The following is a 71,762-nucleotide window of genomic DNA, read 5'->3' on the forward strand; positions in this document are numbered from 1 at the left end:
GGCCCATTAAGTTACCGGGGGGTTCCTGTAACCTCCCGGTACTTCGGAAAAATCCCGATTTCACCCGGAACACTTCCGATGTCCAAACATGGGCTTCCAATATATCAATCTTTATGTCTCGACCATTTCGAGACTCCTCGTCATGTCCGTGATCACATCCGGGACTCCAAACAACCTTCGGTACATCAAAACAATAAACTCATAATAAAACTGTCATCGTAACGTTAAGCGTGCGGACCCTACGGGTTCGAGAACTATGTAGACATGACCGAGACACCTCTCCGGTCAATAACCAATAGCGGAACCTGGATGCTCATATTGGTTCCTACATATTCTACGAAGATCTTTACCGGTCAGACCGCATAACAACATACGTTGTTCCCTTTGTCATCGGTATGTTACTTGCCCGAGATTCGATCGTCGGTATCTCGATACCTAGTTCAATCTCGTTACCGGCAAGTCTCTTTACTCGTTCCGTAATACATCATCCCACAACTAACTCATTAATCACAATGCTTGCAAGGCTTATAGTGATGTGTATTACTGAGTGGGCCCAGAGATACCTCTCCGACAATCGGAGTGACAAATCCTAATCTCGAAATACGCCAACCCAGCAAGTACCTTTGGAGACACCTATAGAGCACCTTTATAATCACCCAGTTATGTTGTGACGTTTGGTAGCACACAAAGTGTTCCTCCGGTAAACGGGAGTTGCATAATCTCATAGTCATAGGAACATGTATAAGTCATGAAGAAAGCAATAGCAACATACTAAACGATCGAGTGCTAAGCTAACAGAATGGGTCAAGTCAATCACATCATTCTCCTAATGATGTGATCCCGTTAATCAAATAACAACTCATGTCTATGGCTAGGAAACATAACCATCTTTGATCAACGAGCTAGTCAAGTAGAGGCATACTAGTGACACTCTGTTTGTCTATGTATTCACACATGTATTATGTTTCCGGTTAATACAATTCTAGCATGAATAATAAACATTTATCATGATATAAGGAAATAAATAATAACTTTATTATTGCCTCTAGGGCATATTTCCTTCAGATTGAACCTTGGTTCTCAAAAACTGAGGGAAATACTTATGCTACTTTGCTGCATCACCCTTTCCTCTTTAAGGGAAAACCAACGCATGCTCAAGAGGTAGCACCAGTCGCCCCAAAATTTAACCCATGGTCAGCTTGTCCGATCACTTTCGATCGCAGAGACCATCCGACCAGTATCCATCATGGAGGATCGGCCGCATTGGTTCTCGATCCAATTATCAACGGATTCCACCTCACGTGAGTCCTTATGGATGGCTGCAGCAGTCTCAATGTGCTTTATCAGGACACCGTCCGTAAAATGGGCATTGATCCATCAAGATTCAAGCCCACTAAAACCACCTTTAAAGGGGTAATAACCGGCGTAGAGGTCTGTTTTACAGGATCCATAACGCTGGAAGTCGTCTTTGGCTCACCGGATAACTTTCGGAGCGAAGACCTGATCTTCGACATTGTCTTGTTCCGAAGTGGCTACTATGCACTACTCGGATGAACCGTTTTCGCCCGTTTCAATGCAGTCCCGCACTATGCTTATCTCAAGCTTAAGATGCCTAGACCACGTGGCGTTATAACAGTCAATGGAAACATGGAGCGCTCCCTCCGTACAGAGGAGCATACCGCGGCCCTCGCAGCCGAGGTGCAGGGTGGCCTCGCTAAGCCGAAAGCCACACCGGCAGTCAAGCCCCCGGACACTGTTAAACGAGTCCGGTCTACCCTGCACAACGACAGTCTGACTCATCTAGAGCTAGATTAGCAATTCGGCCTCCGCCAATGCCACAGCCTGATAGCGGCATACGTACCGCGCGTACATAACTACGCATTAAAAATTACATGGGCAAGAACGGAGGCATGCTAAACATAGGGTACGCGATATGGCTTGACCCTATCCGGACCTACACATTGCTCCACCTTTTTCTTCTTGTTATTCTTTACAGCTCACATCAATTTCTGGAGCTAGCAAGGGCCCCCTTCTAGGCCCCTTATATATACTGGATTATCGATCCTCTCAAAGGATCCTACACCAAGGTGAAAAGCGGCACAGACGTGCGGTAGAATGTCCAAAGGATCTTCTGGATCATCTGTTCAAATTTAGGACCTGTATACAGCTTTCCCTTGTTCTCGGCATGTAAAATAGTCGTGATGCTTATTGCATCTTCTGTAACAATACGTTTTGACGTACCACTCAGATTATAATGGAAACAGTTTCGCCTAGCCTTGTTTGGTATTGGCCCTTTTTCTGATTTCCAACTTTACGTTCAAATTGGCATATACACCTCGGTACGACTTAAATCGCCAGGGGCTCTATTCAAGCCATATACATATCTTCAACAATAGAAAGTCCGAACACTCTCAGAGTATACTTTGGCGTCCCGAATACTGCATTATATGCATCGGCTCCGAATCACGTCTTTGGTCAATATTTGGGTTGCCTGGCTCTTGTGCTTGCCACTTTATGTTCCGTTTTTGGCTAAGGTTGTAAAGGGAGAACTACTGCGATTGTGTTTCTGGCTAGCCCGGTGTAACACCCCGCATGTAACTTGCCACATTTGTAACTCCGACTCTTGCCATTTTTGGCTATGCGTTATGATATTTCCTCCGTGGTCGGGTTTTGTCTTTCGTTTTGCATTTTGTCATGTCATGATTTTTCATATCATGTCATCATGTGCATTGCATTTGCATACGTGTTCGTCTCTTGCATCCGAGCACTTTCCCCGTTGTCCGTTTTGCAATCCGGCGCTCCTATCTCCTCCGGTGCACCCCTCTTGTTTTCTTTTGTGTGCGGGTGTCAAACATTCTCGGAATGGACCGAGGCTTGTCAAGTGGCCTTAATATACTACCCGGAGACCACCGGTCAAGTTTCGTTCCATTTGGAGGTCGTTTGGTACTCCAACGGTTAACCGGGCATCCGCAAAGTCCATTTGTGTGTCCAGCAAAAAACCCCCTAAAAACCAGCCCAAAACCCACCAAACTCTCTTCCATGCTCTAGGTCGTTCGATCACGATCGTGTGGGCGAAAACCGCACCTCATTTGGAGCCTCCTAGCTCCCTCTACCTATAAATATGCATCGCCCCCGAGATACGAAACGCAGACGAACCCTAGCTCCGTTCCCTCTCCGCCGCCGGACACGTCCGGACCGGACGCGTCCGCCGCCGTGCCCCGGCGAATCCGGAGCTGACACGTCAGCGCTCCGGCCTCCCACCGCCGTCGGCCCGGCGAGCCCGAGGAGGGCCCGCCCGAGCCCGCCCGAGCCAGGCGCCGCCGCCCCGGGCCCGCACTCGCCGGCCACCGCCCGCACCATTGCCACCGGCCGCCGCCGCCGGCGCCGCCCCGCACCGACCGCCGCCCGCCGGCGCGCCTCCCCTCCTCCTCCGGCCGCAGCCCGAGGCCCCGCCGCCTCCTCCCTCCGCCGGAGCTCGGTGCTTCCTCCCTCTTCTCTCCCGCCGGCGAGCTCCCTGAGGATTCGGCCCCGATCCAGATCTGTACGAGCTCGTTGACTTTTCTCGATCTAAAAATTCTTCCAAGTATTTTTTTTTCTTTTACAGCATATGCTCATGTTCCTCGGTGCAGAACTTCTTGTATGTAGCTCCGTTTCACGCGCATAATATGTCAAATTGTTTGTCTCGTGATGCTCTACATTTTGTTCAATTGCACCATGTTCATTAGAGGTCATCTTGATTCCCAAATCTCTGTTGGAAGAAGGCTAGTTGCTGTTATCTGCTGGTTCTTATCAGAACTTGGAGATTTGTCATTTTTGTATCTTTAAATCTGTGCATCTTATGGGCATAAGCTCTACATGTGTTTTGTTGTATGACATGCCATCTTTCCAAAGGTGTATGCCATGTATTTTTGTGATCTCCGTGGTGACTAGCACAAGCTTGCAAAGCAGGCTCCGTAATGTTTCTGATTTCAGGGACTTGGTGATTTCTCTGTCCTTGTCTGCTGTTATTTTGTTGCCATGTAAACTTGATGCTACAGTGAGATCCATGCATATTTTGGAGATGTTCAGTAAGGATGTTTTGTAGCTATAGTTGTAATTGATCTATTCCTGCCCTTGTTTGTAATTATGGAGTACCATAGCATGACTCAATCTTGCTCTACTTTTGCTATAAAATATTTCTGGCAGATTCTTAACATGATATGCAATTTTTTCAAGCTTGTTGTAGTTGATCCATTCACGCTATGCTTTTGTTCTTGCCATGGATAGCTTCATAAACATGCCAGCTTACTGTAGGTATGCTTGTTTTGTCATGCATTGCTCTGTAGTGAGGGCATCAAGCTCACCAACATGCCTACATATTATTATTTCTGCCAAGTCTGAAACCTGATAACGAAACTTGCTATGTTTACATGCTTGCCATCATATCTTCTGGTCCTTTTTGGCTTATGGTCAGTAAGGGACTTTTGTCATATGCATTTAGTAGAACACTGACATGCCTTGTTTTTCTATGTTAAGTTTCTGTAGCATGTTGATTTCAGCTCTGAACATTGCTACCTGATGCTGTTTTCTGCCATGTCCAGTTTTTCACCAAGTCTGTGAACCTGTTATCTTTTGCACTTTTGCCATGCTTGTTTGAGCTTGTTATGTTGTGATATAGCCGTAGCTCAGTGTTCATCTTTTGTCAAGCATCTCCTGTAGATTACTTCCATGTGCTTTGTTGCTATGTTGGAGTGCGGTAACATTGTTGCTTGTTGCATTCTAAGTGCTATCATGCTGTTAATCGCAGATTCGTGTCATTCTTGTTTTGCTTGCCATTTGCAAACCGTGCATCCGTTTCCGGTGATCTTTATATCGATTTCGACTGAAATCATCTCATCTTTCCAGTGGCATGCTTGGTTGCCAAGTTACTTCCTTGTTCATCATTTTCCTTCCGGAGCACGCATATGCATCGCACATCATATCTTGCATACCATACATGTTTTGCATCATGTTGCTTGTGCATTCCTCGTGATTGATTGTGGTTCCGTTGCTTGTGTTCTTGTCTTGGGTAGAGCCGGGAGACGAGTTCTTGAACGAGGAACCTGTTGAGTACGCTTACGAGGATCGAGCTTTCGACAACTCTGAGAACCTTGCAGGCAAGATGACCACCCCTCGAAATCACTTCTATCTTTGCTTTGCTAGTTGTTCGCTCTATTGCCATGCTGCGCTACCTATCACTTGCTATATCATGTCTCCCATATTGCCATGTCAGCCTCTAACCATCCTTTCCTAGCAAACCGTTGATTGGCTAAGTTACCGCTTTTGCTCAGCCCCTCTTATAGCGTTGCTAGTTGAAGTTTGTTCCATGTCGGAACATGGATATGTTGGGATATCACAATATCTCTTATTTAATTAATGCATCTATGTATTTGGTAAAGGGTGGAAGGCTCGGCCTTATGCCTGGTGTTTTGTTCCACTCTTGCCACCCTAGTTACTGATACACCGGGATTATATTCCTTGAGTTTGTGTTCCTTACACGGTCGGGTGATTTATGGGACCCCCTTGACAGTTCGCATTGAATAAAACTCCTCCAGCAAGGCCCAACCTTGGTTTTACCATTTTCCACCTAAGCCTTTTCCCCCGGGTTTTCGCGAGCCCGAGGGTCATCTTTATTTTAAACCCCCGGACCAGTGTTCCTTCGAGTGCTGGCCCAAACTGGGCGATGTCCGGCGCCCCCTGGGCAACCAGGGTCTATGCCAACCCGACGTCTTGCCCATCCGGTGTGCCCTGAGAACGAGATATGTGCAGCTCCTATCGGGATTTGTCGGCACATTCGGGTGGCTTTGCTGGTCTTGTTTTACCATTGTCGAGATGTCTTGTAAACCGGGATTCCAAGACTGATCGGGTTTTTCCGGGAGAAGGTTTATCCTTCGTTGACCGTGAGAGCTTATGATGGGCTAAGTTGGGACACCCCTGCAGGGTATTATCTTTCGAAAGCCGTGCCCGGGGTTATGAGGCAGATGGGAATTTGTTAATGTCCGGTTGTAGAGAACTTGTCACTTGACCCAATTAAAATACATCAACTGCGTGTGTAGCCGTGATGGTCTCTTCTCGGCGGAGTCCGGGAAGTGAACACGGTCTGAGTTATGTATGACGTAAGTAGGAGTTCAGGATCACTTCTTGGTCATTGCTAGATGACGACCGTTCCGTTGCTTCTCTTCTCGCTCTCTTTTGCGTATGTTAGCCACCATATATGCTTATTGCTGCTGCAGCTCCACCTCATTACACCATCCTTTCCTATAAGCTTAAATAGTCTTGATCTCGCGGGTGTGAGATTGCTGAGTCCCCGTGACTCACAGGTTCTACCAAAACAGTTGCAGGTGTCGACGATGCCAGTACCGATGATGGGGTCGATCTCAAGTGGGAGTTCGACGAGGAACGTGGTCGTTACTATGTGTCTTTTCCTGATGATCAGTAGTGGAGCCAAGTTTGGACGATCGGGGATCTAGCATTTGGGGTTGTCTTATTTTCATCTGGATCTTGACCGTAGTCGGTCTATGTTTGTATTTTGGATGATGTATGAATTATATTTATGTATTGTGTGAAGTAGCGATTGTAAGCCAACTCTTTATCCCATTCTTGTTCATTACATGGGATTGTGTGAAGATGACCCTTCTTGCGACTAAACCACTATGCGGTTATGCCTCTAAGTCGTGCCTCGACACGTGGGAGATATAGCTGCATCGTGGGCGTTACAAGTTGGTAATCAGAGCCATCCCCGACTTAGGAGCCCCCTGCTTGATCGAATCGCTGGCGTTGTTGAGTCTAGAACAAAAATGTTTTGAGTCTTAGGATTATATATATCGGAGAGTAGGATTCTTTTTACTCCTCAGTCCCTTCGTCGCTCTGGTGAGGCCTACTGACGTAGAAGTTTTGACTATTCTCTCCTCAAATTTCACTAAAAAAAATTTAGGATCACGCGGGTATCTTGGAATCGTTCCGATGGTTTTGTGACAAGAACATTGTTCTTGGTGCCTCCTGTCATTTAGGGGTTTTGGCAGTGTCCCGGGGAGTTGAGCTCTGAGGTGTTGTCGTCACAATTTTATCGTTGCAGTTCTGGAATACCTGAGTTTCGCCGACATCGAAATCTCTTTTATGCAGTTGTTGGTGAGATCACCTCGACGCCACCCAGTACTGGGGCGGGAGTTCGGGAGTATTGCCATAACTTGTATAACGGATGTTTTTCGAAGGTTGAGGTAAACGATTTCCGAAGGTTTCTTGGTTATGTGTTGACGGATGGATACAACTGGATCTAGGGATTGTTAGTTTGGGTGATATATTTTGTGTCCCCTGTATCCCCAACACCAGATTGCATAACCAGAAAGTTTCGGGAGTTTATAAGTGGGAATTCAAGTAGCCTTAGGATATCTTTCCGACAGACGCATGATATGAGATTAGGGTTCGACGTCTAGTGGTCCGCCTGTACACGGTTGGTTTTACAGTGGTCTCGTAGTGTCTTAAAGAGTCCTTGGCTATGCCGACTCGGGGACGCTTCGTATGTCATGTGCACAGCCTTGTACATGATGGTGCTGTACGATTGAGCCCGTGTGGGCCCCACCACGAAAACTTCGGACGAAACCTCTATCATATGTTTGTTCCGGCTTATTTTGCAAGCCAATACTTTGTTTTGTTTTTGATTGTGGTATTCGAGTTGCTTCGAAGACATATGTTGATTCCATATCTTTTTCAAGTGGCTTCTCAACTTATGGAAGTGTGATGATTTACTATGGAATTCATTCGTTCATCTTCGTTCGAATGTTTATTGTGAAGACTATATGTTGCAATTTCTATCCGTTGATTCTACTTATCTATTAATCTATCAAGATGCTAACGGATGTCACCCTCTTCAGGATGGCTCCGCCAACGCGTCAGAATCCGGATCGCAATGAAGGGAGTCAAGCGAACCCTCCGCCACCACCTCCACCTCCGGAGGCATGGCAAGCTATCATGGCAGCCACCAACGCCAATGCTCAGATGATTCTGCAACTCTTGTAAGAACGCACTCAAGGGCAAGGCAATCAAGGCAATCAAGGTCAAGGCAACAATCAGCTTCACTTTGCCACTCTCAACCAGTTTCTCGCAAATCAGCCCAAGTCTTTCAGCTACTGTGCCGAGGCCACGGATGCCGATGATTGGCTCATGGACATCAACAAGCATTTTGAATGTAGCAATGGCAGGCCTGAGGACTATGTCAAGTTCGCTTCTTTCCAGCTCAAGGACCAAGCTGCTGATTGGTTTCAGCAATACAAAGATTCCAGAGGAGGTCGTGTGATCACTTGGACTGACTTCTGTCGGGACTTCAAAGCGCACCACATTCCACAAAGTGTTGTTGAGAGCAAGCGTGAAGAATTCTGCAATCTCAAGCAAGGCAACATGTCTGTGTATCAATACAACATCCAGTTTCAAAAACTTGCTCGCTTCGCTAAACAAGACGTTCCTGATGAAAAGAGCATGATCTATCACTTCAGAGGTGGCCTTAAAGAGGATCTGCAGTTAGCTCTCGTTCTTGTTGAGCCTACTCAGTTTGATCAATTCTATAACATGGCACTGAAGCAAGAGGCTGCTCAGCTCAAGTGTGAGGCTTCTAAGAAGAGAGTCAGAGACGCAGTTCAGTCTTCTTCTTCCTCACTTGTGACAGCTAAGCAACAGAAGTTCTGGTTGCCTCCTCCTCCTCCGTTTCATCAGCCTTACCAGCAGAAAAACAAAGGTGGCCATGGTTCTTCCAACTCTTCCAACTCTGGCTATCAGAACAAGTCTTAGAATCAAGCTCCAAAGTCCAATGCTCCTTATCACCGTCCACTCTCAGAGGTGACTTGCAACAAATGTAAGCAGAAAGGTCACTATGCTAACAAATGCTTCAACCAAAGGCGTCTTCCGCCTCCACCTCCTGTCAGATCTTCCAGCAATGCAGTGGTCAAGCATAATCCAAAGTCTGCAAAGGTGAACATGATGAATGCAGCTCAAGCGGAGGAATCTACTGATGTGATAATGGGTAATCTTCCTGTTAATGATATTCCTGCAAAAGTTCTTTTTGATACTGGTGCATCCATTTCTTTCATATCAAGACCTTTTGCATCCATGAACAATTTGCATACTGTTGATCTGCCTAAGCCGATAGCGGTTTCCTCTCCGGGATTATTCATGAATACCAAAATGATGGCTCCCGATGTTTCTGTCAAGATGGGCAATTATAAATTTCCGTCTTCTCCAATGGTTCTTGGTGACTCGGATATTGATCTTATTCTTGGGATGGACTGGCTTTCTAAGCACAAGGCTCAACTTGATTGTGCTGCCAGGGAAATTCAATTGACACACTCTTCTGAGGATGTGATTATTTATGCTGCTCGTGATGAAACCATTCGGTTATTTTCTCTCAATGAGAAGGGCGAATTGAATGCCATCTCTCAAATTCCAGTCGTTTGTGAGTATCAAGATGTCTTTCCAGAAGAGCTTCTGGGTATGCCTCCTCACCGGCCGGTTGAGTTCGTTATCGAACTAGAGCCTGGCACTGAACCCGTTTGCAAGCGTCCATACAAGCTTGGACCCAACGAGCTGAAGGAATTGAAGAAACAGCTCGATGAATAAGAGCGTCTGGGTTTGATCAGACCGAGTTCTTCTCCATGGGGTTGTGGTGTTCTTTTTGTCAAGAAGAAGGATGGCACGGACCGACTTTGTGTCGACTACCGTCCATTGAACAAGAAGACAATCAAGAACAAGTACCCACTTCCCAACATCAATGAGCTATTCGAGCAACTCAAAGGTGCTAAAGTATTCTCCAAGCTTGACCTTCGTATGGGTTATCATCAGATTCGCATTCGTGAAGAAGATATTCCCAAGACAGCATTTAGAACAAGCTTTGGTTCTTATGAATATACTGTCGTGTCTTTCGGCCTTTGTCAATGCTCCTCCAGCTTTCTCTCGGATGATGAATTTCATCTTCAACCCCTATACCAATGAATTCGTCCTGGTGTATCTCGATGATATCTTGGTCTTCTCCAAGAATAAGAAGGACCATGCCAAACATTTGCGATTGGTGCTCGACAAGCTCAGAGAGTATCAATTCTATGCGAAGTTCTCCAAATGTGAGTTTTGGCTCGATGAAGTTCTTTTCCTTGGTCACATCATCTCTGCCAAGGGCATCGCTGTTAACCCCGAGAAGGTGTCCGCAATTGTGAATTGGGAACCTCCTCAGAATGTCAAGCAGCTCCGCAGTTTTCTTGGTCTTGCAAGCTATTGTCGAAGATTCGTTGAGAATTTCTCTAAGATTGCAAAGCCTCTTTCCAACCTCCTCCAGAAGCATGTGAAGTATGTCTGGTCTCCTGAGTGTGACGTTGCTTTCAACACTCTCAAAGAGAAACTAGTCACAGCTCCTGTCTTGACTCCTCCTGATGAATCCAAGCCGTTTGAAGTTTTCTGTGATGCTTCTCTCCAAGGTCTCGGTGCTGTGTTAATGCAAGAGAAGAAAGTTGTGGCCTATACCTCTCATCAGTTGAAGCCCAACGAAAAGAACTACCTCACTCACGATCTTGAGTTGGCGGCAGTTGTCCATGCATTAATAACATGGAGACATCTCTTGTTGGGAAGACAAGTGGACATTTTCACTGATCACAAGAGTCTCAAGTATATTTTCACTCAACCCAACCTCAACCTCAGGCAGACTCGATGGGTCGAAATGATTCAAGAGTACAATCCGAGTATTGAATATACTCCAGGCAAAGCAAATGTCATTGCAGATGCCTTAAGCAGGAAGGCTTATTGCAACAGCTTAATTCTCAAGCCTTTCCAACCGGATCTTTGTGAAGCTTTTCGCAAGTTGAATCTCCAAGTTGTTCCTCAAGGCTTTCTTGCCAACCTCATAGTCTCTCCTACTTTGGAAGATCAAATTCGTGAGGCACAACTCCTTGATGCCATGGTGAAGAAGGTGAAACGTGATATCGATAAGGGCCTTTCCAAATACAAGTGCTATCGCATTGATGACAGAGACACTTTGTTCTTCGAGGACCGGATTGTGGTTCCTAAAGGTGATCTAAGGAAAGTCATTATGAACGAGGCGCACAATTCCCTCCTTTCCATTCATCCTGGAAGTATGAAGATGTACCATGACCTCAAGCAGTCGTATTGGTGGACTCGAATGAAGCGAGAAATTGCTCAATTCGTGAATGAATGTGATGTCTGTCGAAGAGTGAAAGCAGAACACCAACGACCAGCTGGTCTCCTCCAACCTCTTGCTATCCCAGATTGGAAGTTTGATCATATCGAAATGGACTTCGTGACTGGATTTCCAAAGTCCAAGCGCGGAAATGATGCTATCTTCGTTGTCATCGACAAGCTCTCTAAAGTGGCTCATTTCCTTCCAATCAAAGAATCCATCACAGCAGCTCAGCTGGCAGAACTATACACCTCCAGAATTGTCTCCTTGCACGGCATTCCACAATTGAGGTTAAGCACCTCAGTAGATAAAGCCGAAAACTGACTGTCGTGATGCGGCGAGAGCTGGTCAGCAATTCGGTGACTTATTAAATCTCTAGCGATTTCTTCCGTATTACACGAAAGTCTGGCTCTGTTCAGTCAAGCGTCTAAAGGCATCTAAGTTCAAAAGTTGCATACGCACCAGGGGCTATCTTATAACCCCATCGTCAAACTCCTATGGCTAAGTGAGAGTGATAAAGCCACATAGTCCGATTGCCTCGTTCGCTACACTGACACCTCCCTTACGTACCAAGACGTTGGGTTAACATGCGGTCATGTGCCACTCCGAACACCCCAGTAGTACCTACGTGGGGGCTGAAGCCGACGACTGGTAAACTCTCAGGTATACAACGGCCACACAGGAGGAATAACACTTTTAAGGACAAGCAAAATAAATATATTACAAAGCTTTGGTTCATACAAATATCCAGGCATTCGGACAAGTTCATTCGAACACGATGTCCTTCGAGCACTGTCCCTCTATTAAGCGGGTGCCTTCCAGGACGTCTTCGAAATAGCGCTCGGGCGTACGGTGGATCTTGTCTCGGGGCAGACCTTCAACGGCCACGCTGGCGGCCTTCATCTTGGCCCAGTGCATCTTGACACGGGCAAAAGCCAGCCGCGCACCTTCTATACACGACGACCGCTTAACCGCGTCAATACGGGGCAGTGCGTCAACAAGTCACCGCACTAGGCCAAAATAGTTGCTCGGAACGGGTTCGGTCGGCCACAGCAGGACTATGACGTCCCTCATAGCTGTGCCGGACATCCTATGCAGCTCGGCCCACTGCGCCATCTGGTCATTCAGCAGTGCGGGGCGTTCCCGTGCCATGAACTGGCTCCAGAATTGCTCCTCCGTCGCATGCCCCTCCTGGGCTTGAAAGAACCGCGCCGCGTCAGCAGCGCTCTCCGGAAGACCCACAAGGACATCTAGGGCACCCCACAGTTGCGTGAGTAAAACATATGATTGATTCCCGAATTTACTCTGTAGAAGAGGGGGCTTACCAGCCGCTACTTGTCCGGCTTGCTTCATCTCCTCACGCGTAGCTTGGGATGCGGCCCGCGCCTCCTCGGCCTCTTTAAGGGCCTCAGCAAGGTCGGTCTCCTGGGCTTTACTCTTCTCCTCCAGAGACTTATACTTGTCGATGGCGACCTTGAGCGCCTTCTCTACTCCGGCTACCCGCTCCTCATACTGGCAGCAGACAACCTGTTCGGACTTCAAGTCCTCGGCCACCTTCTCAGCGGCCGCCTTGTTCACCCTTGCCTACTCTTGGGCCTGGGCAAGCTCACCCCTAAGGGTCAACCGCAGCTGCGCTACCTGCAACCACGGACATAGCAGCGCATGAGCTTTAAACTCTAGAGGTACGGGCCTGAACAAAACGTTTTAAAAACATACCATGCACCTCATCAAAACCCTTATTGATGCGGACGAGATCCTCATCGGCCAGTCCTAGCTGATGCTTCAGTTCGGATACCTCAGCGGCCAGTGAAGCCTACATTTCAACGTATGGAAGTACATTAGATCCTGCAAAAAATATTGATCCTCTGTCCGCCTCTTTTTTAACAAAAGGGACGATCAGAGTCTCAGGGGCTAATACCTATACACAAGCATCTCTTCACAGGGAAAGTGGTATGGAATATTATATTGCATACCTCGAAGCCTGTTAACAGACTGGCAAAGGCCTCATTCAGTCCGTTCTTGGCAGACTGAACCTTTTCAACTACCACACCCATCAGGGTGCGGTGCTTCTCCACGATGGAAGCTCGTTGTAGTGCCGCCATCAGTGTATTCGGCGTCCCCAGACTAGCGGAGGTTGCCGCGGGAGTTGCCACTCCCTCCTCCCTCAAGGAGGATTGCTTGTTCGGCTCCGGAACCATTTGGGTTTCTGGAGTAGTGTCCGGCTGATGGTCGGATTGATCCAGACCCCCGCCGCCAGCCCTCGAGGGAATTGTTACCCCTGTGTCTTCGGCGACCGAAGTGTTACCTTCTGGCGCCGTTTTGGTGGCCTCCCGTACCGCCTTGTGCCACGAAGAGGCCCTTCAGGACAACACCTCGGTGTCATCCTTGGTGAGAGGCGGAGAGGCTCGCGAAAGTGACTCGCTCTCCATCATCCTTGGATCCAAGGAGTTCCCCTCCGATGATTGTTGGGGGAGATCCCGGGCCAGCCTGCACTATTCAACATGTTAATACCATACTTATCAAAACCTGATTTATGTACGACATCTTCAGATACTTATGATTCGGCAAGGGGCTTCGGCCTGGGGCGCCACTTGGGGATGGCCTCGGTATCTAAATCCGAGCCGTCTGGAAGGGATATTTTCCCCTTTTGGGCGCCTCCGCCTCCGGTTCTTCGAAGGCCGCCCTCTTCTTCTTCTTCCCCTTCGGGGAAAGGGTGTTGTCGGCCTCCTCTTCCTCCTCCTCCTCCTCCTCCTCGTCTTCGTCCTCGTCGGAGGAATGGGTTTCGTTCTCTCTGGACGCCCCGTCCGAAGTACCTTTGCAATGGAGGCCATCTTTGGCTTCCTTGCTCTTCTTCCGGACCTTTTTCTCCGGCGCTTGATAGGGCGCTGAGACCAGCATCTTCATTAAAAGAGGATTTGCTGGGATTTCGGGCAATGGAGCTGGACATCTGATCTGCTCCACCTTCTTCGTCCAGCCCTGTGTTATAGGATGGAATTCTCAGTCCGTCCTCTCTTTTAATTAATTGACCATGTTATGTTAGGAAAAATAGCACTTACAGGGGAGGCTGGATGATTGAAGTCGAGGCCGATGTCTTCGGACGTCTCTAGCCATGACTTTTGAGTCTTGAAAAGTAGCTTCCAGATCGCTTTATGCGTCATGCCGAAGAGTCGCGTCAGGATCCGTGGCCCTTCCGGATTGAACTCCCACATGTAGAGGGGCCGGCGTTGGCAGGGAAGAGACCGGCAGATGAGCATCACCTGAATCACATCTGTGAGGCTGGTGTTTTTCTCTATGATATTTTTGATGCGCATCTTCAGCATCAGCACCTCATCGGATGATCCCCAATCTAGACCCTTGTTGGTCCAGGATGCAAGCCGCAGCGGGGGTCCGGATCGGAATGCAGGGGCGGCTGCCCATTTGGTGTCGCGGGGTTCAGTAATGTAAAACCACTCCTGCTGCCATATCTTGATGGAATCTACAAAGGCCCTTTTGGGCCAGATGACTTTGGGAAGTTTGCTTATCATGGCACTGCCGCAGTCCGTGTGTGGCCCGTCGACCACCTTCGGCTTCACATTAAAAAATTTGAGCCATATGCCAAAGTGTGGAGGGACACGGAGGAATGCCTCACACATGACGATAAACGCCGAGATGTGGAGAAAGGAATTCGGGGCCAGATCGTGAAAATCCAACCCGTAATAGAACATGAGACCTCGGACAAAGGGGTGTAGGGGAAATCCTAGTCCACGGAGAAAGTGAGGGAGGAATACGACCCTCTCACCAGGTTCTAGAGTGGGGATAATTTGCTCTTTGGCAGGGAGTCTATGCCTAATCTCCGCTGTCAAATACCTCGCCTCCTGAAGCTCTTTGATGTCCTTCTCCGTCACGGAGGAGGCCATCCACTTGCCTTGCGAGCCGGATCCGGACATGATTGGAGTACTTGGCGGCGAGGGGAAATCTTGGAGCTTGGGCGCTGGAGCTTGAGGACGGATGGGCTGGGGGGGAGAAGGCGTGGGGTAAAAAGGTGGATCCCAATCTTCTTACAAAGGCAGTGAATATCAAGCATCCCCCCACAAGCCTTAAAACTCGCCTATTCCCCAGGGGTTGTGCAAACAACACAGGTGGATTACCCAAATCCGTATTGATGAGAATCCCGTAATAAGGGAACGCGATCTCTGCTTTGACAAGATGTGTCGATGAAACCGCGCCTCAAAACGCGAAGCGGGAGGCTAAAAAAACGGTTCAAAATAATAATAAGGCCGGAACACAACACCTCGCCGAAAAAGCTGTCGGAAGACATGACCTATTTTTGTTTAAGTATTCTGCCCTTGTGGTTCAGGGTTGTAACTATTGTACAGAGCCGGATATAGTTCTTTTGATCAACTACTTTGGAGCATTCGGAGGAGGAACCCGCCTTGCAATGCCTAAGACAATCTGCGCGTCGGACACATCGTCATTGAAGCCTGGTTCAGGGGCTACTGAGGGAGTCCTGGATTAGGGGGTCCCCGGGCGTCCGGGCTATGTGACATGGGCCGGACTGGTGGGCCGTAAATATACAAGATGGAAGGCTCCCCCCCCCCGTGTCTGGATGGGACTCTCCTTTGCGTGGATGGCAAGCTTGGCGTTCGGATACGAAGATTCCTTTCTCTGTAAACCGACTCTGTATAACCCTAGTCTCCTCTGGTGTCTATATAAACCAGAGGGTTAGTCCGTAGAGGCAATCACAATCATACAGGCTAGACATACTCGAGGTAGATCAACTCTTGTAACCCCTGTATTCATCAAAGTCAATCAAGCAGTAAGTAGGGTATTACCTCCATCAAGAGGGCCCGAACCTGGGTAAACATCGTGGCCCCTGCCTCCTGTTACCTTCGATCCTCAGACGCACAGTTCGGGACCCCCTACCCGAGATCGGCCGGTTTTGACACCGACAACCATGGACAACCAATCATACATGAAGACAATAATAACATCAATGGTGTAGTCACCGATACAACAAGAGGACAGTGGCATGCTACGACAAAATGCTAAGTTACAGGGGTGCATACAATTTTCTTATGACTCTTGATGTTCATTGAATATATGCCCCGCTTTATCGGTAGCGCGTGACTTAGTCCTATGTTAGGAGAGTTGACAAGTTAGGCTTGATCGACGACTTGATATGTACGCAACTTCTCAAGCTTGCCTCAAAGTTTTGTTCTTTAATGTTGGTCGGAGTCTTTTTCCAGCGCCCCCACCCCCACCCCCGCCCTCGCGCGCGTTACTCAAATGAGAGTGAATGAAAGCACATGTTTGGGGGGCATTTATAGGCTAGGGCTTGTTCATATGATCAAGACTACCCCTTTTGGTGTTACGTAGGAGGGGTAGTTGGTAATATTTGGTTCACTAGTCTATGGTGGCCGGTCAAGAGACCGTAGAGTGATGGTGGTCCATGGAAAACTACTCCACTTATCCCTCTACCATCTTGCCTTTTCTTCACTTGTGCCTTTTATATATTTACTCTTTGACTTTTGATAATATTTTTCGGACTTATAATATATATTCCTACAAAGGTCAAATGTTCTCTATTGATGAAAACGCTCTACCTAGAGGACAAGGATATAGAAAGAGCAAAATGTTGAAATGAAATGAAAATAATAAATCCAAACAAATAGGTTGAAGATAGCGGGATCCCAACTTCCAAATGAAGAAATCGAAACTCGAAAAGGACCTTTCTGATTCTCCAAGAATGAGGCTGTGACACACCGCGTACCTCTGGTGAGGATCTTCCCCATTTTTTCCGTTCTGAAATATTTTACTGAAATCTTCCCATGCTGGCGATTTCCCAGACCCACTTGATCCCGAGGGCAACGGCACACATGTAGACAACAATCAAATTAGCAAGGCCACTTATCCCTCTACAAATATGACAAGTAAGTGCAACAAATGTAGATTTCAGGACCTATGGGAACATCTTCTTGCAGTGTGTTGTTAGGCACGAGCTTCGTTTTCGGGCCCAGTGGCGGGCATGAACTCCAAGAAATGTTTGATATCAAGCCTAATAATTAGGGGTACACTTAAAAGTTTTCCTATAGTAGGGGAGGGGGGCGCAATGGTCCCCTTTGGCCCCATGAAGCTCCGCCACTGTTTTTGGCCCTCGAAGATTTTGCCCAAATTGATTTCTTTTTTGCATGCCATATAAATTTTAATTGCCAGATTATAACCGTTATAATCTATTTAGCTAACCATCATTTTTTTTCTAATGGTATTTAGCTAAACTTGCGAGCACCGACAAAGTTTGATCATATTTGATGTTGCTAAAAAAATCTATTTTTCTGGATTTTACTGCTCATAGATGGTGTAAGGGCACCCTGGAGCTGAAGAACCACTCTTGTTTGGGTATGTAAATTGGTGGGAGGGTAAACCTATCTTTTATGTATTTGGAGCAAGCTCGTGCTGCGGAAAGCCTGAAATGGCAGCTGCGGCTTTTGGGTCTAATTTTTGGAGCGCTCCGACCCAAAGGGTCTTTGGAGCCAGCTCGGAAAATGGGTGTTTGTTTGGGCTTCCGGCTTTTCCGGGCCAGAAGCCATGGAAGCCACTAGAAGGAGCTCAAACAAACACACCTTAAGAAGAGGAGATTCCGCCCTGAAAGCTGGCTGTTGGCATCGTGCGTTATGACGATAAGTGGAGTTGTATTTTTTTCTCAAATACGCACGAGTGTGCGTACTTTATATTATAGTAGGAGGGGTAAAGAGCCCTCATGTATCCGTTTACATATTATAATGCCTATGTAACGTCCACCCCACCCAAGCTGAACTAAACAAGCATGGCTAACTCCTCCGGTTCACCCACATTGACAACGCGACAAAGAACATTGTGGTATCACACTTGAATAGGCCAGCCATCTTCCACGCATGTCCTTCATATCACATTCCCGTGTTTTCATAGCTCCCACATCACCAGTAGGAATATCGTCCTGACATCTTTCCTGGCGGCCTCGTTTCCAGTTCTGTCGATGCAACGACACAACACCATCATAGATAACTTGCTAATCCCTCTATAAAAAAATATAAGAGCGTTTAGATCACTAAACGATCTTATAATTCATTATGAAGGGAGTGCTATATATATGCTTCTATCAATATTAGTTCTACACTAAACCTACACTGGGATGTGGTCTTGAATTTTGGTTTTAGAATTATCTCCCCGCTAAGCCAAAGGCAGATGAGGATGGTCATCTTATGAAGGGGATCGGGGTGGCCTCGTTGTTCGATATACCCTGTCACTGCGCTCTTTCCAAAAATCGACCAAACAAGCAAGGCCAAGCTGCTAAAATCTTTTTTTTTCAGCTACAGTTCTGAGACACCGTCACACCACTGTATCAAAGCTGTGTTTCAACCAATGAAATCCATCCCATTTATGGCACCTAGAAGGTTTACGGTGTGCCGAGCAAATGACAAAAGTGTCAAGTGATAAATTGCATACAGCTTCTTGGCAATTCAAACACAACAAAGTAGTTGTACAGTCATGTCACACTTTATACAGCTTCTGCTCAACCGTAAGCAGCGGTGATACGATGAAGCGCATTCAGCTCTTGCAGCCATAGAGTTTGGCAATGCAAAATACAAAGTTTGCAAGGATATGATGCAAATAATGCATCCACCTGGACATAACCCACATAGTTTTCACAGCCACTGAAAATACTGAAGACACAATGTACACAATGCGCTCGATCTTCACTTGTCGGATTCTTTCTTCGGATGGATGGCCTCAGCGATAGCTTCGATCTCTTCCTTGGCACGTTCAAACACGCCCGGGCCTTTGACTTTGCTGACAGGCGTGTCCTCACTTATATCATTGCTTGTACCATGAGTTTCGTTCTCATGGGTCTTCTTATGCATGTTTGCCTCACTGTGTTCCTTGGAATCCTTGTGCAATTCTGCAGGTAAATCAGAGCGGTGGATAAAAATCAAGACGGGGTACTAAACAGAGCACTACCAAAGAACCTCAACTACCATGTATGAGGAAAGTAACACAAAGAATCAGGAATAAAGGAATTGAACACTAGAGGCTTTAAAGGAGGTACGATTATCCATTATGCCCTTCTTGTATCCTTATTGATACATCCTTCAATCGAAATGGTAACTTGTAGTGAAGCTATATTTCCGAAACATCTTTTATACCTGATGAATTTTTGTCCACAAAGTTCTATTGTTTCAGTTTGGGTGATGTTAGGTTATAAACCATAAAATTGTATGCTCGTGAAGTCTTCATTATAACTTAGACAAAGCTGAAAATCCAAATGTTCTTGGTCTTAGAAATCCCTGGTACACAAAACAGAATTTCCAAACTCGATTTCAGAGGAGGTTCTATTATCCTTTGCCCTTCTTGCATATACTTAATTTCTCTTTCCTTCCATCAAAATGGAAGGCCTGCTTTGTATACAGCTTCTAGATAAGTGCTATTTCAGAAACATTTTTCATGCTTGAATTTTTGTACACAAAACTATTGTTTCAGTCTGGGTGATTGTTAAGTTATAAACCTCAAATACATATGCCCAAGCTACCTCCTTAACACCTCGGACAAAACTGAAAATTCAAATGTTCCCAGTCTCAGAAGACAAAACTCCTTTACACAGAACACTACTCTTCTCAACAAGGTGAAGTCTCCCACAGAAGCCTACAACAGCTTAATAGTTCATCACTGCAAACAAATTAACTGAATATGCAGAACAGGAACAGCAAACAGAAAGTTCCCGTGAGCCTATGTCTTAGCATTCAACACAGAAGCACTGTTTCCAGTCAAACCCTGTCAGCTCTCAAGAATTGAAAAGCTAAAACTTGTGGATACGAATGAGCTCTCAAGAATTGAAAAGCTAAAACTTGAAAAGCTACGGTGAGCATAACCTTAAGGTATGTAACAGGAAGCAATACTTGTCAAAGCTAAATTAGGCAAAATGACATCAACTTAAGTAAATTACCACCCTCCTTCCTGCGGGGACTGGAATGGTGCTCCATCTTATCGTGAACAGCCTCCACAAGAGCCTCGATCTCTTCCTTGGCCCGTTCAAACAGATTGGGGCCCCTGACCTTCTCCACAGGCGTGTTCTCGCTTATGTCGTCGCTTGTTCCGTGCGTCTCCTTTTTGTGGATGCTGCCTTTGTTCATTATTCGCACCACCACTCTGTTGAAATATGCAACAGCTTTCAGTGTCAGTAGTAGTGCACAAGAAACTAAAATGAAACAAGAGATTTGCACTCGACCAAAAATGCCTTTATACAATGAATGAATGAATGAATTGGAACAGCAACACGTGGCGCCAAGCTTGCTTTGCAGGAATGCGTAAGGGTTAACTGTAAAAAGCACTAAGTACCCCGAGATCAAGAGGTTAAGCATCTACAGTACTTCGGTAACAAACAGGAAATTTCTAACTAACTGGTATTGGTAGGCTACAAGTTCAGAAAACCTGCACAAATCGACATGGTTAGCTTACTGCGGTCCCAGCTAACCGCGACGAACTACCCTTTAGGCAACAACTCTCTCCACTAGAGACGGCAAGAAATGTTAATCATTCATCGGCTGATCCCATGTACCAGCGATCTAGCCTATCCCGGGATCGGGCAAACACAAACAGCACATGTACAAGGATGCCAAGAAAGTTTTTGAAACAAAGCGAGAGAGGTAGAGAGAGAGATTCGTACCTGTGGGGGTGTGTCGTCGCCGGCGAGCCGGCGCGGCGAAGTCGATCTCCTGCGTGCTCCGGCCTCCGGGAGGGGAGAGATGCGGACCGTGGCAACTGGCAATTGGGGAGAGGAGACGATAGGACAGGAAGGGAAGTGGGAGAAGAAAGAGACGGAATTATTCCTCGGCCCAGGATAAAAGCCCATGTAAAGCCCACTTACGGCCTGTTGACCCACATGTCCGTAAACAGGGATCTCTAGACTATTGACCCGGATTCTCAAAAAAAAAATCTAGACTATTTTTTGACCCACATGTCAGTTAACAAAGCCGTCGTACCCCTAAAAAAAAAAAGTTAACAAAGCCGTCGGAAGAGCCGCGCGGCTTTTCTTGACCGTCAGGCAGGGAACATCGGGCCCACTTGCCAGCGTCGCCCCCTCCCGCAACGCGGTCAGACAGGCGACAAGTGGCCAGCGTCCGCGGAGACCCCGTCGATACCGACTCGCCGGCCGCCGCCGCAAGGCAGACAGACGCATCCGCGCTTTCCCGATGTCTGGGGCCACCGCCGCGGGCGCGATCGCCGCTCTCCTGCGTGCCCACCGCTTGCCCATGCTGCATTCGCCGTTCGCGTGCTCGCTCGCCGCGGTCCGCTCCCTGGGCGCGCATCTCCCTCCCCGCGCCCCGGCGGCTGCCGCGCCGCTCTCCTCCCGCCTCTCCCTCGCGCGCCTCCGCTCCGGCGCTTCGCGTACGTAAATAAAACCGTAATTGCATTATGTACTGGTTGCGCCTCAGCTGTTCGACGTAATGCCTATACCCGTGGTGATCCTTCCAGCGCGCTTCTTCTCCTCCTCCTGCGGCGCCCCTGGCAGCGCTGTCTCTTCCTCGGCGGCGGAGCACGAGGAGCCGCGGAAGTCGGAGCTCATCTTCCTCGGCACTGGCACCAGCGAGGGCGTCCCGCGCGTCAGCTGCCTCACCGACCCCTCCAAGACTTGCCCCGTATGACCCTCCACCTCCATCCTGGTATCAACCACCGGTGGGCTCACTTTGGTTCTCTTTTCTCACAGTGGTCGGCGTGATGTTGGCTGTTTGTTTGTCATGTCCTGTTCGCAGGTTTGCATCAAGGCAGTAGAGCCGGGGAACCGGAACCGAAGGCGCAACACCTCCATTCTCCTGCGCCATGTCACGCCGTCTCGCACCTCTAACATCCTCATCGACGCTGGCAAGTATGCGCTACTTCTTGCACTGCCAGTTGCTTCTCCTCTCTTCCTCAACAAGTAACGGATTATCATACTTGAAGCTAGAGCTATGGGTAGGAATAGTAGAAAACACCCAGAGTGTATCACTGTTTTGAAGCAGAGTACCTGAAATTTCTTCCATTCATAGTAGCTGATATAGAGGCTGTTTTTGTAAATAATGTGCATCTACAAAGTAAAAAATAGTAATGAGTTATCACACCCTGATGCTTTGTTCTCCTGTCAGGTTTTTTTACCATTCCGCGCTCGAATGGTTCCCTGCTTTTGGGTACTGAACTGTTCACATCCTCTATTAGTATTTATTTTAAAGAAACGTAAGTGTCGTTAACGTTTGGTGCTGATCTTCAGGTTGAGGGAGATTGATGCTGTCATTATTACTCATTCTCATGCTGATGCAATTGGAGGTCTGAGTGCTTCCAACCTTCTCAACTCCTATGCACCTTATAATTGAATGCTTGTACCATTTTTAAAAGTCCCGTCTAGTGTAAATGCTTTCCGCAACACAATTTTATTTCTATTAATCGAGACGAGAAACCCATCATCCTTGTGGCCTTTTCCTTTCCAAAAAGATAACAGCATGAATGGTGCAGGCCTTGATTGTCTTCGTGATTGGACGAACAATGTCCAGCCCTCCATCCCAATTTATGTGGCACCGCGTGATTATGAGGTTTGAAAATCTTGTACTTAGTTATGTTGTATGTTATTTTTTCTAGTATTACAGCCTCAGAAAATTTTATGGAATACATGAAAATCCATTATGCCATTTTATTAAAAAATTATGGCTTTCCCATTTTTAGTTTTATTTACAGCTGGCTCAGTTTTCTTTCCTTTTCCCCCTTTGCTGGTTTGTATCAGGTGATGAAGATGACACACCACTATTTGGTCGACACAAGTACGGTTATACCTGGTGCTGCAGTTTCAACATTACAATTCAACATTATGGAAGAGGAACCATTTACTGTTCAGGATCTTGAGGTTTGTGTTCTGAAACAACAATTTCAAAGCAAGAAGTGGACTTATACTTCTAAGCTGTTCGCTTACAAATTACAAATGATATTCTCCCTTTAGACTCAGTGAGATGTAGTAAGGAAATGGTCCATGTAGTCAGGTATACAAATGTGCATTTAACTCCTTTATTTTGGTCAGTTATAATGGGATGGGATCACTTAATTGATTGATAGTGTTGTTAGTAACAGCCAATAGGGCAATTTACCAGCGCAATTCAGACAAGATGCCTTCCAGTAAGTTTGAGTAAATCTGTTTTCATTGATGGCTCGAGGTAATATGCAGAACTTTTGGGTAGAAACATAATATGGAGAACTTACCAACCTGTGGCTGTGGATCTAAGTCCTGTCATGAGCTCAAATTTTATGTACCCTGCTCAAATGCAAAATTACTTATTCATTACGTCCGTATGTGTTGAGTATACTTGGGATTCATAGCAGAGTCTCCTGTTCAATTTATTTTGCTAAAGATGTAATGTCTACATTTCAGGTAATTCCTTTGCCTGTATGGCACGGTCAGGGTTACCGTTCCCTTGGTTTCCGTTTTGGTGACATATGCTACATAAGGTAGATTGAGTTCACTGGAAGGCCTGTTTATTGTAACGACTTGTGTTGTTGGTAGGCATCTTATCTGAATTGCTCTGATGTTTGCAGTGATGTCAGTGATATACCTGACGAAACCTATAAACTTCTGGAAGACTGTCAACTTCTTATATTGGTATTCCTTTTTTTCTTTTCTTGTTTTGCATCTCTGATTGTTAAATCATGAAATTGTCGCATTGGACTGTTGTACGCCGCTAACTTTGTTTTCTTGCGTATCTCTGATTTTTGAATCATGAAATAGTTAGATTCATCTGAAAGATGTACATTTCTTATGCTGCTAACTTTTGTATTGATCTACTTGTGCATCTCTCTTGAGTATTCACTGTTGACTATGAATTGGATTGATCTTGGTTTTATGTAACTTACTACAGGATGCTCTTAGACCTGATCGTTCTTCTTCAACACACTTTGGATTACCTAGGGTAAGTTCTGACACATTAGTTCTACCTTCTTACTATTTCACTGTATCCAGTTATGATATATTCTTCAACTATACAGGCCCTCGAGGAAGTCAGGAAAATCAAACCAAAAAGAACACTGTTTACCGGTATGGCCTGACTAACCAATCATTTTGTTGCTTCTTTCTAACTAATTTATAGTGAACTTTTTTTCCTTACAAAATAGCTCAGGAGTTGTATTGAGATTAGGGCATGGGATCTGTCGTTTTATTCCAACTCCTTTGTTTGGTATCCAATGGGAACTATGTGTGGGAAATTGACAGAGAAGTTTATTCCGGTATTTGTATAGTGGGAATTGGTGCAAGATTAGACAAGAGATGATGACACAAGTCATGATGAAGGGGTTAAGATGTCATCACTAAAACAATTCCCTTCCAATCCCCACCCCCTCCCTTGTTAATAAAACGGTGGGAGTTGGACTCTCAACTGTCATGCTTAATCCCTCATCAATTCACATGCCCCCTAACCATACGATGGATTTAAAGTCTCATACCCCTTCAATCCTCACCCCCTGGCTCTAATTACACCCAACCAAACATGCTTGTCAGCTCTTAAGTGCATTTTGGAGTTTCTCTGGATCCACAAAACATAACGCAGTCTTAAATAGACTGCACAGTTTGCAACAGAAAAGTTTAACATGATTTTAGATTACAGTTGAGAAATGTTACCTATCTGTTGTTTAATGGACATGATTTCATCTAGAAAAGTAACAAGGACAACTATTTGATCTCCTTAGCGAACTGTTCAATAATTTCATGACTTCGTTTTTGCAAGACAAAGCAAAACTCTTAACACATGTTGACATTGTTATTTCGTACTCTTGCAGCTTTTGATGTTAGATATTACTCCCTCCATTCCTAGATATAGGGTGTATAGTTTTTTGCTCAAATATTAACTCACGGGCTGGGAAGGCAAATTCCGTTGCTTTTGGACGTAAAAGCCCCTAGGGTGACCATGTGAGACTAGAGGGGAAATAGGTAAATCGGGGGGATCCTCTTTCTCCTGGTCAGATTACTTCCATAAATATCGTCCTTGCGTTAATATTCAAGCAAAATACACCCTATATGTAGGAACAGAGGGGGTATGATCTGTTAAGAAACGCGAAATAGAGAGAGGTACCGAGAGAAATTAACACAATCGGCTGAGCATGTTAGCTACACGATCTGTTAAAAGAAAAAGAAAAAGAATATTGGTTCCTAAATCTAAGGGATTTCATGCGTGGGAGCTGATCGGTGGTGGGTTAAAATTGACAACAAAGGCAATACACCCTCTATTCCGGATTTTTTCTCAAAAAACTATACACCTTATATCTAGGAACGGAGGAAGTAGTATATCACCTCTCAAATACTTGTCGAAGAAAGTAATAAATTACGCCTGGGCACATTAAATCTCAATATTTATGTCGAACACAGTTCATAATTATTGATCCAGGAATGGAGTCTTGGAAACTTTATCGCAATGTTTTCTTCTTGACATGGAACTATGGGAAGCTATAGCCTTATTTGATCAAATGGCATGTGCCTCATCTTCCGTTATTTTGATTATATTGCTATTGTTTTAAATTGGACTGAATGGTATCTTCAGGGATGATGCATTTAATGGACCATGAGAAAGTGAACGATGATCTTGCCAGGCTGATGGAAACAGAGGGGCTTGACGTCCAGCTTAGCTATGATGGTCTCAGTATACCTGTAAGGCTCTAGAACTATTGGGCACTGTTGAACGGTGGTTACAGATTTTCTGTAGTTTCATTTTAGTAAAATGATCACAACATGTAATCCGTTTAACTCCTCACGTCAAGCTTTCCTTTTACTTATCTTTCTCCCCCCACCCATCCTCATCAACAGAGGAATCATATGTACTAGCAAATTTAGTCCTTACATCGATGATGAAATAAAGTTTCAGCACATGGTTTGTTTCATACTTTCTGGAGTTGAGACTTCTTTTTTTTTGGTATATTGTATTTGCACCACTATTAATGGATTTAAATAGTGGGTCCTTCCCCGGACCCTGGCACCCTGCGCAAGCGGGAGCTACGTGCACCGGTCTATTATGGATTAAATAGTTCTTGTAGATGTTTTATCAAACCATTCACGTAAGATTAGGGACCATATACTGAAGCAATTCATCAGGGCTTGTGTCTCATACTCTACTTATGAAGAAAAGGAAGAAAGATGAGTTGATAAACAATTTAATGGGCAATATCATACGCGACAAATAGTTACTGGGTACAGATGAAACTCCTAGAATGTCTTACATTGGTGATTCACACTGGATCCCAGCAAAAATTAGTGATTTCTTTTCTACGTCACACACACATCATAAAAGGCAGGTGTTTAGGAATCTACTACACTCCAGCTGCTCGTCCTAGCCGTTCCCTTAAGATCTTCACTCCAAAGTACCTGAGCACAAAGTATGATTAGAAGCCATTACAGTTTAAAATTGAGCGTTTATTTTGCCAAATAAGAAAGATATGTTCTGCATTAAGTACCTGCCCATCATCATGACCGTGGCTTGAGGGTTGGTCCCTGGTGACCTAGAAAATGTTGAGCCATCAACAACGCGGAGCCCTGAGACTCCAAGCACTCGGTGCTGCTGGTCGACCACCTTCCCTACATGACACCCACCATGGTAGTGCCAGATGGTGATTACCGTGTCCTTGCAAAATTGCTCCAGGGATTCTGTGGTATTGGTATGCTTGGGTATCAGATTCACGTTAGCCCGCACGCTCATGTTGAGCACCCTTTCCATTTCATATCCAGCATCATCAGGAGTCAGATGAGCGAAACTATTTGTCTTCAATATTTTCTCAATGGTCTTGATGCCATAGACACAACGGCTGAGATCTTGTGGATGGCTGAAATAGTTGAAAGTAACCGCCGGGTTGTTCTTGACATCAGTGTCTGCAAGGACAAGATGGCCTGTAGACAGTGGACCATCGATCTTCTCAAGGATAAAACCACCTTGGAACACCTCTTTGGGTAGACTAAGTTTGTTATGTGCATACTCCCTGGCTAGTTCCAGGCTTCTTTGCTTCGGAGGAACTGTGGACAGCTGTCCAATCTGTATTGATAGGAATGTAGTATGGTGCATTGGATCAGCAACGGCAAAAAATAAAATAAAGAATAACTTCACATGATTAATTATGCATGCAATGATGACATGGTTATACTTGCATTTGAAGACATAAGTTTCATTTTGACTCATAGTGAATGATATAATTATAATTTAAGGCTTCAATAACTTATGTTGCATACCCAACTACCCATCTTAATTCTAGATTATCTAAAATAAAGCTTCATACAGTGCAATCTGAATCTTGTGGTGATATTACATAATTTGGAACTACTATGCATGTAAGTAGTAAGATTGGTGCCAAACCTCAGCAGACATGATTCCGTGGTGGCATTTGATGCTATCTTCAGACTGGCCGAAACCACTGCTCGCCTCGATGAACACACCGGCTTCAGTTATTCCAACAGTCTCAATCAGTGACTGCCGAGGGGGGCTTTTCGTAGGTATGAAGATGGAGTTCATGGGGTTGTCAGCCATCCCTTTGCCCACATACTTGTTGTGGAGAACAACAGGAATGTTATGATTCTTAAGATCATTCTTTGGCCCAATCCCACTGAGGAGTAGCAGCTGGGGGCTGCCAATTGCACCAGAAGAGATGATAATTTCGCTATCTCTGTTGGTGTTGAGGAGTGCCTGGTGGAGTCTCCCGTCCTCATCGGCAAATTGTACCCCGATAGCCCTTGGTCTCAGTCGTCCTGCATAGGAGTTCATGTTATTGAAACAGGGTACATGATGGCCTATGTCTGTTGTAGTATCTACACTTTCTGTTGTAGAAATTCTAGACTGTTTTGGAAGAGAAGTAAGCTTTTAGGAGCTTGGATGCACCTTGTTGCGAGTTGAACACTATCTTGTGCACACTAGCGTGAAGCAGGACCCTCAGGTTGTTAGGGTCTCCAGCTGCGAGCAAGTCGGCTGCTGTGTGGCGGTGGCCATTTGCGTCGAAGATGGTGCCACCAACCTTGGTCCCAGAAACATGGTCATATGTGTACCCATTGAAAGGGGATACACCTGCTTCAACTAGCCCATCCCGCAGTGCAGCCTGCCAAGGCGCGATCTTAGGCCACTGGACAACCTTGTCCTCTACCCAAGGGTAGGACTCATTCACCAGGTCTTCTTCCCAGCCAACGTCCTGCACGAAGCTGTTGTTCCAAGAAACACAAGGTATGTAAGTATCAGGTTTGATGGAATAAGTAAATTGCCTTCAGCAATAATACTGAGATGATATTTCTGTTTTTCTTAAAGACACTATGGCATGCTTATCAATTACAAATGTATGTTTGCTAATTCATCTTCATGGGTTTGGTTTTGCTAATGCGATATATGTCAGAAACTTATTCTTGGTTCAAACTTTAAGTTGCGCTGAACTGTACTGCGGTTACGGTTATCTCTTGGGCTTTGCTTAGCTATCATAGTTACCATGGGCATCAAAGAGTTGTTGATATGCCCATGTGATTTTGTTTTGTTGCCTCCTTCAGTAATACACCCTCTGTTCCTAAATACTACTCCCTCCGTTCCAAAATAGATGACTCAACTTTGTACTAACTTTATACTACAATTAGTACAAAGTTCAGTCATCTATTTCGGAACGGAGGGAGTATAAGACATTTCTGCTGTTCAAATCGAACTATATAGCTGTATGATTCCAACAGGAAACATGAGAAAGTACTATATTTAGGAACGGAGGTAGTACTATATAGCTGTATGATTCCAACATGAAACATGAGTCGTTTTTATATGATTTTAATTCTGTGAGAGAAACAGAGCATGTGTTACTGTCAGGGCCAGTTATTACTTTGCACTACCAAAGCCGAGGCACTTAAATGCAAATTAATGCAGTACCTTCTTGTTTTTCTATGTTATCAAGTTGCCCACGAGTGCCAATTTGTACGCAGGTACTCATTGTTAAAAACACTGCCAGTTTTGCAACTACGCTGAAATAATAGCCAAAATATAAGTGGAAGAATGAACTACTGACATAACCCAAATTACTAAAGTGGATAAAAGTGAATGACAATATTCTTCTCTGCTTTACTGAGAGGGGTCGGCCCCCTTTGTATAGCAGACAGGACTTGACCGACAAGCCGACAAGTCTATTCAAACTCTAATACGATATCTGAGCTGATTGTATTCTTTCCTAACAAACTTGCTTAATCAACTAGGACTCTAATTAATCAAGACTCCACGTTTGATGATGAATACAATATCTAAACTGACGGTACTCTTTCCTAACGAACTTGCTTAATCAACTATGACTCTAATTAAGGGATAAGACTCCAGGTTTGATGGGCTGGTCCACATAACAATAAGGTCATGGTCCAATCGAGAGCAGTGTCGGGTATGGTAATGCAGAGCATAAATTATTTTGGCAGGGTAATCTTAGTACTTTGGGGAGAAATTTGAGCTGGTTATTTTGTGCATGTAAGAACAGTTGCTCTTGCTGTCCATTTCAGCAATCTGCAAATGCAGAGAGCTGGCTATAGCAGCATGCTACATTGCTAGGGTGGCAGCACTGAAGCAGACCTTTGCATTTATTTTCCTCCTGGCGCTATCACTGTTCACTGCCCTGCATTTACCCTAGATCTGACATTTACTGACCCGAAAGGGACACGTCTTGTGCTGCTGCATAGACTGAATCATGACATGGCATTTTACCTAAGCTAACTTGATTCTGGGTTAACTTGAAAGGGACAGTGTTGTTGATTTTGGGTTAACTTGCGTAGACTGCTTTCACGTTTATCATGCACAGAGACAGAGGGAAGAATGATGATATACAACTCTTAAGAAGAATGATGATACGGAACCTCAGCAATGCATTGCGTACCTTGAGCTGGCTCGGCTGTAGAAGCCGGCATTGATGCAGGTACCACCACCCAGCACCCTTGCCCGGGCGTTGATGACGCCGTCGGTGGAGACGAAGGCCTGGGACGAAGAGTCCGGCGCCGTGTTGCTGAGGCCAATGTGGAAGTTCTCCATGTAGGAGATGTTGCGGTTGCCGTAAGGGGACCCGCCCCTCTCCAGCACGAGCACCTTGTACTTGAGCGACAATGTCGCCGCCAGGGGGCAGCCGGCGGTGCCCCCGCCGACGACAATGTAGTCGTAGCTGTCGTGGCGCATCGCGGGGAAGCTGCTCGCCTTCTCGAGGGGTGGGAGATTCCTCAACGTGAATGGCGGCTTGGCCGTGCCCCTGCCTGCAGGTACAAGTGTTCCATAGTACTGTTTGTTAGGAGTATTTCCCGCTTAAAGCTTGCAAATTCTAGCTTGGCTTTGTTTTTTTGTTTTGGCAAAAGAATGTCCCAATCTAGTAGTTGAGCTAATGTACTCATTAACTATTTCATCAGGGCCTGGTCTCCTGGTATTATGCTGCTCCAGATAAACAGGCACGCCTTTTTATAGCATAATATACTCTGTCCATTCCTTTGTGTACTCTATTTTCTACTCCCTCCGTCCCATAATATAAGAACGTTTTTGACACTAGTGTAGTGTTAAAAACGTTCTTATATTTTGGGACAGAGGGAGTAGCAAAATATATAAAGATGGGAATAGTGCACGGTCCTCTATCTATTAGAAAAAGGAAAAACATAATCCGAGGGCACAAGACAATGACCGGAACCAAAATGTCCTAGGAGAGAACTCCACTGAATCTGAATGAGCAAGCGACTACTAGGAGAAAGAAGGCAAACAGAAGCTGAGAAACGCAGGTGCAGCATTGCTTGCTAAGCGACCAATCAATCTCCCAGGCAGCATTGCAAGTTCTTCACCGGGAAGAGTGGAGCAGAGGTGTTTGGATGGAAGCAGAAATGCTCAAGAAACGCGGACAGCATGGAGGCAGAGGGTGAGGCACGCACCTTGGGATAATCCGAGGAAGCAGAGGCAGACCACGAGCTTGATGCAGAGCAAGGATGCCGCCCCCTCGCTGGAAGCCATGGAACCCGAGAAGCACCTGCCAGGCTAAACCTGCCCCTTCCTCCCCTCTCGCCAGGAAGACGGTGGTGGCTGGCTCTAGCTGTCCACTTCCTTCCAGCTCGCTCTGGAGCTCGAGGTCGCCCGCCGGACTTGACCCGTTTATGTAGGCGGCGCCGGAGGGGAGGACCGGAGGCCAATGGAGTATCGTGTGCGCTTTGAAGAGAGCTCACCAGCCGCAGTAAGTGCCATTGAATGCAGAGGGAGCACTGCCCCGGTACAACTGTGATTTATGGGCTTCATCAACCAACCAACCAATGCAGGGCTGCGCCGGAGGTACCCACACCCACACCACCACCCCCCTCCATTTACAAGAATGACTGTCGTCTCCATCTTTCCAGTTTTCTTATGTTTCTCTCTGCATGGCACCCGCCCAATTGGTCGCGCCAGCGCAGCATTTTCTTTCTTTTTGGCAAGAATATGTGTTCTGCATTCTTTTTTTAATGGCGACAGTCCTGTTCTGTAGCAGATGATGGCGTGCATGAATGCCAGTTATTCCATAGAAAAATGCCAGCTGTAGAAAATGCATTGTGCTGTTTTTTTATACCGGCTGCAGAAAGGGTGTGCTGCTTGCTATCTTCTTTTTTTAGAGGGGAAGGGTGTGCTGCCATCTTGACGTACCATGCTGACGTATCTCCTCTAGGTGGCTTCAATTCCGAGACCATGGTTCCGATGAAGATAATCAATCCATGGTGATAAGGTATTGACTTCTTGTAGTCCAGTTCATCGGTGCAAACAAGTTAGTGCCATCCCTGAAAAACTAAGAGTTAAGAAGCACAGTATAATCTATTTCCAAGTGTTTCTTCTTGCAAAATACTTCCTCTGTCCGGAATTAGTCGAAGCTACTGCTTGTGACAGTATGATGCATTTTATATAGGAAGCTAAAGGCAGAACAGATTTGAACTGACCAATAGTGGTGTCCAATCTAGAGTAGTAGTACATGGATTTATATTGGCACTGATGTAGTACTGATGGCCATAGCAAGAGAGAGACAAGGTGTTAAATGCTGCATTCTTCATTTGGTTAGGACACCACACCCCGTAAGATAACCAGGATCGACATACCTAGGCTTGGATGGTGCTAAGGTATTGAAACCCCCATGTCCATTTTTGAGGTGCTCACTTGAAGTAGGGTAAAAAAACAACTAGACATCCACGATCCACCTACATTCTTGAACTATCTTAAGAAAAGCAACTATTAACTGGAAAGCAAATGAACAGTGTATTATTCATGACCACCAGCAACCGCCTCTGTATTCTGCAGCAAAACAATTGACACACAAGAAAAGAGTGAAGCCTAAAGTATCACAGCTATCCCGCAGCTGCAGGTTGCTCTCTTTCCATTCGCCTGCTAGCATGGAACCTGTGAGTTGCTGTTAGGACTGAGACATAATGCGCCCTACTGTATACAGACGTGCCACCTGCGCTAAGCCGCTCTCTCTTTCTTTCCCTGGGAACATATGACCTGAGAATCGGGAAATGATAGCCAGAAAGTACTACTGCCATAGTTGTGCACTGCAAGGTTTGGGGTGTGTTTTCCTTGCCCCCGTTTCCCTGCTGCAGCTGTTTGTTTCTGAAACTGGGTCTGTTAATCTGTCTGCAGATTTGAAGAAAGAGACATGCATCCTACTCTCCTCCCTGCTCTTTAAAGCTCCCCGGAGCCGGAGGACACGGAAGGTTTGGCATGGTCACGTCTTGTCCATCATCATCACATAGACACCTACCAACCTGATCAAGGCACTCTTTGTCATGTGGTACGTACGAATTTACAGGTAAATAGGTACGCCGCGTCAGTGTCGGTTTACAGTAGTTTTTTACAGACCTTTTTGCCTGCACACACACACACACACACAAAGTGGATGTAGAAGTAGCAACAGATGAACCGCAATGGCTTCCGAGTTCTTGCTAGCCATGCAGTTCACTCATGGTCCTAATGAAATGATGCAATCAAAGCAGGATGCTCGAGGTCAAGGCCCTGCCCCTGGCTTACTGTACCGTGATGATGCAGGAGGACGCCCCCTCTCCCTGATACGAGAATGAGATCCCAAATTCTCGAATGATATGGATCAATCATGAAGAAGGAAGCATCATGTGGGCGACAAAACATGGGTATATAACTATATATAGTGCATCATCCCCCTTCTTTGAAGACGCTGACCGTCTTGTTTTCGTGTCAACAGTGCTTAAATAGGATCCTAAGATGAGAGTGGCATGGGCATGGACGATGGATCTCGCCCCTTATTAACTGGTGTGGGGTAATTCGCAACCTCCTCCCTGCCGTGGACTTGAATGGGGATCATGAGATGCATATGGACGGCCAGCCATCGCCATGGGGACCCCGGCGAGCTGCGCTCCAGTGCCTGTCGCGAGCTCCGCGCCCGGGCGCGCGCGCACCTGCCAAGCAGTCAGAGCCAGTCCACCACCGCGGCACCAACCTACGCCTGGTCGCGCGCCCACGGAGTTGAGTGAGCCGCTGCTCGTACGAACCGGTCCATCCATCGTCGGCGTGGTCACCGCGAACAGTAGTTGCCGCTGCCGCGCCCGGCGCCCGCCCTTGATTCACTGCGCGGCTGGCCACGCCACGGCTGTTGGTCGATCGTGAAACTAAGCTGGCTGCCCGTAGGCGGGGGGAAGCTGTCTGTCGACCGATGGGAATGAATGACGGCAAGTGGCAGCGGGATGCTTTGCTTAGCTGTGCGATACGGTGCGCGCTTGAATGAGGCGGCAGAGGAGCACATGGGGTGGCGGGGGGCAAGGGAGGTTTACGCCTGTGCGCCCCAGCTCTGGCCGCTTGCCCCCGTCCTGGACGCAGCCGCGCGTGACCCCCGTGCGTGGTGACCGCCCGATCCGAGCGACTCCCGCGTCGGCTCGGCTCACGACTGTTTACTCGTTTGCAGTAGTGTACCGCTACTCTTTCGTGAATGATCGGCTGATTTACCACATGCTCTCTCGGTGGAGATGGACTGTGACGCCAAGTTACCGATGCTACTCAACTGGGTAAGTAATGCACGCTCGCTTTCTTCCACGTGGGTCCAAAACATTGGAGAAACACTCGTACGGTACTCGCCTGGTTTGCCCCGACGTCGTACGTTCGCGGGAGCAAAAACCATCGTCGTCATAGCGCTTCTGATTGCTGCGTCCCAACTAACTGGCGTCACCATTTGGCGAGACGTTTGAAATGGGTGGCTTAATTAGGTTCACACTTCACACCATCGCCGTTGACTGGCTAGTAACGAAGCGCACTAGTTGAAATTGATTACCTGATGTTTGCTGCTGAGTATACTTCAGACATAGGACTTCAAATGGATTGGAAGGCCATCGTGCCAAGTTGTTAATAACTATATATATAGTACGACCTGACCATGACCAGCACGCGGCCAGATTTTTTATTTTTGTATATATTGTTATCAAAAAAAATAAGACCATTCAGGACTAACCCTTGGGTGTATATTTTTATAGAAGAAAATCTCTAAGCATCACCCGTCACCTCCGGGACTTGAATGCGGGTGAGCTTGCTCATTCCACGCGAGCCAAGCCAACAAGGTGACACCCTTCTCTCTGTATATTGTTATTAGAGCATCTCCAGCCGTTCGGGCCCCCAGGGGACTGAAATAGCGCCGCCTAGGGGGCGCTAGCGAAAAAATATCGGCATGGGGGCGGCCGGTTTCCCAACCGCCGCCCCAAGCCCAACCCAGTCGCCTTTTTTGAAAAACAAACTCGGCCAAGTAAGACACATATTCAGCCAAACTAGGCAATTTTCATTGATGTTTGTACATAAAACCTTAAAAACATAACTACGCCGCCACCGTCCGCCCTCCTACAGGCCTGTCTGCCGCCCTCCTACATGCTGAAGAACGCGTCGAAGGCGCTGTAGTCATCGTCGTCGTCCTCCTCCTTCACGCCGCCGACGTCCTTGCTACACCCTTGCCCTGGGTCGCCTTGGCGGACGGGTTTGGGTGGCGGCGGTGGTGCGTCCTCGTCACTGTCCTCGAGGACGATGACGATGCCCTCGTCGCGGCCGCGACGACGAGCGGCGAACTCCTCGAGGGCGCGGCGCTGGCGCTCCGTCTCCAGCCGGACGTAGTCCTCGCGCACCCACTTGATGGCGGCCTCGTCATCGACGGCCATGTCGTCGTGCTCACTCTTCACGGCGACCAGCCCCGGCTCCGTCTTGGGGCTTGACGAGGCAGGAGGAGGAGGAGCCACAGCCGCCCTCATTGATGACGAGGGCACCGCCGCAGGTGTGCCACCCGAGCGGCGTCTCCATGGGCTCGGCCTTGACGCTGGCGAGCGCCGGCGAACCGGTGGAGCGGGAGGAGGAAGATGAAGACGATCACAACCCACCCGCCATGCGCCTCGGCATCCAAATGCGGCCGCTCCGACGGGGGACAGGCGCCGGGGCCGCCGGGTACTGGAGCGGCGGCTGGTTGCCGCCCTCGAGGTACTCGAGGACGTAGTGGAGCGTCCGCCCGGGGATGCCCCACCACAGGTGGCGGCCGTCGGCGTTGTGGCGCCCCATCACCGGCGCGTTGTTGGTGGAGGTGATCTGCTCCTCGTGACGGCGTTGGAAGTACGCCGCCCAGCTCACATGGTTGTTGGCAGCGTACTCCGGGCGGCCGCGCACCTCCTCCGGCAGGGAGGCCCGAACGCGGCTGACCTCGCCGTGGAAGCGGTCGGCGGCAGGCTGCCGGGGGGGGAGGGGGGACGGGGACGCCTCCGGCGCTGAGCTTCCACCGCCCCGGCACACGCATGTCAGGCGGTGCTGGGTAGTTGGCCTCATGTAGGAGGTACGCCTCCCACTTCGTGCAGGGTGCGGCGGCCGAAGCCGTTGGCCGCCGCACTGTTGCCGGGGAACGTTCTCCCATCGGCGGATGTAGACGCGCGGTGGTTGGAGGCGGGGGAGAGAGGGGCGCCGGTGACGAGAGAGGGAATGAGGGCGAAGGAGAGTGCGTCCACCGGCGAGGGAGGAGTGGTTTTTATAATCGACAGGGGGACGGCAGACGCGTGTGTACGCGTGTCGGGAGGGGGACGGCGCGTCGCCGTGCCATCACTTCGACGCCTGTGAGGAATCAATGAAAGGCTGACCGGCAGCCTTGGCATTGATTCCCTGCGAGAAAACGAGGCGATGAGGAAGACGAGACGCGGCTGGTCGCTAACTCGGGAGGAGGGGGCGCCGGGTTTTCGCGCCAAAAACGCTTGCCTCGGCACCCCGGGCGCCCCCAGCGCGCCGGGTTCGGCTTGGGACCGCCGGCGTAAAAATCGGGCCTAACCGACGAAAATTGGGCTTTTGGGGCCGCGAATGGGCCATTTTTTTGGCGCCGACGCTAAAACAGGGCCTTGGGAGCCTGTTGGGGGCGCGGCTGGAGATGCTCTTACATATGTCATTCTTATACTGCTATGCGGTCTTAAGTGTTTTTTAAGAACACCAATGATGTATCATATTTTTATAGAGAAATGCAAAGTAAGCAGATACAAGAGGCCCACGAAAGAAAAAACATTTACAAGAGGCGGCGCGTCACCCGAGCAACACTCACGACTTACACCAAAAGCAGAAAACTAACCAACTCATAAAACTATCAACTCCGGAAGCACCTGCCTACCTTCACTCTTTCCATTTAGTGCTGCTATGCACACGATACCTGACGGACTATTGGTGGACGATAGTGCAACTCAAACCATCCATACGAAGGACTAGGTGCAATACAGCCAGTGGATTAACATATCGTGCGTCAATCGTCTAGCAGGTATCGTTTGTGAAGTAGTTTCGTTTTCCATTCAGCTAGAAAGAGCTCCACCAGTTCGGGAACTGTGCACATCAAGGTTCATGTAGACTCTAGGGATGCGATTGGTAGGTTGCATTCTCTTCCGCCAGGTCCGCACACGATGAAATCAGCTTGTTTGGTTGCCTGGGCTTCATCTGTTTCCTGGCCTGCACGAAACTTAAAGCAACTCTAGGCCTGCACCCAAGGGAACGACCGCATCGGTCGTTTTTCCATAGCCAGGCTCGCTTGAGCCACACGTGGCGAGAGCCTGCACGCGTGGGGAAGTGCGGGAGACAACTTGACGTCTCATAACCCCCCACACTCTCTCCAGTCACCCCCCACGGCAGTTCACACACACTCGCTCTTTCTCCCCTCACCGCCCCTTCGGTCGTTGTCTCTGATGGCAGAGTCACCGGCGCCCCCACCCCCACTCTCATCATTGTCGTTGCTTCAACCCCATTCAAAAGAGGTGGATTGCAGGCCTACCATCTTCCAGTTGGGATCTTGCCACGGTTCTCCGGGCGCCGTCCCCTTTTTGCACGATGCCACCACCACGGGCCAATGCACCACCGCCGTCGCGCGCTCCGTCTCCGCCACCGGTGCTGAACCTCCTTAATTATCTTGGGCTTGACTACGACATGGTTACAAACCCTACCTCCTACAGCTTTGGCTAGTCCGGCTTATGGGGGTATTTTTACCCCTATTCGAGGTTTTCTCCCCTGCGTTCGGTGCAGGGGGGGGGGGGGCTCGAGGACGGCGCACTCATCCTCCAGCCGGCGCGCGACGAAGGCCACGACGCGGCCCTCGGAAAGACCGTCTCATCTTCGGCGGCGGTGGCACCCTGTTCCGGCCAGGGTTTTCTCCACGGCCGGCGTACGCTGCACCAACACCCGCTCCGGTAAGCTTCGATTTGTTCCCCTTGTAGATGAGTTAATATTTAGGGTTCTTAGCATACTTTGAGTAATGGTTAGTAGGGCAATGTTAGATTTGATTGTTCACAATGGATTGTATTGGACTCGATTCAATTCGATCGGATTCGATCCGAATCCAGTACATTTGGGTTGAATTAGACCAATGTAAGTGTTGTTGGGGAACGTAGCAGAAATTCAAAATTTTCTACGCATCACCAAGATCAATCTATGGAGTAATCTAGCAACGAGGGGAAGGGGAGTGCATCTACATACCCTTGTAGACCGCGAGCGGAAGCGTTCAAGAGAACGGGGTTGATGGAGTCGTACTCGTCGTGATCCAAATCACCGATGATCCTAGCGCCGAACGGACGGCACCTCCGCGTTCAACACACGTACGGAGCAGCGACGTCTCCTCCTTCTTGATCCAGCAAGGGGGAGGAGAGGTTGATGGAGATCCATCAGCACGACGGCGTGGTGGTGGAAGTAGCGGGATTCCAACAGGGCTTCGCCAAGCGCTGCGGGAGGAGGGAGATGTGTCACGGGAGGGAGAGGGAGGCGCCAGGGCTTAGGTTGCTGCTGCCCTCCCTCCCCCCACTATATATAGGGCCAAGGGAGAGGGGGGCGCAGCCTTGGCCCTTCCTCCAAGGAAGGGTGCGGCCAGGGAGGAGTCCTCCCCCCCCAAGGCACCTCGGAGGTGCCTTCCCCCTTTAGGACTCTCCCTTTTCCTTATCTCTTGGCGCATGGGCCTCTTGGGGCTGGTGCCCTTGGCCCATATAGGCCAAGGCGCACCCCCTACAGCCCATGTGGCCCCCCCCCGGGGCTGGTGGACCCCCTTGGTGGACCCCCGGACCCCTTTCGGCACTCCCGGTACAATACCGATAAAGTGCGAAACTTTTCCGGCGACCAAAATAAGACTTCCCATATATAAATCTTTACCTCCGGACCATTCCGGAACTCCTCATGACGTCCGGGATCTCATCCGGGACTCCGAACAACTTTCGGGTTACCGCATACTAATACCTCTATAACCCTAGCGTCACCGAACCTTAAGTGTGTAGACCCTACGGGTTCGGGAGACACGCAGACATGACCGAGACGACTCTCCGGTCAATAACCAACAGCGGGATCTGGATACCCATGTTGGCTCCCACATGCTCCTCGATGATCTCATCGGATGAACCACGATGTTGAGGATTCAATCAATCCCGTATGCAATTCCCTTTGTCTATCGGTATGTTACTTGCCCGAGATTCGATCGTCGGTATCCCTATACCTTGTTCAATCTCGTTACCGGCAAGTATCTTTACTCGTTCCGTAACTCACATCATCCCGTGATCAACTCCTTGGTCACATTGTGCACATTATGATGATGTCCTACCGAGTGGGCCCGGAGATACCTTTCCGTTTATACGGAGTGACAAATCCCAGTCTCGATTCGTGCCAACCCAACAGACACTTTCAGAGATACCTGTAGTGCACCTTTATAGTCACCCAGTTACGTTGTGACGTTTGGTACACCCAAAGCATTCCTACGGTATCCGGGATTTGCACAATCTCATGGTCTAAGGAAATGACACTTGACATTAGAAAAGCTCTGAGCAAACGAACTACACGATCTTGTGCTAGGCTTAGGATTGGGTCTTGTCCATCACATCATTCTCCTAATGATGTGATCCCGTTATCAACGACATCCAATGTCCATGGTCAGGAAACCGTAACCATCTATTGATCAATGAGCTAGTCAACTAGAGGCTTACTAGGGACATGGTGTTGTCTATGTATCCACACATGTATCTGAGTTTCCTATCAATACAATTCTAGCATGGATAATAAACGATTATCATGAACAAGGAAATATAATAATAACCAATTTATTATTGCCTCTAGGGCATATTTCCAACAGTCTCCCACTTGCACTAGAGTCAATAATCTAGTCCACATCACCATGTGATTAACACTCATAGGTCACATCACCATGTGACCAACATCTAAAGAGTTTACTAGAGTCAACAATCTAGTTCACATCACTATGTGATTAACACTCAATGAGTTCTGGTTTGATCATGTTATGCTTGTGAGAGAGGTTATTAGTCAACGGGTCTGAACCTTTCAGATTCGTGTGTGCTTTACGAATATCTATGTCATCTTGTGGATGCTACCACGCGCTATTTGGAGCCATTTCAAATAATTGCTCTACTATACGAATCCGGTTTACTACTCAGAGTCATCCAGATTAGTGTCAAAGTTCGCATCGACGTAACCCTTTATGACGAACTCCTTTTCACCTCCATAATCGAGAAAATTCCTTAGTCCACTAGATACTAAGGATAAGTTCGACCGCTGTCATGTGATCCATTCCCGGATCACTATTGTACCCCTTGACCAACTCATGTCAAGGCACACTTCATGTGCGGTACACAGCATAGCATACTGTAGAGCCTACGTCTAAAGCATAGGGGACGACCTTCGTCCTTTCTCTCTCTTCTGCTGTGGTCAGGTCTTGAGTCTTACTCAATACTCACACCTTGTAACACAACCAAGAACTCCTTCTTTGCTGACCTATTTTTAACTCTTTCAAAAACATGTCAAGGTGTGCATTCTTTGAAAGTATCATCAGGCGTCTTGATCTATCTCTATAGATCTTGATGCCCAATATGTAAGCAGCTTTATCCAGGTCTTCCTTTGAAAATCTCCTTTCAAACAACCCTTTATGCTTTCCAGAAATTCTACATCATTTCGGATCAACAATATGTCATTCACATATACTTATCAGAAATGTTGTAGCGCTCCCACTCACTTTATTGTAAATACAAGTTTCTAACAAACTTTGTATAAACCCAAAAAAACTTTGATCACTCTATCAAAGCGTATATTCTGACTCCGAGATGCTTGCTCTAGTCCTTGGAAGGATCGCTGGAGCTAGCATACCTTTTAGCATCCTTAGGATCGACAAAACCTTTCTGATTGTATCACATACAATCTTTCCTTACGAAAACTGGGAAGGAAACTTGTTTTGACATCCATCTGCCAGATTTCATAAATGCAGCTAATGCTAACATGATTCCGACGGACTTAAGCATCGCTACGGATGAGAAAATCTCATCGTAGTCAACTCCTTGAACTTGTGAAAATACTCTTTGCCACAAGTCGAGCTTCATAGACGGTAACATTACCGTCCATGTCCGTCTTTTTCTTAAAGATCCATTTATCTCAATGGCTTGCCGATCATCTGGCAAGTTCACCAAAGTCCATGCTTTGTTCTGACACATGGATCCTATCTCGGATTTCATGGCTTCTAACCATTTGTCGGAATATGGGCCCACCATCGCTTCTCCATAGCTTGTAGGTTCAGTATTGTCTAACAACATGATATCTAAGACAGGATTACCGTACCACTCAGGAGTAGTACATATCCTTGTCGACCTACGAGGTTTGGTAGTGACTTGATCCGAAGTTTCATGATCACTATCATAAGCTTCCACTTCAATTGGTGTAGGTGCCACAGGAACAACTTCTTGTGCCCTTCTACACACTAGTTGAAGTGACGGTTCAATAACCTTATCAAGTCTCCACCATCCTCCCACTCAATTCTTTCGAGAGAAACTTTTCCTCGAGAAAGGACCCGTTTCTAGAAGCAATTACTTTTGCTTCCAGATCTGAAATAGGAGGTATACCCAACTGTTTTGGGTTTTCTATGAAGATGCATTTATCCGCTTTGGGTTCGAGCTTATCAGCCTGAAACTTTTTCACATAAGCATCGCAGCCCCATACTTTTAAGAAACGACAACTTAGGTTTCTCTAAACGGTGTCGTCTCAACGGAATTGCGTGGTGCCCCTTTTAAAGTGAATGCGGTTGTCTCTAATGCCTAACCCATAAACGATAGTGGTAATTCGATAAGAAACATCATGGTATGCACCATATCCAATAGGGTGCAGCTATGATGTCCGGACACACCATCACACTATGGTGTTCCAGGCGGTATTAATTGTGAAACACTTTCCACAATGTCTCTAATAGTGTGCCAAACTCGTAACTCGGATACTCATCTCTATGATCATATCACAGACATTTTATCCTCTTGTCACGACGATCTTCAACTTCACTCTAAAATTACTTGAACCTTTCAATAATCCAGACTTGTTTTTCATCAAGTAAATACACTCAGCATCTACTCAAATCATCTGTGAAGTAAGAACATAACGATATCCACTGCATGCCTCAGCACTCATTGGGCTGCATACATCAAAATGCATTACTTCCAATAAGTTGCTCTCTTGTTCCATCTTACTGAAAACGAGGCCTTTCAGTCATCTTGCCCATGTGGTATGATTTGCATGTCTCAAGTGATTCAAAATCAAGTGAGTCCAAACGATCCATCTGCATGGAGTTTCTTCATGCATATATACCAATAGACATGGTTCGCATGTCTCAATCTTTTCAAAAAACGAGTGAGTCCAAAGATCCATCTACATGGAGCTTCTTCATGCGTTCTATACCAATATGACTCAAATGGCAGTGCCACAAGTATGTGGAACTATCATTACTATTTTATATCTTTTGGCACGAACATGTGTATCACTACGATCGAGATTCATTTTAGGTGCAAGACCATTGAAGGTATTATTCAAATAAACAGAGTAACCATTATTCTCCTTAAATGAATAACCGTATTGCGATAAACATAATCCAATCATGTTTATGCTCAACCAAATAACAATTATTTAGGTTTAACACCAATCTCGATGGTAGAGGGAGCACGCGACGCTTGATCTCATCAACCTTGGAAACACTTCCAACACATATCGTCATCTCACCTTTAGCTAGTCTCCGTTTATTCTGCAGCTTTTATTTTGAGTTACTAACACTTAGCAACCGAACCGGTATCTAATACCCTGGTGCTGCTAGGAGTACTAGTAAAGTACACATTCATATAATGTATATCCAATATACTTCTGTTGACCTTGCCTGCCTTCTCATCTACCAAGTATCTAGGGTAGTTCTGCTTCAGTGACCATTCCCCTCATTATAGAAGCACCTAGTCTCGGGTTTGGGTTCAACCTTGGGATTTTTCACTAGAGCAGCAAATGATTTGATGTTTCATGAAGTATCCCTTCTGCCCTTGCCCTTCTAGAAACTAGTGGTTTTACTAACCATCAACAATTGATGCTCCTTCCTGATTTCTACTTTCGCGGTGTCAAACATCGCGAATAGCTCAAGGATCATCATATCTATCTCTGATATGTTATAGTTCATCACGAAGCTCTACTAGCTTGGTGGCAGTGACTATGGAGAACTATCTCATCTGGGAGATTAACTCCCACTCGATTCAAGTGATTGTGGCACTCAGACAATATGAGCACATGCTCAACGATTGAGCTTTTCTCCCTTAGTCTGCAGGCTTAAGAAACTTATCAGAGGTCTCATACCTCTTGACGTGGGCACTAGTCTGAAATCCCAATTTCAGTCTTCAGAACATCTCATATGTTCTGCGACGTTTCAAAACCGTCTTTGGTGCCACAATTCTAAACTGTTAGCATTACGCACTGAACTATCACGTAGTTATCAAAACGTGTATGTCAGATGTTCCGCAACATCTACAGACGACGCTGAGGTTCAGCACACCGAGCGGTGCATTAAGGACATAAGCCTTCTGTGCAGCAATGAGGACAATCCTCAGTTTACGGACCCAGTCCGCATAATTGCTACTACCAACTTTCAACTAAATTTTTCTCTAGGAACATATCTTAAACAGTAGAACTAAGCGCAATGACATAATTTGCAAAGACCTTCTGACTATGTTCATGATAATTAAGTTCATCTGATTAATGAACTCCCACTAAGATAGACATCCCTCTAGTCATCTAAGTGATACATGATCCGAGTCAAACTAGGCCGTGTCCGATCATCACGTGAGACGGACTAGTCATCATCGGTGAACATCTCCATGTTGATCGTATCTGCTATACGACTCATGTCCGACCTTTCGGTCTCTTGTGTTCCGAGGCCATGTCTGTACATGCTAGGCTCGTCAAGTCAACCTAAGTGTTTCGCATGTGTTCCGAGGCCATGTCTGTACATGCTAGGCTCGTCAACACCCGTTGTATTCGAACGTTAGAATCTATCACACCCGATCATCACGTGGTGCTTCGAAACAACGAACCTTCGCAACGGTGCACAGTTAGGGGGAACACTTCTCTTGAAATTTTAGTGAGGGATCATCTTATTTATGCTACCGTCGTTCTAAGCAAATAAGATGCATAACATGATAAACATCACATGCAATCAAATAGTGACATGATATGGCCAATATCATTTTGCTCCTTTGATCTCCATCTTCGGGGCACCATGATCATCTTTGTCACCGGCATGACACCATGATCTCCATCATCATGATCTCCATCATTGTGTCTTCATGAAGTTGTCACGCCAACGATTACTTCTACTTCTATGGCTAACGCGCTTAGCAATAAAGTAAAGTAATTTACATGGCGTTATTCAATGACACGCAGGTCATACAAAAAATAAAGACAACTCCTATGGCTCCTGCCGGTTGTCATACTCATCGACATGCAAGTCGTGATTCCTATTACAAGAATATGATCAATCTCATACATCACATATATCATTCATCACATCTTATTGGCCATATCACATCACATAGCACATGCTGCAAAAACAAGTTATACGTCCTCTAATTGTTGTTGCAAGTTTTTACGTGGCTTGTATAGGTTTCAAGCAAGAACATTTCTTACCTACGTAAGACCACAACGTGATATGCAAATTTCTATTTACCCTTCATAAGGACCCTTTTCATCGAATCCGTTCCGACTAAAGTGGGAGAGACAGACACCCGCTAGCCACCTTATGCAACTAGTGCATGTCAGTCGGTGGAACCTGTCTCACGTAAGTGTACGTGTAAGGTCGGTCCGGGCCGCTTCATCCCACAATGCCGCCGAAACAAGATAAGACTAGTAGCGGCAAGAAGAATTGACAACATCGACGCCCACAACTACTTTGTGTTCTACTCGTGCATAGAAACTACGCATAGACCTAGCTCATGATGCCACTGTTGGGGAACGTAGCAGAAATTCAAAATTTTCTACGCATCACCAAGATCAATCTATGGAGTAATCTAGCAACGAGGGGAAGGGGAGTGCATCTACATACCCTTGTAGACCGCGAGCGGAAGCGTTCAAGAGAACGGGGTTGATGGAGTCGTACTCGTCGTGATCCAAATCACCGATGATCCTAGCGCCGAACGGACGGCACCTCCGCGTTCAACACACGTACGGAGCAGCGACGTCTCCTCCTTCTTGATCCAGCAAGGGGGAGGAGAGGTTGATGGAGATCCAGCAGCACGACGGCGTGGTGGTGGAAGTAGCGGGATTCCAACAGGGCTTCGCCAAGCGCTGCGGGAGGAGGGAGAGGGAGGCGCCAGGGCTTAGGTTGCTGCTGCCCTCCCTCCCCCCACTATATATAGGGCCAAGGGAGAGGGGGGGCGCAGCCTTGGCCCTTCCTCCAAGGAAGGGTGCGGCCAGGGAGGAGTCCTCCCCCCCCCAAGGCACCTCGGAGGTGCCTTCCCCCTTTAGGACTCTCCCTTTTCCTTATCTCTTGGCGCATGGGCCTCTTGGGGCTGGTGCCCTTGGCCCATATAGGCCAAGGCGCACCCCCTACAGCCCATGTGGCCCCCCCGGGGCTGGTGGACCCCCTTGGTGGACCCCCGGACCCCTTTCGGCACTCCCGGTACAATACCGATAAAGTGCGAAACTTTTCCGGCGACCAAAATAAGACTTCCCATATATAAATCTTTACCTCCGGACCATTCCGGAACTCCTCGTGACGTCCGGGATCTCATCCGGGACTCCGAACAACTTTCGGGTTACCGCATACTAATATCTCTATAACCCTAGCGTCACCGAACCTTAAGTGTGTAGACCCTACGGGTTCGGGAGACACGCAGACATGACCGAGATGACTCCCCGGTCAATAACCAACAGCGGGATCTGGATACCCATGTTGGCTCCCACATGCTCCTCGATGATCTCATCGGATGAACCACGATGTTGAGGATTCAATCAATCCCATATGCAATTCCCTTTGTCTATCGGTATGTTACTTGCCCGAGATTCGATCGTCGGTATCCCTATACCTTGTTCAATCTCGTTACCGGCAAGTCTCTTTACTCGTTCCGTAACTCACATCATCCCGTGATCAACTCCTTGGTCACATTGTGCACATTATGATGATGTCCTACCGAGTGGGCCCAGAGATACCTCTCCGTTTATACGGAGTGACAAATCCCAGTCTCGATTCGTGCCAACCCAACAGACACTTTCGGAGATACCTGTAGTGCACCTTTATAGTCACCCAGTTACGTTGTGACGTTTGGTACACCCAAAGCATTCCTACGGTATCCGGGAGTTGCACAATCTCATGGTCTAAGGAAATGATACTTGACATTAGAAAAGCTTTGAGCAAACGAACTACACGATCTTGTGCTAGGCTTAGGATTGGGTCTTGTCCATCACATCATTCTCCTAATGATGTGATCCCGTTATCAATGGCATCCAATGTCCATGGTCAGGAAACGTAACCATCTATTGATCAACGAGCTAGTCAACTAGAGGCTTACTAGGGACATGGTGTTGTCTATGTATCCACACATGTATCTGAGTTTCCTATCAATACAATTCTAGCATGGATAATAAACGATTATCATGAACAAGGAAATATAATAATAACCAATTTATTATTGCCTCTAGGGCATATTTCCAACAAGTGTTGTTACTGCTTAGATGAGAATGTTGTTGCCTTAGTCATGCTAGATTGGTGCATTTGTTGCTATTCTTGCCACATCGTTACTCCCTAGGGTTGATTGGTCTGTTCATGCCACATTTATACTACCTACAATGCTACTTTATAGTGTGTTCTTGTTGTTTTGGTGTTGTTCTTTGCATGATCATGTTGTGCAGTGTGTATGTTGCCACATTGATACTACCTAGGCTACGTGATTGTGTGATCAACATAGGATAATGCATGTGCATGCTAGTAGGACAAACCTAAATGCCTAAAATAGTTGGATAGAGTTGAGCATGTGCATTTGAGAACTGTCATGACATGATGGTAGCACTGATCATTGGCATTTGCACTTGTGCAGTCCTATGATCTCATCATAGCACGACTCAAATGTAACTACTTCAATCAGCAGCAATTGCAAATGATCATTGCCAATGATCGTCACTACTTTGCTAACCGTCATCCACTTTACTGACAACATAATGAAGACGGAGTGGGACACAGCCGGCGAAGGAGCGCAGGTCGTCGTCGTCGTCGAGGCTGTAGAGGACCTCATCCCCACAAACCGTTGGCTGAAGAGGGAGGAGGTTTCAGGAGGGTGTGGCCATGAGCATGCCGCTCAGCGCTGGCAGGGGCCGATGATCGACCACGAGGAGGGTGCACGGGAGCCTATTAGGTTCTACGTGCAGATCAAGCACCAGGAGGACACCGCCATGTTGGTCATCCCGACTGCCTTCAGGTCGGTGATGAAGCAATGGCTGGTCGTTAACCCTCTCGCGTCATGAGCCTATCTGCCAACAAGTGGTGCGAGTTCTGGTCCAGATGCAGATCTTCAAGCGGCACATGGTGCTCGGGCGTGGTTGGGAGTACTTCTGCCGGAGACACAGGATCATCCTCGGCGACATTCTCATCCCGCAGCTCTCCGGGCTGGGCATGAAGGTGCAGATCTTTAACGCCAGCACCTCCAACATCTGCAGGGTCCAGTGCTCGAAGCACAGTTGTGTCGGCGACATCTGCCATGCTCTCTAAGTTGTCTTTCTCTAGGTGGTCTGAAGTATGAACTAAGTTAGGTCTGAACTGAAGTTTGGTCATCTGGTTTGCAGCTAAACTTGTCTATATTTTGCCCAGAAAGCACCCTAGGGTCCAGCAGGGGCATGGGATGCCCTGCTGTTTTAAACTTAAGCATAGTAGTAATTATGATATGCCTGTTCTTGTTTGTTGTTCTTGTTGTGATGTTCTTGCTGTTCTTGTGTGACTTGATCGTGTGTTGTGTGTTGTCTGATGTAAAGTACTGCAAAATGAGTGGTAAGGCCACCACATTTGAAAGTCGTGAGCAGAACAACTAGTTGCACGCAGCCAAACAACTGTGCTCTGCATTTGCTCACCCCTAAAACACAAACACATGCAACCAAACAACAGGTTACCATCTGGGCCTTGATACAATGCAGACAACCAATCAACATGTAGATGTTGGTTTTTTGCCTGCATTAGCTTAACCAGATGACGATGACATGTACCTAGGGTAGGGTCATAAACCTGACCTAGACGTCCTACCCAAGGACACTACCCTAGAGTCAAGAACATTGAAAGTACAACAGAAGATACCGACTGAAATCACCTTGGTGTGTAATCCACTCGACCAGATATTCCACTCAAATACGCGAATTCCACTCGACCAAGATAGAGTCACTCGACCACACGGAGAATCACTCGGAGTACAGAAGGCCTAAAGCCACCCCAGGACGGCAACGACCAGGCGTTCACTCCGTAGTCACTAAGATCATTAATGTCTGGCGTTATCAGTAACGCCTCTGTCTTAACCCACATTAAACCCTAAGTAACGGGGGATGGCCGGAGTCCTAGCGCACTCTATATAAGCCACCCCCTCCTCTGTGACAAGGGTTCGCACCCCCTATAACTCACACGCATATTCCAGTCGACAAGCCTCCGGGCACCGAGACGTAGGGCTGTTACTTCCTCCGAGAAGGGCCTGAACTCGTAAACCTTGCGTGTACAATCTCGCCGCAGCTAGGGCCTTGCATCCTCCTACGTACCCCCTATTCTTACTGTCAGACTTACTCCCACGACAGTTGGCGCCCACCTTGGGGCAGGCATCTTAGCGACTTCCGGCGAGGTTGCGATTTTTCCGATCTCCATCAACATGGTTTCCGGTGGTGGTTTGGCTTTGGGCCACGAGATCCGTCTCGGTGCGCTCGTCTTCGTCGCCGATGACTCCGCTTGGCTCCAAGAAGCCCCCCTCGACATCGAGGCCCTTCCCATCCGCGGGGCAGCGCATTTCCATGCGAGTGCCTGTGGCATCCTCCAGCGGCAGCCGTAGACCCAGTATCGGTCCGCTCCCGCGTCATCCGCTCTTCCCGCTGTGCGCCGCCACAAGCGATCTGGTTGGTCGCGGCTCCAAAGGTGGGTGAAGCATGCGGTGGCTCGCCAGTCGGCCACCCCTCAAGTTGCGGCTATCGAGCCCGGCGAATTTCTCTACGGGCCATTTGACCTGTCGACTGGTTCCGCCGACACTCTTTCCGAGTGCGGAAGCAGCGACCCTGCGGTGGAAGTCCTCATGACCGACTCGCCTCGCAGCCCGCCTGGCTTTCGTCGCGGTGGCGACGGCCCGTCGTATGGTCATGATGAGTATCACCCCGAAGCCCTCACTTCGGAGCAAAGGGAAGAACTACATCGTCACAATGTGGAGGCGCTCCATACCCCCATCATAGGGGAGACTTCTGAGGCTCGGGCCTTGGATGTAACGCGCCTGGCTACTTTAGCTGAGCGTACACGTCTGGAAAATCTCCAACATTCACTCGACGAACGCGCCCGTTGGCAGATCCCCGAATCCAGTCGACGGCCACGACAACCGTTTCTGCCTGAACCTCAGGTATACCCTACTCCAGTCCAGAATCTTGCAGCTGCGGCCCGTATAGCAGAGTCGATTCAGCCATCTTGTTCAGAAGCTGGTAGAGGTTTGCTGCAGATCCGAGTGCTGCTCCGGGCGGCAGGTGAACAAAACTCGGTTGTTTCTCAGTCACGCAACAGAATCCACAGTAGATCTGTGGTTGCGGATACAGTTCAGTCGGCACACAGCCCAAGATCGCCTCTACGGCGTGACAATCATGGGCACCGCCAGGATCAGTACCTGGATCGGGGCCATGGACAGTATGATCAGCGATACGCCCGTGATGACCATCGTCGAGTGCTTACGCCTCCTCCGAGGGACGGATCGTATGCGCCCCAATGGTATGATGACAGGCGCCTGCATGGTGATGAGCAGAGAGTTTCAGTCGACGCAAGAGAGCCTGGGTTTGATGCGAGATCTCTTCTCGTACAAGGTTTGGTCGACAGGGGCCGGGCGCACAGAGAAGGACAAGACAGAAACCATCCGAGTGGTAGCAGAGTACATGTTTCTGAGCCCGAATGTTTCAGCAGAGCCATCCGAGCCGCTGAGATCCCTCCCAACTTCAGGTTGGCAACGGGTGTGAGTAAGTTCACCGGTGAGTCGAAGCCCAACACATGGCTAGAAGATTATCGAGTGGCAGTGCAGATTGGTGGGGGCAAAGATGATGTAGCCATGAAGCTCCTTCCCCTGATGCTTGAGGGTTCGACCAGAGCTTGGTTGAATCAGTTGGCCCCTGGAAGTATTTTCAATTGGGAAGAGTTGGCCCGAGTGTTTATCAAAACTTTTGAGGGCGCCTGCAAGCGACCCGCTGGGCTGACTGAATTGCAGCACTGCGTCCAGAAGCAGAACGAGACTTTGAGAGACTTCATCTAGAGATAGACTACTCTTCATCACACTGTAGAAAATGTGTCAGAGCACCAGGCAGTTTGTGCCTTCAAAGAGGGCGTTCGGTACAGAGAGCTCAACCTGAAATTCGGTCGGTCAGGAGACATGTCCCTGGCCCGAATCATGGAAATAGACACTCGATATGCTAACAACGAAGAGGAAGACCGACTCCGCAGTGGCAAACACAAGCCAGTTGCTCAAGGCACCGGAGCTGGAAATTCTAGTCGGAAGCAGAAGCGCAAGGCTGAACCTGCAGGTCCTGTCGAAGCCGCAGTTTTGAATCAAGGGAAGTTCAAGGGAAATCCTAAAGGGCTGTGGATCCCCAAAAAAGTGAAAGATCAGTCGGGAAACGATGTTCTTGATTTACCGTGTCACATACACACTAAAAAAGATGAAGAGGGTAACCTGATTCTGCCCAAGCATATCACTCGACAATGCCGACTCCAGATTCAGAGTTTTCGGGAGGGTCAGCCTAGTGAGAAGGAGAAAGAGTCTGATAAGGAAGAGGAGAAAGAAGAAGACGACGATTACCCCAATGTAAACACTACTTTGGTGATTTTTGCTGACTTAGAGAGCAAAAGTCGACTAAAGGTTGTCAACAGAGAGGTGAACATGGTTGCTCCGGCAACTACGACGTACTTGAAGTGGTTGAAAACTCCCATTTCATTCAACTAGTCCGATCACCCAGCACACGTTGCTACCCCGGGCGACAAGCGTTGGTGGTCGACCCAGTCGTTGGGGTCATTCCGATGTCCAAGCTAAGTGAGAGCAACATGCGATTCCATGGAGTCATCCAAAGGAAAAAGTAGATTCACTCGGTCAGATCACTCTTGATGTGGTTTTCGGTGATTCCAAAAATTACCGCAAAGAGAAGTTGACTTTTGAAGTAGTGGATTTCCATAGTTTTTTACCATGCCATTCTGGGCAGGACCGCATATGCTCGTTTTATGGCTCGACCATGTTACATATATCTCAAGTTGAAGATGCCTGGTCCCAGAGGCGTGATCACAGTCACAGGGAGTCGGCTGATACGTCTCCAATGTATCTATAATTTATGAAGTATTCATGCTGTTATATTATAATTCTTGGATGTTTTACAATCATTTTATAGCAACTTTATATCATTTTTTGGGACTAACCTATTGACCTAGTGCCCAGTGCCAGTTGCTGTTTTTTGGTTATTTTTTACATCGCATGAAATCAATATCAAACGGACTCCAAACACCGCGAAACTTTTTGGAGATTTTTTATGGATCAGAACACCCAGGATGGGCCAGAGCTGCACCTGGGGGGTGCCTTTTGGGGCACAACCCACCAGGGCGCTCCTGGGGGCCCAGGCGCGCCCAGCTGGGTTGTTCCCACCTCGGTGGCCTCCCGCACCCCCTCTTTGCACTACAAATTCCCAAATATTCCGAAACCCTTCGGGGTTAACCTAGATCAGAAGTTCCGCCGCCGCAAGGCTCTGTAGCCACCGAAAACCAATCTAGACCCCGTTCCGGCACCCTTCCAGAGGGGGGAATCATCTCCGGTGCCCATCTTCATCATCCCGGTGGCCACCACGATGAGGAGGGAGTAGTCCACCCTCGGGGCTGAGGGTTTGTACCAGTAGGTATGTGTTTAATCTCTCTCTCTCTCTCTCGTGTTCTTGAGATGTCACGATGTTCATGTATCGCGGGCTTTGTTAATATAGTCGGATCATATGGTGTTTTCCCCTCTCTATCTTGTTGTGATGAATTGAGTTTTTCCCTTTGAGATTTCGTTGTTATCGGATTGAATACTTTTATGGATGTGAGAACACTTGATATATGTCTTGCAATTGAATACTCGTGGTGACAATGGGGTATCGTATTGATTCACTTGATATACGTTTTGGCACTCAACTCGCGGATTCCCGAGGTGACATTGGGGGTAACCTATGCATAGGGCTTGATGCACGTTCTTGTCTTTGTTTCTCCGGTAGAAATCTTGGGGCACTTTTTGAAGTTCTTTGTGTCGGATTGAGTATTATGAATCTGAATTTGCTTTGGTGTTATTTTAGTACGAACTCTTGGTTAGATCGATCGGAAAGAATAGCTTGTTGTTATTTTAGTACGAACTCTAGGATAGATTGATCAGAAAGAATAGCTTTGAGGTGGTTTCGTACCCTACAGACAATTATTCTTATGTTCTCCGCTAGATAGGAACTTTGGAGTAATTCTTCATCGCACTTTGAGAGGTGGTTATATGATCCAATTATATTAGCACCGTTGAGAGGTTGCACTAGTGAAAGTACGGACCCTAGGCCTCATTTTAAAGCATTGCAATACCGTTTTTGTGCCCGTTTACTATTTGCTACACCTTGATGTTTTTATTTATTCAGATTATAAAAATATATTTCTACCATCAATATTACACTTTTATCACCATCTCTTCGCTGAACTAGTGCACCTATACAATTTGCCATTGTATTGGGTGTGTTGGGGATACAAGAGATTTCTTGTATTTGGTTGCAGGGTCGTTTGAGAGATACCATCTTCATCCTACACCTCTCACGGATTGATAAACCTTAGGTCATCCACTTGAGGGAAAATTGCTACTGTCCTACAAAACTCTGCGCTTGGAGGCCCAACACGTGTCTACAAGAATAAAGTTGCGTAGTAGACATCATCGGCAAAGAGCAGAAGAGTGCCTCCAAAAGGGCTCAAAGATTGCAGACGAGCAGATGGCAGCAGTAGAGATGGAAGAATACAAGAAGAATGCAGATCCGAGTGATTTATTGCGAGCAAAGAAGTCTGCTTCTGAGTCCGCATTTCAGTCGTCAGGAGAAACAAAGCCTATTCATATTCACCCAGAAGATCCCAATGCTGCTCCGACTCACATCTCAACGGCACTCGACAGCAAATAGGAAGAAGCGCTCATTCAGTTCCTCCGAGAGAATTGGGACATCTTTGCATGGAAACCGTCTGACATGCCGGGTGTACCCAGGGGGCTGGCTGAGCACCGTTTGCGCGTCGACCCAAAAGCAAAACCCGTCAAGGAACATCTCCGCCGGTCCGCCATGGAGAAGAGGAAGGCAATTGGCGAAGAGGTGGCTCGGCTTTTAGCAGCTGAATTCATCCGCGAGATATACCACTCTGAGTGGCTCGCCAATGTCGTCATGGTCCCCAAGAAAGATGATTCACTCCGTATGTGCATCGACTTCAAGCATATCAATCAGGCCTGCCCGAAAGATCACTTCCTCGTATGGGCTTCACTCACTTGCTCGTAGCAGTCGACGAATTCACGAAGTGGATTGAGGCCAAGCCCATCAAGAGTTTGGACTCCAGTACAACTATCATTTTCATTAGAGGGTTGATTTTCCGGTATGGTGTGCCTCACAGCATCATTACAGACAATGGCTTGAACTTTGATTCGGACAAGTTCTGAGCTTTCTGCGCTTCTAAAGGCACTCGGGTTGACTACACATTTGTTCCGCACCCGCAGTCGAACGAAGCCGAAAGAGCAAATGGTTTGATCCTCCAAGGACTGAAACCTCGATTGATGCACGGGCTCAAGCACGCAGCTGGAGCTTGGGTGGATGAATTACCATCTATTCTATGGGGATTGAGGACCACTCCCAATAGGTCGACTGACCGAACTCCTTTTTTCTTGGTGTACGGAGCTGAAGCTGTACTTCCGAGTGACCTGCTACACAATGCACCCCGAGTGGAACTTTTCTCAGAAGCTGAAGCAGAGCAAGCACGTCAAGATGCTGTGGATCTCCTAGAAGAGGAACGAGAAATGGCTCTGATCCGATCGACCATCTATCAGCAAGACCTTCGTCGGTTCCATGCCTGAAACGTCAGAGGTCGAGCATTTCAAGAAGGAGATCTTGTGCTCCGAGTGGATCAGCAGCGGCCTCACAAACTTGCCCCCGCATGGGAAGGTCCTTTCCTTGTCACCAAGGTGTTGAACAATGGGTCCTACCACCTCTACAAATTTGCAAAGAGAATCGATGAACCCCGCGTCTGGAACGCGGACCTGCTCCGCCACTTTTATACCTAAAACACTTGGGTTGTCGAGATGTAATGAGAAGCACTTTTTCAGATTGTTTATCAAAGACATGGTTTCCGCAGCCTCTTAATGATTGTTTTCGCATATGCATGTTCAAATCCCCTAGTGGGTAGCTTAGCCGCGAACCCGATTCTCCTAAGATTCAAAACACTCCGAGTGAAGAGCAATCCTCTCACTCGGGGGCTTAGCCGTGAACCCGATTCGCCTAAGTTACAAAAACACTCCGAGTGAAGAGCAATCCTCTCACTCTGGGGCTTAGCCGCGAACCCGATTCCCCTAAGTTACAAACACTCTGAGTGAAGAGCAATCCTCTCACTCGGGGGCTTAGCCGCGAACCTGATTCGCCTAAGTTACAAAACACTCCGAGTGAAGAGCAATCCTCTCACTCGGGGGCTTAGCCGCGAACCCGATTCGCCTAAGTTACAAAACACTCTGAGTGAAGAGCAATCCTCTCACTCGGGGGCCTAGCTGTGACCCCGTACTCGCCTAAGTTTCAAAAAACACTCCGAGTGAAGAGCAATCATCTCACTCGGGGGCTTAGCCGTGAACCTGATTCACCTAAGTTACAAAACACTCCGAGTGAAGAGCAATCCTCTCACTCAGGGGCTTAGCGGCGACCCCGTACTCGCCTAAGTTTCAAAAAACACTCCGAGTGAAGAGCAATCCTCTCACTCGGGGGCTTAGCCGCGAACCCAGTTCGCCTAAGTTACAAAACGCTTCGAGTGAAGAGCAATCCTCTCACTCGGGGGCTTAGCTGCGACCCCGTACTCGCCTAAGTTACAAAACACTCCGAGTGAAGAGCAATCCTCTCACTCGGAGGCTTAGCTGCGACCCCGAACTCGCCTAAGTTACAAAATACTCCGAGTGAAGAGCAATCCTCTCACTCGGGGGCTTAGCTGCGACCCCGTACTCGCCTAAGTTACAAAAACACTCCGAGCGAAGAGCAATCCTCTCACTCGGGAGGCTTAGCTGCGACCCCGTACTCACCTAAGTTACAAAAACACTCCGAGTGAAGAGTAATCCTCTCACTCGGGGGGCTTAGCTGCGATTCCGTACTCACCTAAGTTTCAAAACATACTCCGAGTGAAGAGTAACCCTTTCACGTGGAGGATGGACGCACTCTGAGCTGCGCCACAAGTACAACGTCTGGTTGCACTCTGAGCTGCGCCACAAGTACAACGCCTGGTTGCACTCTAAGTTGCGCCACAAGTACGACGTCTGGTTGCACTGTGAGCTGCGCCACAAGTACAACGTCTGGTTGCACTTTGAGCCACGCCACAAGTACAACGTTTGGTTGCACTCTGAGCTGTGCCACAAGAACAACGTCTGTTTCCGAGTGAAGAGCGATCCTCTCACTCGGAGATTTAGCTGTGATTCTAAATTCATCTAGGTCAAGGAATCTGAAGGTAATAAAAACAAAGCAACCACATTCAAAAGAAACGACTGAGTTTGGATAAATCTGGCAAGGTTCGGAATCGCCAGCAGAAGTACTCGAGCACCAAGCCCGAAAGAGTTTTAACAATTACAGAATCACTCGGCATTCCGAGGCAAATAAAAGTCAAGTTATCAAGTTTTTCACTTGGCAGGAGGAGGACTTGCTGGCTCGACGAAATTGTCCAGGTCGATGCCTTCTGCAATACGTGTAGCGGAGTCAATGAAAGTCTCCATGAAGGATTGGAATTGAAGCTTCTTGGTGTTGGCCACTTTAAGAGCCGCCAGCTTCTCTTCTTTGACTTCCTTGCAATGAACACGGACCAGAGATAGAGCCACGTCAGCACCGCAGCGAGCAGATGATTTCTTCCATGCTTGCACTCGGTCAAGGATGCCATTGAGTCGAGTCATCAGTGACTCGATATCATTCTGGAATGTCTCACTTGGCCAGAGCTCCATGTCGATCCGCGACACCGCCACTTTCAGTCGAGCCAGGTAGTCTAAAACACTGGCGAGGCGAGATCCAAGTCGCAACACGTTCATGGCAGCTTCGCCCTTGATGGGAGAATTGATAGGGTCCAGACCTGTCTCGATCCGCCCGGTTTCTTCCTCGATGTTCTGACAAAATTCTGCACAAACAAAAAGGTGCTGAAATGACAGTGACACAACAGAAAAGTTCTTTGCAAACAGTCGGATAAAGAAAGGAACCTTCAAGCATGAGGAACATCTTCTTGGCAAGACCTCCCAGATAAGTTTCCAGTTCGTCCCTCTTCCGAGTGAGAACACCAACTCTGTCTGTCAAGGCCACCTTCTCCTTCTTCAGCTGCACAATTTCCTTCTTCGCTTCATCAACATTAGTTTTTAGCTTGACGTTCTCTTCTTCCAACTTGCCGGCTGAAGCCAGCTTCTTGTCAGCATGTTCAGTCTTCTCTCGCGCCGTCTTCTGCACCGCTGCAAGGTCAAGATCCTTCTGCTCCAGAGCCTGCTTCATTTTGTCTAAAGAAACAACATTCTTCAGACGGGCTTGGAGTTGACGGTTTTCACTACGCACATCTGTTCGAGTGGAACCACCCGGTTCAAAAGCTGAAAGGAAAAGGTGACAAGGCAAACAGTTGGCAAAATGTTACCTCCCATGACAGCTGCTTCATCTCGGGCCCTCTTCAGATTCTCCTTAGCCAACTCCAGGTCAAGATTGAGTTGAATATGCTTTTTCTCCAAATCAGCAAACCTGGCTCCAAGCTCACAAGATTTCTGCAATCAATGAACAAGATATGTCAGTCGACGGAATCAAGGATTGGTCACTTCCGAGTGATAAGATGCAAGGTTAGGTTGTTATGAAAAAAAGAGTTCTAAGACTACTGCCGAATCAAACATTCAACAGCATTCTTGGGGACTACACCCAGTGGGTGCACTTGGCGTGCCCCCACTAATTCGATTTCCCACTCGCCATGGTCCGCCCAGCGCGAGTAAAAAACAACAACAACATCTATTCTTAGACCACCGCCGACTGCGGCCTCGGGGACTACACCCAGTGGGTGCACTTAGCGTGCCCCCACTAGTTCAGTTCCCACTCGGCACGACCTGTCTAGACCGAGTGAAAGTTCTACAAACAAACACTTCGCAAAGACCCCCGCCGAATCAAACATTCGACGACGGTCTCGGGGACTACACCCAGTGGGTGCACTCAGCGTGCCCCCACTGGTTCAAGAGTTCACTCGACTCAAGTGAAAGAGCTACAAAGCAAAGGAGAAACACCTAGTGGGTGTACAGATACAAGGTGCAAACTCATGATAGATGCACACAAGGTTCCAAAACGCTCGTCCACAGACATCTTACGAATAATAAAGTAGCAGTTTTCAAATAGCATATCCTAACAGAGCAAAGATCAAGTTGAAAGCCAGTCAGAAATCAACTTACAATCCCACTTACTCGGATGTTGGTTTGAAGGGCGGAGCTGGCATCATAGGCGGCCTTGCTAGTCTCGTACACCACCTTCATTGGTCCATCATTAGGCCTACTTGGATCATGGCTTCCTTGGCAGCGCTTACCTGGTCCTCCGGGACATGATGAGCAACAAAAAGTGGAGTTGGTGGAACAGACATGGTAGCCGGAGGAGCTGAAGCCTGAAGTTGCACAGTTGGAGCAAGGACTTGAGCAGTCGACGCCGAAGGCTGGTCAGTCGACAAAGGGTCAACAAAGGAAACGGAAGTCTAAACTGGATCACCAAGTTGCTGAATGACTCGTTCTGATGCTGATGTCGAGTGAGACACTTTGCTGGCAGACACCTTCTTGCTCAAAGTCCTGCCCCTTCTCTCTGTGTTCCTTTGTGGCACTTCTTCATGGTCATCATCGTCTGGAAGTTCAATAACATTTGGTGGCGCTACAAAAATACTCGACCGTCAGAATTCAGTCGAACATCAGAACAGTTGGCAAAGTAAGAACATGGTTGTGAAGCTGTACCTGCCTGAGAAGTAGCCGCGTCTACGGTTTCCGCGTCATCCTGCTCCTTGTCGATGTCCATGGGCATCCCAGAAGTAGCGGCACTAAAAGTTCCCAATTTCACTCGGTCAAACAAGAAAAGAAGTTCCCAATTGAAACAAAAACAAAGAGATGAAATACTTACGCTGAAGCAACAAGAACGTCCACCTTGATCTTGGGCAGAGCCTTCCGAGGCTTCGGTGGGACGACCTTGGGCTGTTTCGCGGCCTTCTCAGACGGATCTGGAGTCGAGGTCTGAGTGCGCTTCGGAACCTTCTCACTTGGCGGAACCGCTTCGCCGCGCCCACTCATGGGATCCTGCGACTGCTTGGAACGTCGTTCGGGACGGGGCGGCAAGTCGACCTCCTCACTGCTACCAGATTCCTGGCTGTCCTCTTCACTATCATCCGCGTATTGATGATCATCATCATCGTCGTCACTTTCAACTCCTTCTAAGTATTTCTCTCCATTAGGCATCGAGTATAACTTGGTGAAAACCTGCAAGACACAGGCTGCAAGTATCAGTCGGATTCAAGAACAATTGCAGATCGAAAGAGAAAAACACTCGGTGAATTAAGCCCAACCTCATCTGGGGCATTGTTGGCATCAAATGGCAGGATTCTTCTAGACCCCCTGGGGTTGTCCTTGTTGCCTATGATGCTCCTGAGCCACTGGGCCACAGTCTTCTCATCAACTTCTTCCGGGTGGATTCGAGCAGCGTCTCCTGGACCTGAGTACATCCACATGGGGTGGTCTCGGGCCTGCAAGGGCTGGATGCGTCGACTGAGGAATACCTCCAACAGATCCATGCCTGTTACTCCACCCTGGACCAATGCAACGACCGCGTCGACTAACATTCGCACCTCCCCTTTCTCCTCTTTCGCTACTGCAAGTGAACGAGGGGTGCGGAGTCTCTCCAGAGAGAAAAGAGGGAGACCGGTCGACTGACCAGGAGTCGGAACATCTTTGCAGTAGAACCAAGTCAACTGCCACCCTCTAACGGACTCGGGAAAGGTCATGGGGGGAAAAGTGCTCCTACCCCTCATCTGGATCCCTAAACCCCCACACATCTGGATCATGTGTGTCCTTTCGTCAGTCGGGTTGGCCTTCTTTACCGACTGAGATCGACAAGTGAAAATATGTTTGAACAAACCCCAATGCGGCTGACACCCGAGGAAGTTCTCACACATAGAAATGAATGCAGCAAGATATGAGATGGTGTTGGGAGGAAAATTATGGATCTGAGCACCGAAGAAATTTAGAAAACCCCGAAAAACGGATGCAGAGGCAGAGAGAAACGACGGACGACATGGGTGGTGAGGAGGACACACTCACCCTCACGCGGCTGGGGCTCGGATTCCTTCCCCGGCAGCTTCCAAGACCCATGAGCAATCAAGCCCTCATTGGCAAGATCCTCCAAGTCTTCCTGCTGGACAGCTGAGCGGATCCAGTCCCCCTGTATCCAACCGGGCGGCAGACCGGACCACGACGACGTCCCCAGAGCCGTCTTCTTGCCTTTCACCACCGCCGTCGCCTTCTTCGCGCGCTCCAGGGCCGCGGTCTTGTCCTTCACCATGGTGGAGGAGGCGTCAAGGGCAGAGGAGGGCGAGGTGGAGAAGCGGGGGAGTACAAGACCGAATGAGGAACACTGTGAATTACATCGGCCCGAGCGCTATTTATGAGACTGCTTCCGAGTGACTGACCTGTGGGCCCAGGCGATCTTATCACATCCCGCAACAGGCGCTTGCCCGATACGTGGCGGAAAAGGCCGCGCGGAGATCGAGGCGTCCCTGTCTTTTCGCTCCGTTTACTGTGGCACGCCCCGTCCCGCGCGCTTCTCCAAATTTTCAAATCCCGTGAGATCCGCTGCAGAACAATCAATCGCGCAGAAGATTTTCCACTCTGATTCACTCGAAGATAACCAGCATAGTTCACTCGATGACCTCTGAATTGATCAAGGCGACTAAGACGAAGTTGAAGTTTCAGCATGGTTTCCAGACTCCAGTGAGATACCTCCGAAGCATGGAACCGAGTCATAACCAACTTCAATCCTTCTTCACTCGGACCTCAATCCATTCGGGGGCTAATGACGATGACATGTACCTAGGGTAGGGTCATAAACCTGACCTAGACGTCCTATCCAATGACACTGCCCTAGAGTCAAGAACATTCAAAGTACAACTGAAGATACCGACTGAAATCACCTTGGTGTGTAATCCACTCGCCAGATATTCCACTCGGATACCCCAATTCCACTCGACCACATGAAGAATCACTCGGAGTACAGAAGGTCTAAAGCCACCCCAGGACGGCAACGGTCAGGCGTTCACTCCGTAGTCATTAAGATCATTAATGTTTGGCGTTATCAGTAACGCCTCTGTCTTAACCCATATTAAACCCTAAGTAACCGGGGATGGCCGGGGTCCTGGCGCACTCTATATAAGCCATCCCTCCTGTGTGACAAGGGTTTGCATCCCCTGTAACTCACACGCATATTCCAGTCGACAAGCCTCCGGGCACCGAGACGTAGGGCTGTTATTTCCTCCGAGAAGGGCCTGAACTCGTAAATGATGAGGCACGACCTCAATCGTGCCGCTGATTTGGCCCGATCTTTCACGATACAATAACTTTGTAGATCCACCGATAAAAAAATACTCCCAATTACACGAGCGATACGCGTAACCTGAAGCAGGGTGATGACCAACGGACAATTCCTCGTCTCACGAGGAACCTCCCGCCGAAGTAGACGTAACCAGCACGCAACCCGTCAAGAACGACGGACCTCGAGCCAAGTGCAACTTTCACATAAAAAATTCACACAAAATAAATACCACGGACACCAAAAAGGACCGCTTAATAGTCGATACACGATGTCTAACTCTGAAAAATAACCTCCCGTACATTGGGCCGTAGCCAGCCCTCTTTATGGGCGTCACATACCTGGTCGAACCGACCCGGGTGCTAGCTAACTTCCATCCGAACTCTGTCTCTCTTTCTTGTTTTAAACTAAACAAAGCTTATCTAATTAACTAACCGGCAAGATTGATCACGTAAAGACAACGAAACTAGTATTACTGGATAAAAGAACAACTTGACTCTCACGTTGTCACACAAGAACTTGGAGCGGAATTCTTTCCAACGAAAAACCAACTGCATGGTGGCGTTCTAAACGTCGGCTTGATCGCTTCTTCCTCGGGTTCGATTGCTGATGGAAACTTCACGAAAATAGATCCGATATAAAACACATGTTCACTGACCGCCTGTGTTTGCACGTCTGGTACCTTGGTCATATTCTTCTTCTTCAAAAACAACTTGCATTTTTCTGATACTTGTTGCATCAAATTCCAGCGGGCTAAGTTTCTGTCCTTTTGTGTAGAACATGAAATAGCCTGAAATATTTTTGAACGCGAAACAATAGTTTCGGCACCAGTGATCACATCATCCACTCCCTCTTGAAACGAAGCCGTCCTCGGTTTCGTGAGAGCTTCAGGGACCCTTTCCACTGAAAGAAAATCACCCCCCTCCACCTGAAGAGAAACTGTCTTCAGTTTTTTATTTTTCTTGGGACCCCTCTCCTTTCGCACCGTCAATACCATATCCGAGAGGATTAATTTATCACTCATCGAATTAAGTGTCCTTTGTATGCCTTTATGAATAAAAGTGTATGTGTTGGCCCTTCCAGAATGTTGCACACTACGGTCATACTGCCAACGGCCTAGTAGTAAACCGCAAACTTCCAACGGCAAAACATCGCATTTCACCTCATCGACATACTGTCCAACTGAAAATGGTACACGCACTTTATGTGTAATTTTGAGCTTCCCACAATTGTTCAACCACTCTAAATGATATGGTTCGTCATATCGCCATACGGACAAACCAATCTTCTCCACCAACATCTTGCTAATGCCATTAGTGCAACTACCTCCATCAATAATTAACTTGCATGCCACACCTTTAATGTCACACTGAGTTTGAAATAAACTCATGCGCCGACCTTTGTCCACTGTCAAGTCATCTTCATCATGTACCCTCTTAAGTTGCATATTCAGCCCACTCGTTGGTATTGCTGGTTTCTCTTTGTTCTTCTCATGTGAAGAAATATTTTTAGTTCCAACAAGACTTTCCTCAGCCTTTTTCTTTTCTAGCAAGATCTGCTCTACTTCTTTCTTTGCATTAATTGCAGCATGTGCTCGGTCTCTTCTCTTACGATCTTCCAAATATTGTTCGGAAGAGTATGCTTCAAAATAAATCCATCAACCATTACGAAAAATCTGAAATTTCCTCCAAGAAAAATAGCCAGATTTATCAATCTGTAGCTCCCTCTTTTTTGTCCAAGATTTACCAAGTATCAAGCTACACATATACATATGATATGGAAGAACATCACAGAAAACTGAATTGGTAAATCCACAAAATCCAAAAGTCACCTCTACTTGATGTTTTATTGTCACAAATTTTCCCTGCCATCTGAGCTTATATGGGTCTGGATGCTCTATTACTACTAGCTTCAATGCATCAACCAAGGTTTGACTCACCAAATTTATTTCTAAAGAACGATCAAACATTGCAGCACAAGTAGTTGGCCCAACCTTCACTCTTGTGTAGATTTGAAACCATGAAAGGGCTCGTGACGGATCCTTCTCACATTGGGACATCTCACCATCAAAATAATACTTCGTCTTCATCACAGTTTTAGAAACTGTATGAACAAATTAAAGAGAAAATTTGCACCGTAATAAACCCAGTAATCTGATACCAACTGATGAGGCACGACCTCAATCGTGCCGCTGATTTGGCCCGATCTTTCATGATGCAATAACTTTGTAGATCCACCGATAAAAAAATACTCCCAATTACATGAGCGGTACGTGTAACCTGAAGCAGGGGTGACGAAGACTAACGGACAATTCCTCGTCACGAGGAACCTCCCGCCGAAGTAGACGTAACCAGCACGCAACCCGTCAAGAACGACGGACCTCAAGCCAAGTGCAACTTTCACGTAAAAAATTCACACAAAATAAATACCACGGACATCCAAAGAGGATCGCTTAACAGTCGATACACGACATTGTCTAACTATGAAAAATAACCTCCCGTACATTGGCCGTAGCCAGCCCTCTTTATGGGCGTCACATACCTGGTCGAACCGACCCAGGTGCTAGCTAACTTCCATCCGGACTCTATCTCTCTTTTCTTGTTTTAAACTAAACAAAGCTTATCTAATTAACTAACCGGCAAGATTGATCACGTAAGAACCTGGACTCAAAGAAAAGACAACGAAACTAGTATTACTGGATAAAAGAACAACTTTTTTTTCAAAAAGGGGATCTCCCCGGCCTCTGCATCAGAGTGATGCATACGGCCATCTTATTAACGAAATAAAAGGTTCCAACAAGGTTCCAAAGTCTCCGACTGAAAAAGTAATAAAAAGACAGCTCACACAGAGCTAAAGAGGCTGGACACACAGACTAGCCAAGATAAAACGCCACAACCGGCTGGCTAAAGATAGATAGGTAAACTAATTGCCTATCCTATTACATGACCGCCATCCAAACCGGTTGAAGATATCCCGAGCTACCATCTCCCAGCGGATAGATCCAGTAACCAGATGCTCCCTGGCCTCCATCGGAGTGAGTAGCGACCATGAACGGATCACGGCCGTGGCTCGGAAAATAACGTGCAAAAAGTGAATACGTGATGTTCTGTTAAAAACCAAATCATTTCTGCAAGTCCAGATAGTCCACAACAAAGCGCAAACTCCAACACGAATATGTCTCGCTAATTCAGGCTCAATCCCAGTGAGCCATGTCCCAAATAACGTAGTGACAGAATTCGATGGAGTAATATTAAAAGCAATGTGAACCGTCCGCCAAAGTACTCTGGCAAACGGGCAATCAAAAAAGAGATGTTTGATCGTCTCGTCCCGATCACAGAAGCTACACCTCGTAGGTCCTGTCCAATTACGCTTAATCAAGTTATCCTTGGTTAAAATAACCTGTTTATGGACAAACCACATAAACACTTTTATTTTCAAAGGAACTTTGACAGCCCAAACATGCTTGGAGGTAGGAATGGAGCTCGAATTAATTACATCAATATACATTGATTTAACCGTGAATACTCCAGACCTAGTCAGTTTCCAGCGTAATTCATCGGGTTGTTGAGAAAGATGGACATCCATTAGTCTCCGAACTAGACGGAGCCAATCTTCCCAACGATTGCCCACTAACGACCGTCTGAACTGAATATTAAGGGGGATGGATTGAAACACCGTAGCAACGAACACCTCACGTCGTTGAACAATGCGATATAAAGACGGATATTGAATGGCCAAGGGTGTCTCGCCGAGCCAAGTATCCTCCCAGAAGCGTGTACTAGCGCCGTTGCCAATAACAACCTTTGTCCTATTAAACAGAGATTGTTTGACTTTCATCAGGCCTTTCCAGAAAGGCGAGTCAGTTGGCCTGACTGTGACCTGGGACAAGGATTTTGTCTGTAGGTACTTGCTGCGAAGGATTTGGGCCCACATGGCATCAGTCTCAAAAGAAAGCTTCCACAGCCACTTGCTAAGAAGGCATCTGTTCTTAACTTCAAGATTCTCAATACCAAGACCCCCTTGGTCTTTCGGTCTACAGATGATATCCCATTTTGCAAGTCTGTATTTTCTTTTTAGATCATCACCCTGCCAAAAGAAACGCGATCGATAAAAGTCCAGTCTTTTCCTAACACCAACTGGGACTTGAAAGAACGATAAGAGAAACATAGGCATACTCGTGAGAACCGAATTAATCAGAATTAATCAGCCTCCATATGACATGAGCTTGCCCTTCCAGCAACTCAGTTTCTTCTCAAACCAGTCTTCGATGCACTTCCATTCTCTATTGGTCAGCTTTCTATGGTGGATTGGAATACCTAGGTAAGAGAAAGGTAAATCCCCCAAGTCGCACCCAAACAATTGCTTATAAGCCTCCTGTTCGTCTTTGGCTCTACCAAAGCAGAACAACTCGCTCTTATGAAAGTTAATCTTTAACCCGGTCAATTGTTCGAAAAGGCATAACACCAGCTTCATATTTCTCGCCTTGGCCAGGTCATGCTCCATAAAGATGATTGTATCATCAGCGTACTGAAGGATGGATACACCTCCATCAACCAGATGAGGTACCAAGCCACCCACTTGACCATTCTCCTTAGCCCTTCCTATCAAGATGGCTAACATATCAACCACAATGTTAAACAGGATAGGGGACATCGGATCTCCTTGTCTTAGGCCTTTATGTGTCTGGAAGTAATGACCAATATCGTCATTCACTTTAATTCCCACACTCCCTTTTTGCGTAAATGATTCAACCTGGCGGCGCCAGGCTTCATCAAAACCTTTCATACGCAATGCCTGTTGGAGAAATGGCCATTTGACCTTATCGTACGCTTTCTCGAAATCCACCTTAAAAATGACACCATCTAATTTCTTGGAATGGATTTCATGGAGCGTTTCATGAAGGACGACCACCCCTTCAAGGATGTTTCTGTCCGGCATGAAAGCAGTTTGGGAGTGCTGCACCACAGAATGCGCAATCTGTGTGAGCCTATTAGTCCCGACCTTGGTGAATATTTTAAAACTAACATTGAGAAGGCAGATCGGCCTGAACTGCTCAATTCTCACAGCATCCGTTTTCTTAGGAAGCAGTGTGATAGTTCCAAAATTCAAGTGAAATAATTGAAGCTGTCCAGAGAACAGATCATGAAACATAGGTAGCAAATCCCCCTTAATAATATGCCAGCACTTCTTGTAGAACTCAACCGGAAATCCATCCGGTCCGGGAGCCTTATTATTTTTCAGCTGTGCTATAGCATCAAACACCTCCTTCTCCGAAAACGGGGCAACCAGAATATCATTTTCAGCAGCCGAAAGTTGAGGCACATCCTCAGTTCTGGACTCATCGAGAGATACACAATTATCCTCCGGAGGTCCAAATAACTGCCTATAATACTCGGTTATATATGTTTTTAGGTTATCCTGTCCTAAAATAGTGCCCTCATCTTGTTCAAGTTGGAATATTCTCTTCTTTCTGTGCTTACCATTAGCAATCAGATGAAAGAATTGAGTATTCGCGTCCCCTTGGACCACTTTGCGAACCTTAGCCCGCAAAGCCCACTTCAATTCTTCTTCGCGGAGAAGTTCTTTCAACCTCTTCTCTGCTTCAGTTTTAACCTGGAGCTCAGCAGGCATCAAAATCGTGGATTCGGCCTTAACGTCCAGATTCTGTATAAGAGAGAGGAGCCTGTCCTTCTCAATCTTATATACCCCACTAAGGTGCTTAGCCCAACCCCGTAAGAAGCTTCTCAAACTCCTAATCTTATTTTGCCAACGCTCGACCGCGGTCCTACCGCCTACACCCTTCGCCCATTCCCTAGCGATCAGGTCTAGGAACCCTTCGCGTTCGAACCAGGCCATCTCAAAAGAAAAGGTGTTTTTGTTTCCCACGTGGTTCGGCTCCCCTGAGTCAACGAACAGGGGTGTGTGATCGGAAAAACCCCGTGAAAGAGCTTGAACCGTCACAAGCGGGAACTTCTGTTCCCACTCCACACTCGCAAGAACGCGATCAAGCTTTTCGTAAGTCGGGTTGGGCAAAGAGTTAGCCCAGGTAAACTTTCTACCAGAAAGCTCTATCTCCCTCAGATCCAAGCTTTCAATAATAGTATTGAACATGAACGACCACCTGCCGTCAAAGTTATCATTATTCTTCTCCTCTCTCCTCCTAATGATGTTGAAATCACCCCCAACTAAGATTGGAAGCTGCTCGGACCCACAAATCCGAACAAGATCCGCCAAAAATTCCGGTTTAAGCTCGGGCTGTGCGGCACCATAAACCGCCACCAACGCCCAGTTGAAACCATCAACCTTAGACCTGACTCGAAACTTAACCGCGAAGTCGCCCATCACTACACTCCGGACTTCAAGCGAATCGCATCTCACACCCAGCAAGATACCACCCGATCTTCCTCGCGGAGGGAGGCAATGCCAATCAAAATCAACACCACCCGCAAGAGAGGAAAGGAACTGGGGCGCAAAGTTGTCTCTACCAGTTTCCGATAGAGCAATAAAATCTAAACGATGCTCCAGAGATGCCTCAGCAAGAAACCTTCTTTTAGCCAAGTCTTTCAGACCTCTGCTATTCCAAAAGATTCCTTTCATCACTCATCATGAAATTTTTTAGTAGTCCGAATCCTAGCACTCCTACGAACTGCAGAATCGGGGTAAATTTTCCGTTTCCACTTACGCTTGGGTTTACTAGGTCCTGACTCCCGATCCTCATAACCGGGCTCAGCGGAACAAACAACTGCATTCTCTATGGGCATATCATCGTCCTCAGACTCATGATTGGATGGTGCTAGATCCACACACATATTATCGAGCACTCTAACCCCTAATGCATCAATCTCATTATCATTCATGGGTTTAACCGCTGCAAGATTACGAATAGTTTCTAAGGCACGCTCCGCCTCCAAATCTAACAAATCATTCACCGAATTGGAAATCTCACTATCTGTAGCCCCGAGTGAAACTCCTAATTGGTTTGCATTATTTATAATTTCCTCATTAGAAAAATGCAATAAAGAATTAGATATGTTGACGGACATACCAGTAGAGATCGCAGCATCATGAAGCTTGGCCGCCCTCATAGCGCACCTCTGCTGCATGTCATCAACCTCCGGAAGCTCCTGAATGCGAGCACTCATCCGCCTCCCCGTCGAGGCCGGGTCCGGGATCCCGCCAAAAGCAACGACCTCCTCCCTAGTAACTCCTCGCGCTGAAACCCGCGAAGGGTCAACCAAGGATACCGGAGGAGGCGACTGCGGGCTCCCATGCCCCTCGGACAAGTGCCCCAAGCCGAGACCCATAGCAACGGGTACGCTGGGAGGAGGCTCGGACCTCCTGACCGCCGACGAGGAAGGAGGAGTCAGGGCCGCCTGCCCCAAACCCCCCTCCCCCAACGCCACAAAAGGCGCGGGCGCCGCCACAGCCGAAGGAGATGCGGTCCTCCTGACCGCCGGCGAGGAAAGAGGAGTCAGGGCCGCCTGCCCCAGACCCCCCTCCCCCAACGCCACAGAAAGCGCGGGCGCCGCCGCCACGCCCGAAGGAGAGAGAGCCGAGGCCGCCTGCCTCGGGCCTCCTCTCCCAGCACCTGCCGGTCCCGTCATGACCAGCGATGCCGATGTCGGGATAGTGAAGGGGGAAGTGGGAGTCAGGGCCGCTTGCCCCAAACCCCCCTCCCCCAACGCCACAGAAGGCGCGGCCGCCGCCGCCACGCCCGAAGGAGAGAGAGCCGAGGCCGCCTGCCTCGGGCCTCCTCTCCCAGCACCTGCCGGTCCCGTCATGACCAGCGATGCCGATGTCGGGATAGTGAAGGGGGAAGTGGGAGCCACCTGCCCCGACCCCCCTCCCCCACGCCCCACCTCAGCCGCAGCCGTTATGGCCGGAACGTCGGCCTCCGGTGGAGCAACCATCGACTCCCCGTCCCCGGAACCAACCAAAGTCCTCACCGACGATGTCCGCACTGAGCATCCAGCCAGTGCCCCACCGGCATCCTCGAACTCCAACAAAGGTAGTGACTGCTCAAACGCATCATCAGAATCTACCCGGTCACTCCAAAGTCTGGGAGGGGCAGAGGCTGGCTCAAAGGACCCGAACCGCAACGAAGTCATAGGCACCGATGGTGAAGGTGCCGGCTCAACCCCGGTCCCATCCCCGGTCTGAGCCACAGGACGAGAGCCGTTAGTCCCCTCACGAGTCGACTCGTCAGTCGGTGCCCCCTCAGCTCCCGCACTGTCGTCCCCCTCGTGCATGTCAACATCATTCCCAATCATTGCCTCAGCAAACAGGGCAGCGTCCTCAAACTCGATCTCAAGAGGAAACACCTCTCCTCTATAAGTCCAGTTAACCACGTCAGGCACGAACTCAATATCCAAAACGCTCACTAAGATGCGGGCCACTCCATGTGCACGAGTAAAGGCCATATCCACTTTCTCCGTCTTGCCAACCATAATGCCCATACTGGCCACGACTCGAACATCCTGCAAAGGCTTAGATGGAGCCCCCGAAAACCTCAACCAGACCTGCGTAAGCGGCTTTCCTTTAGGTTCCACCTGCTGCCACTCATGGAACTCCAGAATGCACCTAGTGCCAGGAACTCTGCATAAACCAAAACTCAACAGTCTCTGCAGATCGTCCACTGAAGGAAACTCCACCTTAAAAACCTTGGCCTCGAGAGGAACGAGCTCCCAATGGAAGTCCCCCGGTGCCAGTTCCTGAAGCCTCTGCACAATCTGAGCCTCGGAAACCTCACCCTGAGTAGCTTTGACAACCCCGGTGGTCAAGCTCAAAGTCTCCTCCGGAATCTCTCTCGCGGCCGGGGACTCAAAGAACATTAGCTCAGCACAATAAACCCCATACATTGTCAAAGACGGAGCCTAGTCACGCAACAACGGGCAATCCCCCGAGGCATGTGCTGGCTTACCACAGGACTCACACAGCTCTGCCACGCATTCAGCAATGAAGTGGCCCTTCTCACCACAACGGTAGCAAAGCATCCTTTCCTTCTTACGCGCCCACTTAGACGCCCTCTCAGCCTCAGACCTGTCAGTAACCTCAGTCACACTCCCAGTCGCCGGAACCTCAACATTGGCTAAAGCCGCTACCACCTCCATCGCCTGGGGAGGGAGCTCCGTGGAAGCGCACTTGGTCTCCACTACTGACTCCGGTTGGTCAACAACTGCCGAAGGCGGAGGCGGTCTGCGATGATACCTCCCGCGGCCACCGCCCCGACCACCACGATGCCCACGGTAACCCCCTCTCTGGCGGTGATCCGGACCGGAAGCACCCTCAACAAAACCTCCTGGAGGCCCGAGGAACAGTCTCTCAGCAGACCCGTCACTCTGCCATGCATAACCACGCCCCCCTCCCGTGGATGAGGAACCCCGGTGCTGTCCATCGCCATACACATCTAACCCATCGTCCCCCCATTGGCCTCGGGGCGGAGCACGGGAGTCTTTAGAACTAGAAATCTGCCTCGTCTGAGATGGTCCCGACCGGTTTTGAGCCGGCCGCGCGACAAACTTAGGCGGAGGCGCGCCCTGAGACTGACCTCTGCCAGTACCGGCTGCACCAGCCTCGCCCAGCGTTGGGGGCCTAGGCCCGCCTCTACCCGCTGCCTGCGGAGCGACGGGCGCCGGAGGCCTGAGCCCGCCCTTTCCTGGCACCGGTTGCAGGGACGCCCCCGGCGCTGGAGGTCTAGTCCCGCCTCGACCTGCCACCGGCTGAGTAACGGGCGCCGGCGGCCTCCCGCCCGAAGGAGCGTTACCGCGGCCCGGTCCCAGTGGAACCCCTCCCGCCAGCCGGCTGCCTCTGGCCTGGTGGCATGAGGGCTCCACGCCCGGCCCCCGCCGCCTGAGGCGGCTCCTCCCCGCCCCGCCCTGCTGGAGCGGCCGAGGCGATTCTCTTCGGTGGCGGCGGCCGAGGCCCGGACTGTCCACCCCCGCGCCCCACCGCGTCCTGCACCGCCCCTGCGACGACCGTAGGGGCCGCAGCGCCACGCCCAGTCGGCAGCGGTGCAACTCCGCCACGACCAGCAGCAGACACGGCCGGAGGGGGCTTCTTCCCCGGCGGTCCCCCGGTCCCGCGTCCAGCCATCAAAAGGAGGGGAGGGATCCGGTTTGCCCTACTAGAGCCACAGGAGCGAAACCCAGACCTCCCGCGCCGATGAACCCTAGCACGCGACGATGGATCACACGTAGATCGATCCACCCGATCGCTGCATGTGACGGCGCACGTAGTCGCTGTGGGTACCGGAATAGCCTGGGCCTCATACCCAGCTATCTCCGGCCCAGCAGGATACGCGAGAGAGTTTTTCGGACTCGGCCCACCGTGGCCCAAAATAGACTTCAAACGCGCATCGCGAGCCGCTCTGATCCCGATCCCCGGGGTCCCCGGCGTGACCGCCGCGGCCACCGCCGGCGCAGAGACGGCCGCTTTCCGACGCCCCTTTCTCCTTGCCTTAACCGTAATCCAAGACTGCGGATGAATTAAATCGAAGAGCGTAAGATTCGGGAGACAAACCTTAGGTAAGGGGCCCTTCCATGGCCTGATCGCAGCAGCCGCCGTCCTTCGATGAACGACACGACGAACCATCTCCTTCTTCTCACCCGCGTGTAATCCAACCCTAGCCGGATCGTCGGGCGGCAGGATCGCGTCGACCGTGGATGCCACCTCGTCTTCATCGTATCCAGAGTTGAAATACTCGCAAATCAGGTCCGATGGCGTTGGCGACGGCGGGGATGCCGCCGGCGCATCCCCGTCACCGTCCG

At 48.2% G+C, this 71,762-nt stretch overlaps 3 protein-coding genes across 3 annotated transcripts; 1 reads left to right on the forward strand and 2 right to left on the reverse strand.

Annotated features, from left to right (window-relative positions):
• Nucleotides 1-18,634: 18,634 nt before the first annotated feature.
• Nucleotides 18,635-21,089, reverse strand: LOC123121360 (uncharacterized). Its single transcript, XM_044541316.1, has 3 exons — nt 20,865-21,089; nt 20,145-20,347; nt 18,635-19,103 (listed from the first exon to the last, which is right to left on the reverse strand). The coding sequence occupies exons 2-3, from the start codon at nt 20,329-20,331 to the stop codon at nt 18,901-18,903; spliced, it is 390 nt and encodes a 129-aa protein (XP_044397251.1). The 5' UTR covers nt 20,332-20,347; nt 20,865-21,089; the 3' UTR covers nt 18,635-18,900.
• A 140-nt stretch (nt 21,090-21,229) lies between these two features.
• On the forward strand, nt 21,230-26,080 carry LOC123121362 (putative hydrolase C777.06c). The gene is made up of 12 exons (XM_044541318.1): nt 21,230-21,586; nt 21,674-21,837; nt 21,952-22,064; nt 22,321-22,362; nt 22,443-22,498; nt 22,685-22,761; nt 22,950-23,069; nt 23,589-23,665; nt 23,753-23,816; nt 24,073-24,123; nt 24,200-24,248; nt 25,744-26,080. The coding sequence occupies exons 1-12, from the start codon at nt 21,391-21,393 to the stop codon at nt 25,860-25,862; spliced, it is 1,128 nt and encodes a 375-aa protein (XP_044397253.1). The 5' UTR covers nt 21,230-21,390; the 3' UTR covers nt 25,863-26,080.
• A 254-nt stretch (nt 26,081-26,334) lies between these two features.
• LOC123121361 (protein HOTHEAD) lies at nt 26,335-31,452 on the reverse strand. Its single transcript, XM_044541317.1, has 6 exons — nt 31,080-31,452; nt 30,056-30,422; nt 28,060-28,373; nt 27,541-27,929; nt 26,651-27,222; nt 26,335-26,561 (listed from the first exon to the last, which is right to left on the reverse strand). Exons 1-6 carry the CDS (start codon nt 31,156-31,158, stop codon nt 26,507-26,509), a joined length of 1,776 nt encoding a protein of 591 aa, XP_044397252.1. The 5' UTR covers nt 31,159-31,452; the 3' UTR covers nt 26,335-26,506.
• Nucleotides 31,453-71,762: the final 40,310 nt, after the last annotated feature.

Source organism: Triticum aestivum, chromosome 5D, assembly GCF_018294505.1.
Source record: "Triticum aestivum cultivar Chinese Spring chromosome 5D, IWGSC CS RefSeq v2.1, whole genome shotgun sequence".
NCBI lineage: Eukaryota > Viridiplantae > Streptophyta > Magnoliopsida > Poales > Poaceae > Triticum > Triticum aestivum.

Coding starts and splice junctions, on each gene's coding strand:
- LOC123121362 (XM_044541318.1), top strand. CDS start 21,391: ATGTCTGGGGCCACCGCCGCGGGCGCGATCGCCGCTCTCCTGCGTGCC. Junction 23,070..23,588: donor TTACTGTTCAGGATCTTGAG/GTTTGTGTTCTG, acceptor TCTACATTTCAG/GTAATTCCTTTGCCTGTATG. Junction 24,124..24,199: donor CACACTTTGGATTACCTAGG/GTAAGTTCTGAC, acceptor TCAACTATACAG/GCCCTCGAGGAAGTCAGGAA.
- LOC123121360 (XM_044541316.1), bottom strand. CDS start 20,331: ATGAACAAAGGCAGCATCCACAAAAAGGAGACGCACGGAACAAGCGAC. Junction 19,104..20,144: donor TCCCCGCAGGAAGGAGGGTG/GTAATTTACTTA, acceptor ATTTACCTGCAG/AATTGCACAAGGATTCCAAG.
- LOC123121361 (XM_044541317.1), bottom strand. CDS start 31,158: ATGGCTTCCAGCGAGGGGGCGGCATCCTTGCTCTGCATCAAGCTCGTG. Junction 27,223..27,540: donor ACGGAATCATGTCTGCTGAG/GTTTGGCACCAA, acceptor CTATCAATACAG/ATTGGACAGCTGTCCACAGT. Junction 26,562..26,650: donor ACGGTCATGATGATGGGCAG/GTACTTAATGCA, acceptor CTTTGTGCTCAG/GTACTTTGGAGTGAAGATCT.